This window comes from Pelodiscus sinensis, chromosome 30 (assembly GCF_049634645.1).
Source record: "Pelodiscus sinensis isolate JC-2024 chromosome 30, ASM4963464v1, whole genome shotgun sequence".
NCBI lineage: Eukaryota > Metazoa > Chordata > Testudines > Trionychidae > Pelodiscus > Pelodiscus sinensis.
Window position 1 is genome coordinate 11,236,419 of NC_134740.1, and position 69,872 is coordinate 11,306,290.

At 50.8% G+C, this 69,872-nt stretch overlaps 8 protein-coding genes across 8 annotated transcripts in view; 3 read left to right on the top strand and 5 right to left on the bottom strand.

The window, feature by feature from the left end:
* The first annotated feature begins 9,848 nt into the window (after nucleotides 1-9,848).
* LOC102449430 (olfactory receptor 6B1-like) lies at nucleotides 9,849-10,820 on the top strand. Its single transcript, XM_006117222.2, has one exon. It carries the CDS (start codon nucleotides 9,849-9,851, stop codon nucleotides 10,818-10,820), a length of 972 nt encoding a protein of 323 aa, XP_006117284.2.
* A 7,276-nt stretch (nucleotides 10,821-18,096) lies between these two features.
* Nucleotides 18,097-19,032, bottom strand: LOC102449663 (olfactory receptor 14A16-like). Its single transcript, XM_075912278.1, has one exon. It carries the CDS (start codon nucleotides 19,030-19,032, stop codon nucleotides 18,097-18,099), a length of 936 nt encoding a protein of 311 aa, XP_075768393.1.
* An 11,959-nt stretch (nucleotides 19,033-30,991) lies between these two features.
* Nucleotides 30,992-31,927, top strand: LOC142818191 (olfactory receptor 14I1-like). Its single transcript, XM_075912302.1, has one exon. It carries the CDS (start codon nucleotides 30,992-30,994, stop codon nucleotides 31,925-31,927), a length of 936 nt encoding a protein of 311 aa, XP_075768417.1.
* Nucleotides 31,928-37,904: 5,977 nt separating this feature from the next.
* Nucleotides 37,905-38,861, top strand: LOC142821300 (olfactory receptor 14A16-like). Its single transcript, XM_075912155.1, has one exon. The coding sequence runs from the start codon at nucleotides 37,905-37,907 to the stop codon at nucleotides 38,859-38,861; it is 957 nt and encodes a 318-aa protein (XP_075768270.1).
* A 3,711-nt stretch (nucleotides 38,862-42,572) lies between these two features.
* Nucleotides 42,573-43,508, bottom strand: LOC102457134 (olfactory receptor 14C36-like). The gene has a single exon (XM_014575626.2). The coding sequence runs from the start codon at nucleotides 43,506-43,508 to the stop codon at nucleotides 42,573-42,575; it is 936 nt and encodes a 311-aa protein (XP_014431112.1).
* Nucleotides 43,509-51,598: 8,090 nt separating this feature from the next.
* Nucleotides 51,599-52,564, bottom strand: LOC102457381 (olfactory receptor 14J1-like). Its single transcript, XM_075912156.1, has one exon. The coding sequence runs from the start codon at nucleotides 52,562-52,564 to the stop codon at nucleotides 51,599-51,601; it is 966 nt and encodes a 321-aa protein (XP_075768271.1).
* An 8,603-nt stretch (nucleotides 52,565-61,167) lies between these two features.
* Nucleotides 61,168-62,103, bottom strand: LOC106732301 (olfactory receptor 14A16-like). Its single transcript, XM_014575627.2, has one exon. It carries the CDS (start codon nucleotides 62,101-62,103, stop codon nucleotides 61,168-61,170), a length of 936 nt encoding a protein of 311 aa, XP_014431113.2.
* A 7,749-nt stretch (nucleotides 62,104-69,852) lies between these two features.
* Nucleotides 69,853-69,872, bottom strand: part of LOC102457638 (olfactory receptor 14A16-like) — a 936-nt gene continuing 916 nt past the window's right edge. The window contains exon 1 of the mRNA XM_014575628.2: nucleotides 69,853-69,872. This exon is cut by the window's right edge and continues 916 nt beyond it. Coding sequence (XP_014431114.2) covers nucleotides 69,853-69,872 — 20 coding nt within the window.

A 69,872-nucleotide genomic window follows, 5' to 3' on the forward strand; every position in this document is an offset into this window, starting at 1 on the left:
TGGGAGAGGGGAGGGGGAAACCTGGGAGGAGGGAGCTGGAAGGGGGAAGCCAGGGGAAGAAGGGGGAGGGGAAGCTCAGGGCTCACGGCTGGGAGTCTCACCAGACCAACTTGATTTTCATGTGAACCTGCTCCTGGGTTCACATGTGACCTTTGGTGGCCAGGCTGGCAGCTATCCTGCCATAGATGGCTGCGTTCCTCCATCTAGTGCGGAGATCATGGATGGTGGCAGCATCCCCCCGCAACCTGAATAAGGTCCATGATCTCCACCCTGGACCAGGAAGGCCTCCACCTTCTCCAGCCCCTGTCAGGCTCCTGGGAGCTGGCAGACTGCTCCTGGGGAGTGGTGGAGGGCTGGCTGCCAGTGGCTTGCTGGCTCATGTTTTGGGGCCACTGGGTCAGGAGCAGTGACTGCTGGCTCTGGGTTGGCAGGCTTGGAGCTGGAACAGGAACTGTGGCTAGAGTCTACCCCTTGAAGGGCTCCGGGGAGGGAGAGAGAGTGGCCACCAGGGCACCCTGGGAAGGCTGGAGGCCCCCTATTTCGAAATAAGTGTCTACACAACACTTATTTCCAAGAAGCAATTTTGAAATTGGCATTATTCCTCATGGAATGAGTTATTTTGAAATAACTTTGATGTGTAGACATGCCCTTAGATGCCTAAAATGCCCAATGACCTATCTGAGGTACATCCTACTCAGGGTGTTGCGAAAACTATGTTCATAGGTAACGGTTTCATGGCTGTATCTAAAAGAAAGGACTATGCAGCAATGTAAAGACTAACGAGATGGTTTATTAGGTGATGAGCTTTCGTGGGCCAGACCCACTTCCTCAGATCAAATTCTGGAAGAGAATTGGCACAACCATATATACTAAAGGGATACAATGAAAAAAAGTGAACACATTACAAATTGACAAATCAGAACAGAAGGTGGGGCGAGGCGGAGGCAGGGAGAGAATCACTAATCAGGGGTGATAATGTGGGAAGCTATCTTTGTAATGAGTAAGGTAATTAGCATCTTTGTTAAGGCCCATTTGTAAAGTGTCAAATTTAAACAAGAACGACAGTTCTGAAATTTCTCTTTGTAGTCTGGTGTTAAAGTCTCTTTGAAGTAAGATACATGTAGTAAGATCATTAAGACTATTCCCAGGTTGACTGAAATGAAAAGAAACTGGTTTTTCCTTGTGAAGATGTCTGATTTGTGGGCATTAATTCTTTCGCTAAGTGTCTGAGAAGTGTCTGCCCAATATACAGAGCAGAAGGGCAGTGATCATAGAATCATAGAACCATAGAACTGGAAGAAACTTTAGAAGGTCATCAAGTCCAGCCCCCTGCTCTAGGCAGGACCAATCCCAACTAAATCAACCCAGCCAGGGCTTTGTCAAGCCGAGACTTAAACACCGCTAGGGATGGAGACTCCACTACTTCCCTAGGTAACCCATTCCAGTGCTTCCCCACCCGCCTAGGGAAATAGTTTTTCCTAATATCCAACCTGGACCTCTCCCACCACAACTTGAGACCATTGCTCCTTGTTCTGCCATCTGTCACTACTGAGAACAGCCTCTCTCCATCCTCTTTGGAACCCCCTTTGAGGAAGTTGAAGGCTGCTCTCAAATCCCCCCTCACTCTTCTCTTCTGCAGACTAAACAGACCCAACTCCCTCAGCCTCTCCTTGTAGGTCATATGCTCCAGCCACCTAATAATTTTGGTTGCCCTCCGCTGGACCCTCTCCAATGCGTTCACACTCTTTCTATAGTGTGGGGCCCTGAACTGGACATAATACTCCAGATATAGCCTCACCAAAGCCGAATAAAGGGGAACAATGACATCTCTGGATCTGCTGGCAATGCTCCTCCTAATACACCCTAATATGCCATTAGCCTTCTTGGCTATAAGGGCACACTACTGACTCATATCCAGCTTCTCATCCCCTGTAATCCACTGCGATGGGAATGTGGTGGACACTATACGGCAGAGTGACCAGATAGAGATGACACAACTTTGTGAGTGGGCCTGTGGGGCAGGCCTGTGGGGCACTGGCAGGGCTCTTCGGGGGGGGGGCAGAGATGGCAGGGCATTGTGGGGAGGGGCTGTGGGACAAGACTGAGGGGCACTGGCAGGGCTCTGTGGGAGGGAAAGAGATGGCAGGGCATTGTGGGGAGAAGCTGTGGGGCAGGTCTGAGGGCAGAACTGGGGGCCATGGGCAGCACAGCAAAGCCTGTCACAACCAAGGCACATTGGCCGATCTGTCACTGAGGCCTGCTTGCCCTGCGCTGCCTCTCTCCCTGCGGCTGGGCTGGGCTGCCTGGCGGACCCAGGGCGACTCTGTGTTTGCACGTCCCGTCCCAGCGTCCCTGCCCCCATCACATCCCCTTCCTCGCTGGGATGCAGAGGAATTGATGAACGAAGGGATCGCCTGTCCCAGGAGTTGCATGTTGGAACTGAAAGTTTCATTCTTTTTATATTTCTTAGCTTAGGTTTAGTAATGTAGTAACGTAAGGCAATATATAGTCATATTTAAGACTGAAGTAAGTCAAATCCTTTATTTAAGTGTATATCTCCTATATTTCCTTGGTCTAAAGTTCAGTAAGTAAAGAGGCAGGATCTCATATTGTGTCTATGTTAATGAGATTAGAAATATCGACGGCCCGGACGTTCGATGTGAATTGTTTGGCTTTTGCTTTTGCTTAATATAATACAGTTTTGTTTACCTTTGAAGGATTCTGTGTGAAGACAGTTTGTATGAATGAGATATGGTGGGAAGGTCATCGTTAGAGCCAGATGGTCAAAAGAGAAGGGGGACAATGGGGGTGAAGACAAACTGTAAAAGACAGACTGCAAGAGCAGAGAAACTGTCAGTGCGTACCCACGGGCAAGAATGGATCAAACTAGCAGAATTGACGGCTCTACAGGTGAAGGGCGCGCACCCCTAAAAACAACTGATGAACAATCCTGGACAGGATGGGTCTTCAAAAGATGTTTGGAAATGATTGACATCGACAAGATAACTTTCCGGTCACAAGCTGACAGAGCGATTTCAACAGAGAAAAGGATTATAAAAAGCAGGGCGCTTCGCTACGGAACTTGGGTTCATCTGCCACCGTCTTGAGAGGAGCATCGGATCGCGACCCACAAAGGCCCCGCTTCCCCACTATGCTCGATCTAGCTGGCCACGAGATTGACACAGACGCTGGCCTGGTAACTGTGATATCATCTGGCAGAGCTGTGTCTGCATGAGGAATTGTGTGTGTGATTGAAAAGCACGTGCGACTGTTGTATTCTCAATAAATGCGACGTACTGCCTTTTCCCCTATGAAAGATCTCACATGCTTCATTTAAGCATAACATGGCTGGAGTGCCCACATCAGGGGCTGGAGGCCATAGAAATATTTCTTTCCCTTCTCCATCCTAACTCCAGTCAGCGCCTCTGACTTTCCTCTCTAATCAGCCCCACTGGGCCTACCACCCCGCATCTCGCAGCAACGCTCCCAGCTAATGGCCTCCCGCAGGACCCTCCCAATCACCGGCAACTTTGTTAGATCTCCTGGCTGCGCCCGGGTCTCAGCTGAGCGGGACACTTCTCTGAGCACCCTTCTCGGAGACACTTTGTCGTCGTCAGTGTCTTGCTAGCGGGGATGGTTTTAATGAGCTGCAATTCCCACCGGCCTCGCCTGTGACATTAGCAGCAGCACGAGAAGCAGGATGCTCTGTTGACGTGACATCCTGATGTAGTTTTAATGGATGCCAGTGTCCACGATTGTGGAATTCATCCACTCATGGGGTGCCTGCCTGCCTGAGCACGTAAGAACGGCCACGCTGGCTCAGAGGAAGCGTCCATCTAGCTCAGGGTCCTGTCCTCTGATAGAGGCCAGAGCTAACTACATGAGAGGGAATGAACAGAACAGACCAGTTACTGAATAATCCATCTCCTACAGTCCAGCCCCACCTTTCTGTCAGCCTACGATGTAAGGACACCAAAGCACGGCGCTGTGAACCTGACCCTGGTGGCTTAGTTGCTATTGTTGGCCCAGCTCCATGAACTCACCTAGATCTTTCCTGAGTTCAGTTAGACTTTTGGCCTTTGCCCGTACCCGTATGGATATGTCTCCCCACAGTACCCTGAGCGTTCATTGGTGCATGGGCTAACCTAGGGACATGTGTAGCTGGAGACCATTGCTCCTAGTTCTGCCGTCTGCCACCAATGAGACCAGCCTCTTTGGAACCCCCCTTCAAGAATTTGAAGGCTGCTCTCAAATCCCCCCTCACTCTTCTCTTTTGTAGACTAAATAAGCCCAAATCCCTCAATCACAGGTCACGTGTTCCAGCTCCCTAAACATTTTTGTTGCCCTCCGCTGGATTTTGGCCAGTGTGTCCACATCCTTTCTGTACTGGGGGCCCCAGAACTGGACGCAACACTCCAGATGTGGCCTCTCCAGTGCCGAATAAAGGGGAATAATCACTTCTCTAGATCTGCTGGCAATGCTCCTCCTAAAGAACCCTAATATGCCATTAGCCCTCTTGGCTACAAGGGTGCCCTGTTGACTCATATCCAGCTTCTCATCCGCTGTAACCACCAGGTCCTTTTCTGCAGAACTGCTACTTAGCCAGTCAGTCCCCAGCCTGTAACAATGCTTGGGATTCTTCCGTCCCAAGGGCAGGACTCTGCACTTGTCCTTGTTGAACCTCATCAGATTTTTTTTGCCCAATCTTCCAATTTGTCTCGGTCACTCTGGACCCTATTCCTGCCCGCTAACATATCTACCTCTCCCCCTAGCTTATTGTCACCCGCAAACTTGCTGAGGGTGTAATCCATCCCCTCATCCAGGTCATTAATAAAGATGTTCAACAAAACCAGCCCTAGAACCGATCCTTGTGGCACTCTGCTAGAAACCGACCACCAGCCTGACATCGAGCCGTTGATCACTACCTGCTGGGCCTGACAGTCTGTCTAGCTTTCTATCCATCTTACTTACATTTATCCAATCCATACTTCCTTAACTTGCTGGCAAGAATGCTATGAGAGACCATATGGACAGCTTGGCGAACGTCAAGGTAGATCACATCCACTGACTTCTACATGGCCATTGAGCCAGTTACCTCATCACAGAAGGCAATCAGGCTGGTCAGGTGGGACTTGCCCTTTGTGGATCCATGTTAACTATTCCTTATCACTTTCCCCTCTTCCAAGTGCTGGGGTCAATGGGCTGTGATGTGATTAGAGCCAATGTGGCCAGCTCCCAATGGATGTGGATCAGTGTAACTCAAGAGTGGTTCTCTTCTCTTCTCTTCTCTTCTCTTCTCTTCTCTTCTCTTCTCTTCTCTTCTCTTCTCTTCTCTTCTCTTCTCTTCTCTTCTCTTCCAGCCTCACTCTAAAGTCTCCCCTGCAGGTACAGACGTCTCCTGGTGGAAGATGGTAGGGTGGGAGGTTCTTGGGCAGTTGGGTTGGGGATTCCTCTACTCTTTCATTATGTGTTTGGAATTGCCAGGATGGGGGACTTGCTGGGTGGCCCATGTCATGCCTTGGGTGGGTCAGGTGGCCCCATTCATGAGTGCCTCCCATGGAACCTGCTCCTGGCAGCATCAGCTCCAGTCCAGAGCCACATACCTGGAGGTGCAGAATGATGCCTGATTGGGGATGACCTTTGGAGGGTTCCAGGACAGGCCAGGCCAGAGGGGTCAAGCTGCCCCCATTCCCATGGGCACTACTCTGGCTGTTATTGGCAGCCTCAGAAGAGAGAGTCATGGTGGATTGTCCACACTGGTGATGAAGCTGAATGGGTTTGTCAGAGCTCTGCTCTGTGACCCAGAGGGAGCAATTCAGGGCAGCCCCAAAGGGATGGAGAGAGCCACGGCCTGGTTATTGGTCAGGAGGTATTTCCCTCCAGGCAGGGAGATGGGGCTGAAATTTGGAGACACTGCACCAAATTTCAGAAAATCCCTCCTTTTGGAAAATCCCTTCTTCCTCGTGGAATGAGGAAGGCAGGGATTCCGAAAGAGCGCGCTTGCACTTCCACAAAGAATAGCAGAAGAGCAAACCTGTTCCCTGGACATGGTGGAGTTTTTTCGGGGTACCTTTAGTATCCCAGAAAACCCCTGCGGTATAGACGTATTGCAGATGTGTAGGTTACACAGTAACCACAGAATGTGGACATCACAAGTGGGGCCAAAAATAGCGACTTCGGGAAGTGAGATAATCAATATTAAGATGTTGGAATATGTGGCGTATTACGTTAACTTAAAGAGTAAGTGTCCTTGAAGAATTTTTAGGGTGAGGAGATAAGATTTGAGCATGGTAAGATAGGTTTGGATTGAGCGGGGCTTGGACCTCAGAAAACAACCATTCAAGGAATCACTGTGGCTTCTACTTCTTCTACCAGAATTTATATTTGTTTGCCATTGGTCACGATTGTCACTAGAGGGGGCTTTCAGATTCCTTTCACCAGAAACCCTTATACTATCAGAGCACAAACTGTCATTTCACTTTTGTCCTTCTCTTGGAAAAGCCTGCGCTGCTATCGATGTAGGCTTGGGTTTTCCAGGAGGCCTATGGAGACTTTAGTTGCACAGCAAGTCTATAGAGATGGAGTGCCTAATTACCTTAGCGGTGCGTCTACACTGCGGTATTATTCCAGAATAACGGCAGTTATTCTGGAAAAACAGTAGTAGTGTTCACACAGTTATTGCGTTATTTTGAAAGAAAATCAAGATCAAGATCAAAATAAAAATAAAAATGAGGGGCTCTTTTAGTGGCACAGTGGATAAAGTACTTGCCTTTGGACCCATGGGTTGACGGGGTGAGCCCTGCGTTTGACCAACCTGGACTGGGTCCCATTGGGACACAGGATGGATAAGGGGGTCTTGGAAGGTAGTGATGCTGGAGACCTTCTCCAGTGGAACAGAGGATAAGGTATCTGCCTCTGAAGACACTGGTTGTGGGTTCCTTGACTGACCTGACACCCTTGGGATGGATAAGGGGAGCACAGAGTGTAGGGAGGTTGTGCAGCTCCTGCAGTGAATCAGGTACCTGCCTTGGGAGCCACATGTTGAGGCTTCAAGCCCTGCCCTGGCACCCTTGGGATGCAGGACAGCTAAGGGGGTCCTGGGAGGTTAGGGAGCTGGTACAGTGGATAAGGGACTCACCTCTGGCCCCAGAGGAAAATGGGGGAGGGATAGCATTGGCCTGCTAAATCCAGGGTTGTGAGTTCAATCTTTGAGGAGGCTGATCTGGGGCAAAGCTGTCAGGGATGGTACTTGGTCCTGCGGTGGGGCAAAGCTGTCAGGGATGGTACTTGATGACCGCTCAAGGTCCCCTCTTGTTCTAGGAGACAGGTAAAGCTCTGTTAATATTTAAAATAGCTGAGGGCTTCTCCAATCTTTCGGAAGGTGTTTGTGGACACTCCACTGCTGCTATGTCAAAATAGCCCCTCCCTAAGGCCATTCTAATTTACCCCTCTGCAGTGTCTCCTGAGGCTCGAAATGGAGGTTGTGCCTCCACATTAGGGGAGCCGACCTTGGACTAAGTTTGAGGCTTCCCTGCAGTATGGACGCTCTATTTTGAAATAAGCTATTCTAGAAGATGTCTCCCGGAACAGCTTTTTCTGAAATAAGCCTGCAGTGTAGATGTACCCCACAACTACACTGAAAACTCAGCTCAGATTTCGACTAGTTGAGTGAGACCAGTTCTTGACATTGAGGATGGGATTTTGCTGCAGTTATCACTGGGAGAAATACTTAGGAAAGGAAGACAGCCATGGTAGAAAGAAAGGGATGGTATAGATGAGAGCTGGGGTTAACTCCTGGTGGGTCTCCACACCACCGTATTTACCTGTACCTCCACAGGTATGGAGAATGAGAGCTTCCATTGGCTGCACTTCTCCATTCTGGCTAATGGGAGCTGCGATTGTCCGTACCAGTGAAGGTGCTGGTAAATATGGTGACAGCGAACACCAGCTGCTAACCCTAGTGAACCACCGCCATTGCATTGTCCATCCCTGGTCTATATGGTGCTTAGTCCTGCTGTGAGGGCAGGGGACTGGACTCGATGACCTCTCAAGGTCCCTTCCCAATCTAGTATTCTATGATCTATGAAAGCTGTATTCTTCAGCCTTGAGACCTGCTCTGTTAATTGCAGAATGCAATCAATTCCCCTACGACAGTCATTTAGATTAATTGTCGTGAGCAGTCCCTGTGGGGAGTCATACATCAACATGAACCGAGGGGGTTATTTCTCCTACCGCATTGACAGGAACCCAGAGAAAGGGCAAAGTAGGTTTTCTGGAATGTGGTGTAGACAGATCCAACCAGCCTGACAATAACAAAAGACAGCGGAAGGAGGTTGGAACTTGGCTCACAATTCCCACAGCCGGCCGCCATGAGAACACTCGCTGCTTTCACGTGAACACGGGACTCAGGGCTTCACAGTTACGACTGAAGGTAGGAAGGGTTTCTCCCCCAACGTTTTATCAAAGGAAATGAGAAACACTTTCTGGGGAAAGGGGCTGTTTGCCTCCTGTGAGGAAGCTGTGAAGGTTCTCCAGACACAGCGAGCTGTTAGATATTTTGTCACTCCCCTGTTTTGAACCCAGTGTGGCTTCCTGATACCATCAGCCCATCAGCCTTGAAACATCCACCATGGCTTGGCATGCTCATGACAAACGCTTGCAATGGAGACTTCTTCTGCTGTCCTTTGTAGATAAATGCCACCAAAGCAGTTTGCTAGGTGGAGCGAGTTTGTTACTGATCAATGACCCCCATGGAGTGGTTTTTAGGTTCCCAGCGCATCTAGGAAAGGGTTAGGATTAAGAGCAGACTCATAGAATCATAGAGTTGGAAGAGACCTCAGGAGTCATTGAGTCCAGCCCCGTGCCCAAGGCTGGACCAACCAACTCAATCATCCCAGCCAGGGCTTGGTCAAGCCATCACTTAAACACCTGTAGGAGAATCCATCCCCTCCCTAGGGACCCATCCCAGTGCTTCCCCACCCTCCTACAGAGTTTTTCCTAATATCCAACCTAGACCACCCACACTGCAACTTGAGACCATTGCTCCTCGTTCTGCATCTGTCACCACTGAGAACAGCCTCTCTGGAACCTCCCTTCAGGAAGTTGAAGTCTGCTCTCAAATCCCCCCTCACTCTTCTCTTCTGCAGACTACATAAGCCCAAATCCCTCAGCCTCTCCTCGTAGGTCATGTGATCCAGCCCCCTAATCATTCAGGTTGCTCTCCACTGGACTCTGTCCATTGTGACCACATCCTTTCTATAGTGGGGGGGCGAGGAATCCAGAACTGGTTTGCCGATATGCAGTTATTAACTAAAAATCTCTAACCTTTATGGAACTGTGTTTCCTCCTCACATCATTCACTCCAGATGTCTCACCAGAGCTGAATAAAGGGGAATAATCACTTCTCTAGATCTCCTGGAAATTCACCCCGATATGCTGTATTAACTAAAAATCCCTAACATCTATGGAACTGTGTTTCCTCCTCACATCATTCACAGTTCTGCCTCCGCCCATTAGCTGCTCGGACATCTTCCCGCCAGGTGTACCAAACTTCCCACTGGTGAGCGGACAATGAGAAGCCGCTATCTGTATCACTTAGCTAATGTCCTTATCCAGCCAGGCATGTAGGGCCATGCGTCTTTAGGCACCTCGTGAGGTTTTCAAGGGCACCTCGGCACCCAAACCTAACCAATTTCGATAACAGTCGTAACTGCTATTGGCACCTGCCTGCAGATTTAAGCCCTTGCGGCTTGGGGAAATCAGCCCTTAGTCACTGGCTTGCATCGGGGCTTCCCACTTCTGCCTTTGCGAGTCTACCTCCGACATTTTGTATTTTTCTGTTTACCTAGATGACCCTCAGGCAGAAAGCAGAAGTGGCCAATCGAACAGTCATCGGTGAATTCATCCTCTTGGGATTTGGGAATGATCCTGAACTGCAAACACTTCTCTTCCTGGTGTTTCTAGTGATCTACGTGGTGACCATGGTTGGGAACATCCTCCTCGTGGTGTTAGTGGTGGCAGATCGGCGCCTCCACACCCCCATGTACTTCTTCCTGGGGAACTTGTCCTGCTTGGAGACCTGCTACAGCTCCGCCATCCTGCCCCGGCTGCTGGCCAGTCTCCTGACGGGGGACGGGACTGTTTCCGTCCCCGGCTGCATGGTGCAGTTTTATTGTGTTGGGTTCTTGGTCTGTACAGAGTGCTACCTCTTAGCAGCCATGTCTTTCGACCGGTATCTAGCGATTTGTAAACCTCTGCGTTATGCAGCACTGATGACCAGCAGGTTCTGCCTCCGGTTCGCAGCCTGGTCGTGGATATTGGCATTTGTGGCGAGTACCTTGACTTTCAGCTGGATGTCCCAATCAGCATTCTGTGGCCACAAAGAAATCGATCATTTCTTCTGCGATTTCAACCCACTGATTGAACGTTCTTGTGATAACTCCAGCCTGATCACACGGCTGAGTATCATAATCACGTCCATCGTTGTTCCTTTCCCATTTCTACTGACCCTGATGTCCTACATTTGTATCATCACTACCATCCTGAAAATCCCTTCATACACCGGGAGGAAAAGGGCCTTTTCCACCTGCTCCTCCCACCTCATTGTGGTGACCATTTTCTATTCGACCCTCACTGTTGTCTATATTTTACCGGAGGACCACATGCTGAAGGACCTCAATAAAGTTCTCTCTCTCTGCTACACAGTCCTCACTCCCCTGGCCAATCCACTCATCTACAGCCTGAGAAACAAAGAGGTCACGGAAGCACTGAGAAAGATCCTCCATGGATTCATGGTGCTCATGGGAATTCAGAAGTCATGACCGGTCTGGCTGAAATAGCAACGGCGATCTGTAGGTCATGGGGAATGTGAGGGCACACTAAGTTTGGGGTGGCTACTTTCCCATTAAATATCACGGTTCTTATCGGCTACTGCCCTGATGGCAAACATAACTGTCATGTGCTCTGTGCCCCACACAGCCAAGTTCTGGATTCTGGTTACGTATTTCATCTGTTTTTCTGCTCTAGCAGTGTTGGGAAAACACATTTTGTAGAGTTCTGGTTTGGGATTCCTATAGGGGGCTTGTTACAATAGTTGGTCTTCCCTTTGTATCCTGGATTCCTAAATGCCCTCTCATTTTAGATCTGGGAACACTGTATTTTCTTACTCTGTGCTCTTTTTGTGACGATTAGAAAGTTTGAGGAGTCACCGAATGGATTCTTAGGTATCAACAAATAATCAACAAGTGTTATAATTGATTTTTGTTAAAGCTTCTCTTTCTAACAGCAACAAGATGACATTGTTACGTTAAAAAAACAGGCGTGGAGAAAATATTACTCAATTCCGTGTTTGTGAAATACCAAGATCTGTTCTTTGGAAGCACATTGGGTAAAATTATCGAAGTGCCTAAATGTCTTAGCAACAGAAATCCCATGGACTTGCAGTGAAGCATAGATTTCCAAGGCCCTAGTTCACTTTTGAACTGAGTCGCTCAAGGTCTTGTCTACACTATGGAGAAGACCGACCCTCTGGAAGTCGATCTTCTAGTATTCAATATAGCGGGTCTAGTGAAGACCCACAAACATGAACTGAAAGGGCACTTCTGTTGACATCAGTAGTCCTGCTCCTCACGAGGAGTAACGGAAGTGGACGGGAGTGTTTTCCCCCGTCGACCTCCCGCTGTGTGGACAGTGCAAAAATGCGATTTAAGATACTTCGACTCCAGTTATGCAATTAACATACCTGGAGTTGTATATTGTAAGTTGACTTTCCCCTGTAGTGTAGAGCAAGCCTCAGAGGTTTTGCAAATTCTACCCATTGTGGAGACCGTGTGCCCTAGCCTCCCATTCAAGGAAACATACAGGATCTGATTCAAGGAATGAGAACAGAGGAAGCCAGACATGGCAAAGACCACGCTGTAATTCGGTTCACACTGCTGGTTCCAAAAGCGATTGTTTGGGGTAGGGGGAGCTGAATGTTAGCTGCTAGAGGCAGCGTCTCATGATTGGGATTTATAAGCCAGCCACTGTATAATTCAGCCCTTGTGAATGAGTACTGGGTAAAGTGCCTTTCTCACGACAGGATGGACCTTCTTCATCTAGCACGCTCAGGACCTGACCAGTCGCAAAGGAGGGAGTTTGCCAGACCAGGGGAGGTCAATTATGCCCCCCTGTGCATGGGCCCTGGGCTCTTCCTGGTTCATCAGCAGGCTGGGCAGGGCACCCTCGCCACTGCCAAACACAGCCAGCCCCACCACCATGGCTCCTCTGCCCCAGGACCACTGGGACTCTTCTCCCCAGGGCTCTGTGTCTCGGGGCTGCTGTGACCAGTCCCATGGGCCCCAGCTCTATAGTCCAGGAGCTCTCTGGCCTAGCAATCTCCGTGGTCATGCCGGACAAGAGAGTCCTGAAGAAGAGCGTTTCCACCTGTATTACTACGGTAATGTTTTCACCCCGGTGATGAATCTACCCTACGGTGTCCTCCCTTGGGTGACTGGTGACTTTCAGATTCTCTTCCATAGAAGCCCTGCCCCATTTCTACTGACCCTGCTCACCGCCGTCCTAAGAATCCCTTGTCCGGCCACAGGCAAAAGGCATTTTCCACTTGTTCCTCTCACCTCATGGTGGTGACTCATTTTCTGGGGGGCCTGGCAGCTGGTTTTCTGCCAAACACTGTTGGGAGCCATGAGACCTGGCCAATGAGTTCTCCACCTTCCGGGCTCCCCCCCATGCTCAGTCCCTTCAGGGAGGCAACGGACAGTAGGAGAAAAAGCCAACAGGGAATCTGTGGACATCAGCAAAACTCAGGCCAGCTCGAGAAAATAGAACAGTGCACGGCTGTTCACAGGGAAAGCAGATGGCAGAACAAGGAGCAGTGGGCTCACGTTATAGTGGGGGAGGGGAAGGACTCTCCATCCCTTGTCCCAGCTTGACCAAGCCCTGGCTGGGATGTTGAGTTGGGGCTGCTCCTGCTTTGGACAGAGGACTGGACTCGATGACTCCTGAGGGCTCTTCTAGCCCTGGGATTCTAAGGAGAAGATAAGGTCACCCCTTGGGTGCAGCTAAGTCTAGTGACCTTGACTTCGATTTTCAGAGGCCTAAGTGAGGTTTAGGACTTCACTGAGGGTATGTCTACACTACAAAGTTAATTCTAACTAACAGCCTTTAGTTCGAATTAACTTTGATAGGCACTACACATACAAACCGCTAGTTCGAACTTAATTCGAACTAGCGGAGCACTTAATTTGAACTAGGAAAACCTCATTCTACGAGGACTAAGCCTAGTTCGAATGAAGCAGTTCGAATTAAGGGCTGTGTAGCCCCTTAATTCGAACTAGTGGGAGGCTAGCCCTCCCCAGCTTTCCCTGGTGGCCACTCTGGGCACCACCAGAGAAACTCTTCTGCCCCCCTCCCGGCCCCGGAGCCCTTAAAGGGGCACGGGCTGGCTACGGTGCCCGTGCCAGGTGCAAGCCTGCCAGCACCCAGCCAGCAGACCCTGCACCTGGCACAGCACAAACCAGCTACCTGCTGCCACCAAGCCCTCCCCCTCTTCCCAGGACCAGGCTGGTGGCTCCCGGGAGCCTGCCCGGGTCCGCAAGAGGCGGGCGCCCACCTGGGCTAGTGCAGACATCGTGGACCTCATCCACGACCTCCGCACGAGGCACAGGAAAGTGGCCATCTAGGGCAGGAGAGCTGCCAGCCTGGCCACCCAGGAGCAGGTTTGCATGAAAATCAAGGTGGTCCAGTGAGACCCCCGACCCTGAGCCCTGAGCTTACAATGGCCGTACTGGGTCAGACCAAAGGTCCATCTAGCCCAGTAGCCTGTCTGCCGACAGCGGCCAACCCTAGGAACCCTGGAGGGGATGGACTGAAGACAATGACCAAGCCATTTGTCTTCTGCCATCCATCTTCAGCCTTCCACAAACAGAGGCCAGGGACACCATTTCTACCCCCTGGCTAATAGCACTTCATGGACCCAACCTCCATGAATTTATCTAACTTCTCTTTAAACTCTGCTATAGTTCTAGCCTTCACAGCCTCCTGCAGCAAGGAGTTCTACAGGTTGACTATTTGTTTTGTGAAGAAGAACTTTCTGTTATTAGTTTGAAGCCTGCTGTCCATTCATTTCATTTGGTGTCCTCTAGTCCTTCTATTGTGGGAACTAATGAAGAACTTTTCTGTATGCACCCTCTCCACACCACTCATGCTTTTATAGACCTCTATCATATCCCCCCTCAGTCTCCTCTTTTCTAAGCTGAAAAGTCCCAGTCTCTTTAGCCTCTCTTCATATGGGACCTGTTCTAAACCCCTGATCATTTTAGTTGCCCTCCCCTCTCCCACCCTCTCTCTTCCCCTCTCCCACCTCCTTTTCCCAGTCTCCCCAAGTTTTGTTCAATAAAGAGAGTTCCTATTTTTGAACACACGTATCCTTTATTTTGTACATCAGGAAGGGGGGCTAGGGAGGGGTAAGTGGAAGGAGGTGAGGGAGGAATGGGGTACAAGCCCCCAGTGAGGAGGACTGGGCTGGCTCTGCAGGCTCCTCGGGTTGGAAGCTCTCCTGCAGCCCCCCAATTGATCTGCCCCTGGATTGGAGCCTGCGGCAAGTGCAGCCGGGCTGATGGCCAAGTGCTGTGATGTGCCGAGTTTGGGCACTCGGGGCACTCCAAGCCAGGACTGCTTTGCAAGCGGGGAACCCCTGAGAACTGTCTGTCCGGGGTGGGGGTCAGGTCTCTTTAAGCACAGCCCTCGGCTAGCCTGAGGCAGCAGCTCCACTCTCTAAGTCCTAAGCTGATGCCCTGCCGGCACTGCTTCCGGCCATCCTTAACCTCGGTTCATTGTCCACTCAGTGTGGACATGCTAGTTCGAATTAGCAAAACATTAATTCAAACTAGTTTTTAGATCTAGATGCACTAGTTCGAATTAGCTTAGTTCGAATTAAGTAATTCAAATTTAGTTAGTTCGAATTAGTGCTGTAGTGTAGACATACCCTGAAGGGTTTTGTAAAGCAGCTCAGTGATTTACTTGGATGAACAGAGGGTATGTCTACACTACAAAGTTAATTCGAACTAACAGCCGGTACTTTGAATTAACTTTCATAGTGTCTATGCATGCAAATTAAGTTAGTTCGAATTAGTGCTGTAGTGTAGACATACCCTGGGTTAGATTTAAAGGGGTTAAAAACCCAAGGTGATGTCATAGAATCACAGAACACTAGGACTGGAAGGGACCTTGAGAGGTCAACGAGTTCAGTCCCCTGCCCTCATGGAAGGACCAAATACTGTCTAGACCATCCCTGATAGACATTTATCTAACCTGCTCCTAAATATCTCCTCAGATGGGGATTCCACAACCTCCCTGGGCAATTTATTCCAGTGTTTCACCACCCTGACAGTTAGGAACTTTTTCCTAGCATCCAACCTAAACCTCCCTTGCTACAGTTTAAGTCCATTGCTTCTTGCTCTATCGTCAGAGGCCAGAAAGAACAAGATTTTCTCCCTCCTCCTTGTAACACCCTTTTAGATATTTTAAAACTGCTATCATGTCTCCTCTCAGTCTTCTTTTTTCCAAACTAGACAAGCCCACTTCTTTCAGGGTATGTCTACATTAGCTCGTTAGTTTGAGCTAGGTAAGCAAATGAGGGCAACCGGAGCTGCAAATGAAGCCTGGGATTTAAACATGTTCCCAGGTGCTGCCATTTTTAAATCCCCCTTAGTCCAAACTAACTGCCCACGGCTAGACGCAGCAGTTGAAAGTTAATTCGAACTAACTCCTTAGATCGCATTAACTGTTACTCCTCGTGGAATATTGTGCAGCAGATGTAACCGGTTGTACGCCATAAGGGTCAGCAAGAGTGAAAACGAGAGAGAAAAACTTGGGTGCAGAGTTTCCTCTAGGGGGCGCACTTGTATGGGTGTGAAGAAAGTCCCGCCCACCTCATTAGCAGAGCTGTGCAGCAGCAGGCAAACTGGGGAAAGTGGGATTTGTGGGAGGAGTGCGGCTGCTTAAAAAAAAGGTCTACACCACAATGCTATTTCAGGATGCCTATGGTTTCCCGAAATAGCTACCTCACGTCTTCTCAATGCATCTGCTATTTCAAAAAATAGCAGATGTGCAATTTTGCCATCCGTATGAACCTCATTCTACGTGGAGTAAGGGACGGCTCGAAATAGCTGTGTAGATGCACCCTATGTCTGTAGAAGAGACAAGTGAGGGGGGATATGAGAGCAGCCTGCAACTTCCTGAGAAGGGAGGTTCGAAAGAGATTGGAGAGAGGCTGTTCTCATTGGTGGCAGACGGCAGAACGAGGAGCAATGGGCTCAAGTTGTGGTGGGAAAGGTCCAGGTTGGATATTAGGAAAAACTATTTCACTAGGAGGGTGGGGAAGCACTGGAATGGGTTCCCTAGGGAGGGGGTGGAATCTCCATCCCTAGAGGTGATTAAGTCCCGGCTTGACCAAGCCCTGGCTGGGATGATTGAGTTGGGTTGGTCCTGCCTTGGGCAGGGGGCTGGACTCGATGACTCCTGAGGTCTCTGCCAGCCCTGGGATTCTGTGATTCTATGATTCAGCCCCTCTCCCCCTCTCTCCCATCTCTGCGATCTAGACTCACTGAAATGCTTGTGTGGCTCAGCCCCTGTGGCCAAATCCAAACCACCCTTCCAAGTAAAAGGCTGAATCCCAACTCTTGGGGATGCCCGGTTAGAACTGCACGTCTGGGCCCTCGAGGAGTAATGGTAGTTCAGACTAGGAAGCCTAGTCCGAACTACCTAGTTCGTGCCGCGTGGCACGGGGTTCGAACGAGCAGGGATTTAAAAATGGTGGCACCCACTTTATGCAAATGAAGCCCGGGAAATTCAAATCCCGGGCTTCATTAGCAAGTGCGGTATGCCTACATTACCCTCCTAGTTCGAACTAGTAGGGTAGTGTAGACATACCCTGAGAGGCTTCATTTGCCAAATCCAAACGAACCCATCCAAGTGAAAGTCTGAATTCCAACTGTTGGGCTAACCAGGTTGCAACTCCACATCTGGTCCCTCAGGTCCCACCATGACCCTGCCCCTCTCTTCGTGCAGACTCACCTGATTGCCCCGCTTTGGCACCGCCTTTCCCTACCACACCAGCCTGGGCCACCAACACAGAAAAGTTGAGTGACCAGACGTTCTCCCCCATATCCACTACAATTTGGTCACCACACGGAAAACCAAGCGCAACAGCTGAGAAAATGTGACACACAACAACAGTTTGGTGGGACACACTCTTGGTTTTATTACCCGACCTCAATGTGTCTGAAGGAGACATGGCCAGAGCTTCCTCTTCCTAACAATCTTTCCACTGGACAGGCATGACACTGTGTTTATTTATTCATAGACCTGGCTCTAACTCCCCTCCCACATCTAAAATAGCATAGAGCAGTCCCTTCCACAATCGCATAACTGTGTGAGTGGGGACTAGGAACGTCCCTCCTTCACACACAGACATCTATCCAACTCATCCTCAGCGGGAAAAGCAAAACTTCTCAGCCCCCCAAAAATCCCAGTCAAGAATGGAGGAGACAGCATCCCAAATCAATAATCAATGGATACCCCTCCTGGATCAGACATATTCCAACCTCCTGAATGCCTACCCCCAGTAAACTCACCTAGAACAAATCAGGAAAGCAACCAACCAATCAACAAACGGAAAGAAAACAAAAGAAGAAACCATCCAGCTAACACAACCCAAACCTCCCATTCTACAGGCACCAGTTTTACATAAAACCAGGAGAAGAGGCGGCGACTTCGTCAGGTTCTCTAGGGATGTAATTTGGGTGTTGAGGTTCGGTGCCTTGCGCTCAGAGTAGGATGCAGGGTCTGCAAGTGTAAATTTATAAAACAATCCACAGATGTGTGGAAGGATTTATGGAAACACATGTAGACTCTGATCTCACTCGCACCGGAGTGATCTCTCTCTAACTAACAAGGATTTCATTCAATGGGCTTAGTCTGGATCTTCCTACTTCATGAACCAATTGCATCTTGCAGTCTCATTGATGCTATTTGGTGACCAGATGATCAGAAGGAAACACAGGGGGAAATCACAGTCAAGAACCAATGAAGGACGTTTCAATTCTTGGAGAATAACCTCCCCACAAAGAGTTTCTTCAGGGCAGCTTTGAGCTCCTTGTTCCTCAGGCTGTAGACGACCGGATTCAGCATGGGAGGCACCACGGCGTAGAGAACACCCACCGCCAGATCCAGTCCTGACGGAGAGCTGGAGGAGGGCTTCAAGTAGGCAAAGGACACAGTGAAAAGGAACAAGGAGACCACAGTGAGGTGGGGGAGGCAGGTGGAGAAGGCTTTGTGCCGGCCCTGCTCCGAGGGGATTCTCAGCACCGCTCTGAAGATCTGGACGTACGACACAATGATGAAGAGAAAGCAGGTAAAAAATAACAAGACACCAAAGCCAATAACACCAATTTCACTACAGTAGGAGCTGGAGCAGGCCAGCTTGAGGAGCTGGGGGATTTCACAGAAGAACTGGTCAATGACGTTGGATTGGCAGAAGGATAACTGGAAGGTGTTCCCGGTGTGCAGGGCAGAGTAGACAATGGCAGCGAGCCAGGAACTGACGGCCATATGGATACAAGGTCTCCTGTTCATCACTCTCTCATAGTGCAGCGGCCGGCAGATGGCGACGTGTCGATCGTAGGCCATAACGGTGAGAAGGGCAAAATCAGTTGTTGTGAAGACGACATAGAGAAAGACTTGGGCAACACAAGCAGTGTAGGAAATCGACCTGGTGTCCAAGAGGGAGTTGAACATGGATTTCGGGACGCTGACAGAGATGGAGCCAAGGTCCAGGACAGACAGGTTCCCCAGAAAGAAGTACATGGGGGTGTGAAGATGATGGTTAAGGACGATGGCTATGATGATGAGAAGGTTCCCCACCAGGGCTGCCAGGTACATCACTAGAAACACCACAAAGTGCAAAACCTGCAGCTCCCGGACATCAGAGAACCCCCGGAGCAGGAACTCGGTCACGGTGCTTCCGTTGGACATTTTCTTCCTCAGTTCCCAGTGTGGTGGCTGCAGAGGACACAGAAGGGGTGGGGATCAGAGTGAGACATGGAACAGCCTGGATTCCCGCACCAACCTCTCATGCGGTGGGTGTCCCCCATGCCAAGCACCCGTCCCAGCTCCTCCCGAGGGGCAGTGAGTTACCTCCTGGTGTCTCTGGGCCTGGCTCCTAAACAGTCCCTGGAGCTGTGTCCGACTGCCCCTGTGAAGATCTGGGGGAGGCTCAGGACGGGGCTGGTTGAAATACTGTTGGAGCAGGGAGTCAAGTGAAATCCCAACTCAATGGCTGTGACTGAGAGGAACCCCTCCGGGCACGAACCTCCGGCTGTGACCCTTGCTGGAGAATCTCAGTGTGCCCGGGCCAGCTTCAATCCCAACGTCTCATGGCAGGAGGGGGTCATATCGCCCCATTTGAATTTCTTCAAAGGAAAGGGGGTTTCCTGGGGACCCATGTGTCTGGGAGGGGACCGTCACATGAGGGGACTCGGCACAGACACTGGAGCGGGGGAACGTTATGGCCACAGGTTTCTGCAGCTTTTTCATAAAATCATAAGAACAGAAGAACATGAGAATGGCCATACTAGGTCAGAGCAAAGGTCCATCCAGCCCAGTAGCCTGTCTGCTGACAGTGACCAGTACCAAGTGCCCCAGAGGGGGTGGACCGGTGAGAAGAAGCAGTTTGTCTCCTGCCATCCTTCTCCAGCCTTCGGCAAACAGAGGCTGGGGCAGCATTCCTTCTGCCCTGGCTAATAGCCTTTTATGGACCTAACCTCCATGAATTTATCTAGCTTCTCTTTAAACTGTGTTATAGTCCTAGCCTTCAGAGACTCCTCCGGAAAGGAGTTCCACAGGTTGACAGTGCGCTGTGTGCAGAAGAATTTTATTTATTAATTTTAAATCTGCTCCCCATTAATTACTTTTGGTGTCCTCTAGTTCTTCTAGTGTGGGAACAAGTGAATAACTTTTCTTCATTCATCTTCACCATACCACTTGTGATTTTATAGACCTCTATCATATCCCCCCTCAGTCTCCTCATTTCTAAACGGAAAAGTCCCAGTCTCTTTAGCCTCTCCTCATAGGGGATTCGTTCCAAACCCCTCATCATTTTAGTTGCTCTTTTCTGATCCTTTTCTAATGCCTAATTGTCTTTTTTGAGGTGAGGAGACCACATCTGTACGTAGTATTCAAGATGTGGACATACCGTCATTTTATATAGGGGCAGTGAGATATTCTTCGTCTTATTTTCTATCTCTTTTTAAATAATTCGTAGCATCCTATTTGCTTTTTTGACTGCCTCTGCACACTACGTGGCCGTTTTCAGAGAACTATCCATGATAACTCCCAGATCTCTTTCCTGATTAGTTGTAGCTAAATTAGCCCCTATTATATTGTATGTATAGTTGGGGTTAGTTTTTCCAATGTGCATTACTTTACACTTACCCACGTTAAAGTTCATTTGCCATTGTGTTGCCCAATCACTCAGTTTGGTGAGATCTTTTTGAAGTTCTTCACAGTCTGCTTTGGTCTTGACTATCTTGAACAGTTCAGTATCGTCTGCAAACTTTGCCACCTCACTGTTCACCCCTTTCTCTAGATCGTTTATGAATAAGTTGAATGGGATTGGTCTTAGGACTGACCCTTGGGGGACACCACTAGTTACCCCCTCCATTATGAAAATGTGCCATTTATTCCTGCCCTTAGTTTCCTATCTTTTAACCAGTTCTCAATCCATGAAAGGACCTTCCCTTGTATCCCACGACAACCTAATTTACATTTTTTGGTGAGGGACTTTGTTAAAGGCTTTCTGAAAATCTAAGTATACTGTATCTACTGCATCCCCCTTGTCCTCATATTTGTTGACCCCTTCAAAGATCTCTAATAGCTTAGTAAGACATGATTTCCCTTTACAGAAACCATGTTGACTTGGCCCAACAAATTATGTTCTTCTTCGTGTCTGATAATTTTATTCTTTACTGTTGTTTCAACTAATTTGCCCGGTACTGACATTAGACTTACTGGCCTGTAATTGCCAGGGTCGTCTCTAGAGCCCTTTTTAAATATTGGCGTTATGTTAGCTGTCTTCCAGAAACTGATTTAAAGGAGAGGTTACAAACCACAGTTAATAGGTCCGCTATTTCTCATTTGAGTTCTTTCACAACCCTTGGGTGAATGCCATCCGGTCCCGATGGTTTGTTAGTTAAGTTTTTCTATTTGTTCCAAAACGTCCTCTAATGACACGTCAGTCCGGGGCAGTTCCTCAGATTCATCACCCACAAAGAATGGTGCAGGTTTGGGAATCTCCCTCATATTCTCAGGCGTGAAGACTGAAGCAACGAAATCATTTAGTCTCTCCACAATGGCTTTATCGTCCTTGATTGCTCTTTTTGAATCTCGATCGTCTAGGGACCCCACTGGTTTTTTAGCAGGCTTCCTGCTTCTAGTGGACTTAGAAAACATTTTGCTATTACTTTTCGAGGTTTTTAGCTAGCTGTTCCTCAAAATCATTTTTAGCTTTTCTTATGACATTTTTACACTTAATTTGACAGTGTTTATGTTCCTTTCTATTTACCTCACTAGGATTGGACTTCCACTTGTTCAAAGATGCCTTTTTATCTCTCACTACTTCTTTTACATGGTTGTTAAGCCACGGTGGCTCTTTTTTAGGTCTCTGACTATGTTTTTAATTCGGGGTATACATTTAAGTTGGGCCTCTATTATGGTGTCTTTAAAAAGTTACCGTGCAGCTTGCAGGGATTTTACTCTGGTTACTGAACCTTTTAATTTCTGTGAAACAAACCTCCTCATTTTTACATAATTCCCCTTTTTGAAATTAAATGCCAGAGTGTTGGACTGCTGAGGTGTTCTTCCCACCACAGGAATGTTAAAAGTTATTATAGTAACATCTGAGGATCTGAGGAAGTGGGTCTGGCCCACGAAAGCTCATCACCTAATAAACCATCTTGTTAGTCTTTAAAGTGCTACATAGTCCTGTATTTTGCAAATGTTATTATATTATGGTCACTACTCCCAAGTGGTCCTGTAATAGTTCCCTTGTGGACCAGATCCTGTGCTCCACTCAGGACTAAATTGAGAATTGCCTCTCCGCTTGTGGGTTTCTGTACCAGCTGCTCCAAGGAGCAGTCATTTAAGGCATTGAGAAATTTTATCTCAGCATCTCCTCCGGAGGTGACAAGTCCCCAGTCAATATGGGGATAATTGAAATCCCCCATTATTATTGAGTTGTTTATGTTTATAGCCTCTCTAATCTCCCTCAGCATTTCAACGTCACTATCGCTGTCCTGGTCAGGTGGTCGATAATAGATCCCTACTGCTATCTTCTTATCAGAGAAGGGATTTACTATCCATAGCGATTCTATGGAACATGTTTGATGAATTTAAGATATTTACTTTATTTGATTCTACGTTATCTTTCACATACAGTGCCACTCCGCCACCCGGACTAACTGGTCTGTGCTTCTGATGTATTTTATAGCCCGGTATGATTGTGTCCCACACTGATTGTCCTGATTCCACCTGGTTTCTGTGATGCCTATTATGTCAAACTCCTCCTTTAATACGAGGTACTCGAGTTCACCCATCTTATTACTTAGACTTCTAGCATTTGTGCTGAAGCTCTTTAACTTGCCACTGTTTATTTTTCTGCCCTTCCCCGATGTATTAGACTCTTGTATTTGTGACTGTTTCTTGTCTGATCTGGCCCATACTTTATCATCTCCCCTCCTCTCTTTCCGACTAACACCTAGAGAATCTCCATCAATGGACTCCTCTAAGAGACGTCTCTGTCCGATCCACATGCTCCTCCACACCAAGCAGCTTTCCCCCATCTCTTAGTTTAAAAACTACTCTACGACCTTCTGAATGTTTAGTGCCGGCAGTCTGGATCCACCCTGGTTTAGGTGGAGCCCGTCCTTCCTGTGTAGGCTGCCCCTCACCCAAAACTGTCCCCAGTTTCTAATAAATCTAACTGAGTGTTCCGCACTTGTCGGCTGACGCCGGTGGCGTTTCACGGACTGAGACTGAGTGCGATCGGTTCCACGATTTCCACGAAAAGCCCATTTTGCCCTGGCTGGGGAAGAGGACACCCCGTGCCGTGCCGGGTGTGCGATCGCAGGTCACCCCGAGCTTCCCTTCCAGACAGAGTCACACCATGTACCCAGCATGTGAACCCCTCCCCACATCCCATCGCCAAACTCACCGGGCCGGTCGTGGGGAGGTGTCCGGGCGTGGGAGGCATTTACAAGTCCAGAGTCCTCAGCCCTGGTCCCTCGCTGCTTTGTGCATCTTCCGTGTCTCCTGGCATGGCTGGGTCTCTGGCAGCCCCTGCCAGATGGGGACCTGCTCCTGAGACGGGCTCCCTGCACCCCCGCGGACAGGCTGGGTGGGAGGGGAAGTACCAGGGATGTGGGACTAAAGTCCTTTCCGGCTCTGGAGCTGATCCCGGTTTGTGCGGGGAGGGGATCCTGGCTGGGCTGGATTCGATGGATAGTCACAGCCCGGCCTGGTCTAGAGCAGCCGAGGGCTCCGGTCCCTTCGCTGCCTGGAGCAGCCTGGTGCTTCGTCAACGCTGCCTAATTATCTCACAGTGAGCCAACCCCTCCTCCCCCATCTCCACGTTGCATCAGCAGCTCTGGGGAGCAGCCACCAGAGGCCCCACCACGGGGCAGGCTCGGGGGTGGACCCTGCGACGTAGGGGCCGGAGGCGACAGGCTGGCAGTTCCAGGTCATCTTCTAAGCAGGTTCGACACAGACAGAACCATGCAGCCTGTGCCCAGAGGGGCCAGTGGCCTTTGGCACTTGAGGAAGGGTGGTCTGTGCCTGGGAGTTGAAGCCAAAGAGAAACGTTCCTCCCCTGCCTGTGCCCTCTGAGAAACTTCCCCAGGGGGTTCATCACCAGAGTGAAACTTTCAATGGCTAAACACGGATCCACTCCCCTGCAGACAGCACTTCGGGGAGAGCCGGGTGCTGAAAGATTTGGGGTCTGATTTTCAACTTCTGCTGAGTGAAAGACAATTCCCTTTCTTTCTTTCTTTCTTTCTTTCTTTCTTTCTTTCTTTCTTTCTTTCTTTCTTTCTTTCTTTCTTTCTTTCTTTCTTTCTTTCTTTCTTTCTTTCTTAGAAAGGATTGGGTTCAATAACTCTTCCAATTTGGATTTTCTTGAGTCATTTAAAAAAGCCGCCACATGGTTGATATGTCCTGGGTGCACGTGTGCAAACACAGAAGTATCCTTCTTCAGCCCACAAATGCATTTCTTTGGTTCAAGATTTCACGTGAAGTTCTACCCAAAACGTTGTGTAGATGGGAGGGGAAGGTCCAAATACGAACAAGGCTTTCTTCTAAAGAGCCTTCTGCTGGGACCAGCTGGGTCTCCCTCAACTAGTCCATTCTGTGCTGTCGATGGGTATTGAGCATTGACGGTGCCTTAATCTCTCCTGTTCTCTGCATATGGTACAGAATTCTTCCGTCTACTGAAGGCAGAAAAGTGTTCATTTCTCAGATTGCATTGGGCTTAACTCAAGGACTTCGGTGAAATGTAATCCTACACGCATAGAACTAGGTGGAAACCTGAAAGGACGTCAAGTCAAGTCTACTGTCCTCACGGCAGGACCAAGCACCATCTAGATCAGCCCTGACACGTGTCTGTCCAACCTGCTCTTCAGTATCTCCAGTGATGGAGATTCCACAACCTCCCCAGGCAACTTATCCCAGTGTTTGACCACTCTGGGTATGTCTACACTACAAAGTTAATTCGAACTAACAGCCGTAAGTTCGAATTAACTTTAATAGTTGCTACACATACAAACTGCTAGTTTGTACTTAATTGGAACTAGCGGAGCGCTTAATTCGAACTAGGTAAACCTCATTGTACGAGGACTAACGCCTAGTTCGAATTAACCAGTTTGAATTAAGAGCTGTGTAGCCACTTAATTCGAACTAGTGGGAGGCTAGCCCTCCCCAGCTTTCCCTGGTGGCCACTCTGGGCCAAGCCAGGGAAACTCTTCTGCCCCCCTCCCATCCCCGGAGCCCTTAAAGGGGCACGGGCTGGCTACGGTGCCTGTGCCAGGCGCAAGCCTGCCAGCACCCAGACAGCAGACCCTGCACCTGGCATAGCTCAAGCCAGACACCGCTGCCACCCAGCCCTCCGCCTCTTCCCGGGACCAGGCTGGTGGCTCCCAGGAGCCTGTCCGGGGCCATAAGAGGCGGGCACCCACCTGGTCTAGTGCGGAGATCGTGGACCTCGTCCATGACCTCCGCACTAGGCACAGGAAAGTGGCTGTCTAGGGCAGGAGAGCTGCCAGCCTGGCCACCCAGGAACACGTTTGCCTCTGTTTATATGGGACCTGTTCCAAACCCCTGATCATTTTAGTTGCCCTCTCCTGAACCTTTTCCAAGGCCAAAATATCTTTTCTGGGGTGAGGGGACCACATCTGTACACAGTACTGAAGATATGGCGTACCATAGTTTGATACTTCCCCTGGCTTCCCCCTTCCAGCTCCCTCCTCCCAGGTTTCTGCCTCCCCTCTCACACCCTCTCTCTTCCCCTCTCCCACCTCCTTTTCCCAGTCTCCCCAGAGGTTAATCCCCACCCAGTTTTGTTAAATAAAGAGAGTTTCTATTTTTGAACATGTGACCTTTATTTTTTACATCAGGAAGGGGGGCTAAGGAGGGGTAAGTGGAAGGAGGTGAGGGAGGAATGGGGTACGAGCCCCTGATGGGGAGGACTGGGGTGGCTCTGCGGGCTCCTCGGGGTGGAAGCTCTCCTGCAGGGCCTCCTGGATCCTGACAGCCCCCCAATTCAGAACCCTGGATGGCAGCCTGTGGCAAGTGCAGCCGGGCTGATGGCCGAGTGCTGTAATGTGCCGAGTGTGGGCACTCAGGGCACTCCAAGACAGGACTGCTTTGCTGTCCCTCATTGAGTTAGACAAGCGATCAGGGAACTCTGAGAACGGTCTGTCCGGGGTGTGGATCGGATCCCTTTAAGCACAGCCCTCGGCTAGCCTGAGACAGCAGCTCCACGCTCTAAGTCCTAACCTGATGCCCTGCCAGCACTGCTTCCGGCCAGCCTTAACCCCGGTTCAGGATCCACTCAATGTGGACATGCTAATTCAAATTAGTTTTTAGGTCTAGATGCACTAGTTCGAATTAGCTTAGTTCGAATTAACTAATTCGAACTAAGTTAGTTCAAATTAGCGCTGTAGTGTAGACATACCCTTAGTTCGAATTAGCGCTGTAGTGTAGACATACCCTCTGACAGTTAAGAACTTTTCCCTAATATCCAACCTCAACCTCCCTTGCTGCAGTTTAACCCCATTGCTTCTTGTCCTGTCCTCAGAGGCCAAGGGGAACAATTTTTCTCCCTCTTCCTTTTAGGAACTTGAAAGCTGCTCTCATGTCCCCTTATTATCATTTGCCATTTACTAGTAATGGACCAATGGCATTTTTGGGGTTATTTTTGGTGCTAATAAACTTGAACAACTTCTTCTCATTATCCTTAATTCAGTTGGCCATGAATTTCTATTTGTTTCCCTTTCTTCCCTTATCCATTTTCTACAATTCCTAACTTCTGCATTATATTAAATATGAGAAACTTCCCCTTTTCTATAATAATAATAATAACAACGACATAATAATCCCTCCATGGCAAGACTGTGAATTTTAGAGCATCTACTGAACTCCCCATTATAATACACAATTTTCTGATAATTTTCTTCTAATGTTCTTCGTCCCAGCTGATTCATCTCATAATTCTTTCCCAGATTGGCAATCGAGCCCTTTTCAAGCAGCCAACATGTAACCACGGGTCTGTTTGCACATTGCCTGCGTGATGAACCTATTTGAAATACTCGTCTAACCATGAACAGAATTGGCAGTGGTTTGAATGAGGGAAATAGAACCCCGCTCTGACCCCAGGGAGATGTGCCAGTTGAAAATCCCATGCACACCCCCAATCAAAAGCAGAAAGTTTAAGCATTACTTTAAGTACACCACTGATTGGCCTTCTCTCCTGTTTAAAGTTAAGCACTTGCCCACCTCTGTTCACCACTGTCATCAAAGTGCGGAATCTTTTGCATAAAGTATGAATTTTCAAGTTCCATTCTACAAGCCTGGCCCGGCTTGGCTTTCCTCTCTCGTTGGGTGGCATGAGCCATCGTGGTAAGAACAGGTTGGGACAGGGCCATCCGTAGGATGTATGGGGCCCTACGCAGTATGGAACTGGTGTCCCATGGGGGTGGGTACGGTGGCTTGTATAAACTGGGGGTTTATAATCTTCAGCGACCTACTGAGGACAGGTTTTGAAAGCGAATTTGAAACTAAGGTCCTGTCGACTCACCCAGTAAATTCAGAAGCTGACTGGGGTTGGCAAAAGCCTGTGAAGCCGCTGGATAACCACTGCAACGGCTCTTTCCCCTCGACACAGTCAGATGTTTGTGTGGATCAGACACCATTGGTCAAATCCAAATCAACCCGTACAAGTGAATGGCTGAATCCCAGGTGTCGGGGTTACGAAGTTACTGCTACACCTCAGACACATCTCTGGGCCCTCACATCTCAACCTTGAAACTACCCCTCTATTAGAGTGGAATCACCTGGTTCTTCCCCATATCCAGTACAAATTTGGAGGCCACAAGGAAAACCAAGCGCAACATCTGAAAAAACTGGAGACACAACAACAGTTTGGTGGGATAAACATTTGGTTTTATTAGACAGTCTCAGTGTGTCTGAAGGAGATGTTGCTGGAGCTTTCTCTTCCTAATAGACTTTCCACCATAGCAAGAGTGACGGGGTGTTTATTCATTCATAGATGTGGCTGTCGCTAACCCCACACATCTGAAATAGCGACGGGCAGTCCCTTCCGCATTCACATAACCGCGGGAATAGGGACTAGGAACTTCCCACCCTCGCACAGAAACTTTTATCCAATTCATCTTCTCTGCGGAAAGCAAAACTTCTCGTCCTTCAGTCAATCCAAGAAAGGAGCAGATGGCACCTCGAATACATGATCGATGGATGCCCCGCTTGGATCAAGCATATTCCAAACTCCCGAATTCTGACCCCTGCAGAAAGCCACCCATTCCTAGCTCCTTCTGCAGTCTCCCTCACACCCCTTTGGGCGAGAGCCTGTCTGTCTCTCTGGAGCCAGGGGTCCTTCCAGAGCCGCTGCCATCACGGGGCACGTGATGCTGCTCCCCTCAGGGATTGAAGGGCGGCGGGAGCAGCCTGGAAGGCGGTTTGCTGCTGGGTGAGATCTCCCCGCCCTGGAGACGGGAGTCGGCTATTTAGCCCCAGGACAAGCTGGGCCTGTTTGCAGCGTGCGCCGGCCGGGACCAGTTACAGACGGGGGGAGGGGATTTCTGCCCCCAACCTCTGTGCTCCTTCGCCACTTGGCCCAGCCTGCCAGAGGGGGCGTCTGTGCTATAGGAACCGCAGAGACACCCAGCAACTCCGGAGAGGCTGGAACGGCAGGGGAAGAGCGGCAGGACAAGCCAGAGACGGGGCGTTACGGGCAGGCCCATGGCTAGGCAGTGACTGAAGCCTCCGTCCGTGAAATGCATCCCAGGCCGGGAACCACCCTGCCAGGACCAGCACGGTGAGTGTGTCGCTTCCCTTACACCTGCTGAGGGGTTCATGTAGCAGGGAAATGTAACCCTCGAGTGAGGCGTTGCCATGGGAACTCTTTAGGATTTTCACCTCACTTCATAGGGTCCTAGAATCCCAGGATTGATAGAGTCCTCAGGACTCATCCAGTCCAGCGCCTGCCCAAAGCAGGATCCACCCCCACTCAGATCCCAACCAGGGCTGTGTCAAGCTGATGGAGACAAGGGATGGAGATTTCACCCCCTAACTAGGGGACCCATCCCAGCGCTTCCCCACCCTCCTCGGGAAATAGCTTTTCCTAACGTCCAACCTAGACCTCCCCCACTGCAACTTGAAACCTTGTTCTGTCATCCGCAACTACTGAGAACAGCCTCTCTCCATCCCGTTCGGAACCCCCCTTCAGGAAGTTGAAGGCTGCTCTCAAATCCCCCCTCACTCTTCTCTTCTGCAGTCTAAACAGCCCCTAAATCCCTCAGCCTCTCCTCTTATTTCATGTGCTCCAGCCCCCCCAATCACATTTGTTGCCCTCCACTGGACCCTCCCCAATGCGCCCACATCCTTTCTATAGTGGGGGGCCCAGAATTGGACACAACACTCCAGATGTAGCCTCACCAGAGCCGAATAAAGGGTGAGGTTTCTAAGGCTTTGTCTACACAGCGCGGCTATTTCATGATTCCTCGAGTATCCCGAAGTAACCATCCCCGCATCTTAACCAGCCGCCCATTATTCCAAATGTTTTTTGAAGTTATGGGTACACTATTTCAACATCCCTGAAACCCTTGTTCTATGAGGGTTAAGGGATGCCTTGAAGTAGCACGTTATTTTGAAACATGCTGTGGAGATGCGCCAAATTTCAAAATATGCCATTTTAAAATGCAATCGAAATAAGATGTGCAATTATGCAAATTGTGTATCTTATTGTGAGTGTAGGGTGCTGTGTACACACACCCAAAGACGCCACAGGAGCACCTGTCGATTCTGAAGATACAGATGGCGCCCGCACTGAATCTGGTGTTTCGAGAATAATATGTTTTCCTGCGAAATGTTGTCCTGCTGGAAACTAAGAATTCCTTTGAAATAATTTGAATGCCATACCCCACATTGGAAAGTTAGAGTGAAACCGGGATGGAGACATTAATCGTGTCCAATAGGACTGAAACCTGCACCCCGACACGCTCTAGCAACTGTGTTTAAGGCTGTTTCAAAGGGATAACAGTTGAAAGGTAAAGCTGAGTTGAGGAGAGATTAAAGAGACTGGGACTTTTCAGCTTGGAAAAGAGGAGACAAAGGGGGGATAGGATAGAGGTCTATAAAATCATGAGTGGTGTGGAGAAGGTGAATAAGGAAAAGCTATTTACTTGTTCCTATAATATAAGAACTAGGGGCCTGCAAATGAAACTAATGGGCGGCAGGTTTAAAACAAATAAAAGGAAGTTCTTCTTCACACAGCGCACAGTCAACCTGTGGAACTCCTTGCCTGAGGAGGTTGTGAAGGCTAGGACTATAATAGGGTTTAGAAGAGAACTAGATATATTCATGGAGGTTAAGTCCTTCAAGGGCTATTAGCCAGGATGGGGAAGGAACGGTGTGCCCAGCTCTGTTTGTCAGAGGGTGGAGATGGATGGCAGGAGAGAGACGGCTTGATCATTGTCGGTTCGATACACTCCCTCTGGGACATTGGCCACTGTGGGCAGACAGGACACTGGGCTGGATGGGCCTTTGGTCTGACCCAGCCTGGCCGCTCTTAGGTACTTGTAAGTAAGCCCACGTCCTGGTGGTCTTAACCCATTGGTGCCCGGAGGTGGATGTGGGATCTTGTCTCCTCACTTCATTCGTAAGCAGGCAGCCGGGCGGCCCTGCGGCGTTACAGAGGGAGCCGTCATGCCAGCTCCTGAGTGAGTCTGTCCGATTTCTGCAGAAAGCAGAGACCAATGACGACTGGCCTGGTAGCAGTTCAGTTCCATGGCTGAGCCAGGGGCCGGCTGTTCGTAGGAACAGGGGATCGCTCTCGGCTGGAGCTATTGGGTCGGGATTGCGCTTTGCTCCATCCTTCATAGACAATAGTATCCAGCTCCATCCTGGGCCCGATCCTCAGACAGTGCAAACACAAGCACCTCCATGGACTGCACGGGATCCAAGAAAATTAACACCCGTGTGATCACTCACCGCCCCTAGGGAGTAGCTGGGACGGGCGCTGGGCATGCTGGACACCCACCGCATGAGAGCTCACTGCAGGAAACCAGGGACATTCTGTGTCTCACTCTGATCCCCACCAACGTCTGTGCCCTTCCCTCCGCAGCCACCACACTGGGAACTGAGGAAGAAAATGTCCAACCGAAGCTCCGTGACCGAGTTCCTGCTCCTGGGCTTCTCTGATGTCCGGGAGCTGCAGGTTTTGCACTTTGTGGTGTTTTTGGTGCTCTTCCTTGCAGCCCTGGTGGGGAATCTTCTCATCATCTCAACCATCGTCCTCAACCGCTGTCTGCACACCCCCATGTACTTCTTCCTGGGGAACCTGTCCATCCTGGACCTCGGCTCCATCTCTGTCACCGTCCCCAAATCCATGGCCAACTCCCTCCTGGACACCAGGTCGATTTCTTACCCTGCCTGTGTCGCCCAAGTCTCTCTCTTTGTCGTCTTCATTTCAACAGATCTTGCCTTACTCACCGTCATGGCCTACGACCGATACGTCGCCATCTGCCAGCCCCTGCACTATGAGCGAGTGATGAACAGAAGAGCTTGTGTCCACATGGCCACCGGTGCCTGGATCACTGGTATTGCCTACTCTATCCTGCACACTGGGAACACCTTCCGGTTACCCTTCTGCCAGTCCAACGTCATCGACCAGTTCTTCTGTGAAATCTCCCATCTCCTCAAGCTGACCTGCTCTGACTCCTATCGCAGTGAAGTTGGGCTTCTTGCCTTTGGTGTATTTTTAGCTGTGAATTGCTTTGCTTTTATCCTTGTGTCGTATGTTCAGATCTTGAGAGCGGTGCTGAGAATCCCCTCGGAGCAGGGCCGGCACAAAGCCTTCTCCACTTGCCTCCCCCACCTCGCTGTGGTCTCCTTGTTACTTTTCACGGCCTTTTTTGCCTACCTGAAACCCATCTCCAGCTCAGCTTCTAATCTGGATCTCGTGGTGGGTGTTCTCTACGCCGTGGTGCCTCCCATGCTGAATCCGGTCATCTACAGCCTGAGGAACAAGGAGCTCAAGGCTGCCCTAAAGGATCTGATGGGGTGGAGGTTATTCTCCACAAAGTGATGTGTCGTTCAGTGCTCGTGATTGCAGCCTCAGTTTCTTTATGCAATGTGGACTAGCGCTGCTGGACTTAAATGGGTTAATTTAGCATTAGACCAGTGTAAACGGGAGCAGAATGTGCTCCTCACACACCTCCGTCTGGATACACACCTGTTCCTCTCTCGTAGGGATTTAATAGCACAGTTGCCCCACATTTTGCACAGAAGCTCACCAGCCACAGCTAAGTTGCTGGTGGTCTTTGTGAAGTCTCTGCCTCTTCTCCTTGTTGGAGATACCTGCTCTCTACACTCAGGAACCCCACCGTCTTTGGGGGCAAACACGCCCAGCTCTCCTGGGGGCAGCACCAGGCCCACCTTCTCAGCCCCCTGCAGCAGCCGGGGCAGGAAGGCCAAGGGCTGTACCAGCCCCCAGCGATCGGAGATCCAGGAGCCATTCCAGCCCCGGACGCTTGCCTACCCGCCCCCCGAGCCACAGCCCGGGGCCTGTCGCCCCCTCCATACTCCTCTCCAGCCTTTCTGGCCTCCTAGTCCCTCCGACAGCTCCAGCCAGCCCTGGCCTGCCCCCTGGCCTCTTGGCCCCCCTCCAGTCGCCGGAAGAGGGCCAGAGCTGAGCTATGCTGGGGTCCTTGATTCACCATCACCCAGCGGGGAAACGTCACCTCCAGCTGCATGCCTGGAACCCTCCCCTCCCCTCCGCAAGATTCGCGCTAGCACCGACGGGCAGGGGAGGCGGGGAGAGGAGCAAACCCTGAAGCCAGAGGTGGCTTGCAGATAAGTGCACGCTGCTGTGAGGAGGGGCAGAGGACAGGGGGGTGCCCAACATGCCCCCCGAGTGGAGGAGGAGAACCCAGAGCCATGCCCACCTCGACCCCTTCTGGAGACTCTGTTGAGGCAGGGGGGCAGGGCGCCATAGGGTGACATGCTGACATCACTCTCTTGCCCCACCGGAAAAACTTTCTTTACTATACAGCGAGATAAGGGCGGTTGGGGTAGGAGAGGTCTGCTTGGTGTATTTGCTTTCTCCTTTTCTTGTATTTTAGCCATTCCTCAGGGCAGGGGATGGGGTGCAGACGTGGGGGGGGGGAGGTAACGGAGCTCAGGGCAGGAGGTGGAAGAGTAGGGGAAGGACTCAGGCTCTGGTGAAGAGGCGGAGCTCAGGGCTGAGTGTGTGTATGTGTGTGGGGCTGGGACCAGGCCCTGGGGCTGAGGAGTGACTCAGGACAGGGGGAATAGGGTGTCACGGTGCACTCCAGGGGGTGGATGGTGCAGGACTCAGAGGAGGGGACATCAGACATGGACCTGGGCATTTGGGGTTGCTCATAGGGCTTGCCCATAACAAACAGATCATGTTGCGGTGTGGATCACCGCTCACCCAGCAGCAGAACCACTGTGATGCGGTGAGGGCTCTAGGCTGGGACGCAGTGAAGGGGGTGGATCTGCGTCCCCCCTGTTACTCCATTCCTGGCTGGCACTGTCCCCCCTCGGGTGCTCCTGGCCGAGAGCCTGCACTTGCTAGACCCCGAGCGAGGAGAGCAAAGAGTCTACATCTATACACCGATTAGGGCAACCAGGTCCTTGTATCATTTCATATTCTTTTGTTTAAATAAACAAACGAACAAATGAACGAACGAACGAATGAACATTCCACTTAAGGTATGTGAGCAGATAAAACTATTCACTGTTTTAAGGACAAGATGAGTCTGGCTAATAAAACTAATTTTTTTCAACAAGACTATTCCAGTCATTTCATTGCTCGTATTTTCTCTCCCATGATGCTTTGTTCCTACACTGGTCAGTAAATTGTCTTTTTTTGTGGGGTGGGGAGAAGCCAGCAAACAGGGCAATCTCAGAGTTTACTATTGGTCACAGCTCCTGTGGAAGGAACCGCAGGTGAAAAACGAGGCAGGAGACATCACGGTTAGAAGGGGAAGTGGTGTGGTCCAGGACCTAGTTAGAGAGGGAGAATCACATGTTCCAGCCCAAGAGAGGGACAGGCGCACAAGACGATGTCGACTCTGCGCCCAGAGTCCACAGTTCTTCTTCCCTTCTGTGCTCCCTCTTCTCTCCTCTTCGTCCATGTGGCAGCCTCCCCACATTCCAGCCTTTCACCCAGGTCTCTGGAATCTGGACAGATGGGGGGAATTTCTCCCAGCCTCCGTCAAAGCCAGCCTCGCTAGCTTAGCTGGTCTGTATCCAAAGATACTGTCCCCTGCCTCGATAGATGGACCCCATTTCTGCTCAGCTGCCCTTCTTCAGGTATGGAAAATGTGAATAAGGCAAAGTTCTTTACTTATTCCCACAGTATAAGAACTAGGGGTCACCAAAAGGTTCAGAAAAGAGAAACAAAATGATTGGGGGTCTGGAACAGGTCCCGTATGAAGAGAAATTAAAAAGACTGGGGTGTTTCCGCTTAGAAAAGAGGAGACTAAGGGGGAATATGAGAGACATCTGGAAAATCTTGACGGGGTGGAAAAATGAATACGAATCATTTAGTTACTTGTTCCCATAACATAAGAAGTGGGGTCACCGAATGAAATTAATAGAGAGAAGGCTTAGAACAAAGAAAAGGAAGTTTTTCTTCACACAGCGCTCAGTCAACCTGTGGAACTCCTTGCCAGAGGATGTTGTGAAGGCCAGGAGTATAACAGGGTTCAAAAAAGAGCCAGATAGATCCATCGAGGAATGGGTAGGGTGGTGTCCCTGGTCTCTGTTTCTCTGGAGGTGGGTGACAGGGGAGGGATCACAGGAGGATTCCCTGTTGTGTTCCCTCCCTCTGGGGCATCTGGTATTGGTCACTGTCGGCAGACAGGACCCTGGGCTGGATGGACCTTTTGTGTGACCCCGTCTGGCTGCTCTTACGTTCTTATGTTCTTGGAGCAGCATCCCCCGGCTGAGGAAAGGAATCCCTCCTGGGCACAGAGCCAGGCATTCCCCTCCAGATTGTGTCAGTCTCTGCTGGGGCCCTACCCTTGAGTGGGTGGCTGGACGACAGCCCCACCTGTCCCCACAGCTCCTTCCCCCTCCCGTGCAGAGCCCCCAGGCCCAAGTCCAGCTCTAGCCTGGAGAGAGGCCAAACGATTCCCCTCTGGAGCATCCCTGGGGCGTTGCTTTTGAACCCCACCCAGAGTTCATTCGGCAATCTCCTCCCCTCCCCTTTGGGCTTCAGCCCGGCTCTGTCTGGACCAGGGTCCTTCCAGGGCCGCTGCCATCGTGGGGCACGTGGGGCGGTTCCCCTCAGGAGTTGAGAGGCAGCAGGATCAGGCTGTCAGGGCGGTTTGCTGCTGGGTGAGATCTCCCCACCCTGGAGACGGGACTCGGCTATTTAGCCCCAGAACAAGCTGGGGCCATGTCGGCAGCGAGCGCCGGCCGGGAGCAGTTCAGAGCAGCAAGGGGGTTTCTCCTCTTTATTCCATCGCCTCTCGGAGAAGCCTGCCCGAGGTGGGGAGCCAGGAGTGGCTGGCTGAGGAGCAGGACCCTGCCTGCCAGGAACTGCAGAGACCCAGCGCTCACAAGACATGCTGGAAGGGCAAAGTGACCACAATGGGGCATCGCTGGCCGGTCCATGGCTAGACAGTGACTGAGAATCCTGGCGGTGAAATAGATCCCAGGCTACAGCACGGTGAGTGTGTTATTCCAATTCAATGTACTTGGGGCGGCTAGCTGGGGGCCATTTCATACTAGACGCGAGTTACGAAGGGAATGCTGCAGGACTGGTCACAGCACTCACTCATCATTTTAGAGCTTCACAGGGGGGATTATTTTTCTTCCCTCAGCGGAGAACAAGGGGCCTTGTCACAGCAATTGTGTGAAACCCAAAAATTTTTATGTGGGAACATCTTCATGTCACCCTTCTGCAGTCCAAAGTCACCAGCCAGGTTTAGTTCAGCGAGAACCGGCCCAGGGGAGATAAATTGTGGAACCCTGAAAAATGAACTGAGGTAAAAAATGTTTTGAATTTTCCAAGACACATCGTGTGATTTGAAACAGAGAATAGTCCTGTGGCACCTTAGAGACAGATAGATAGATAGATAGATAGATAGATAGATAGATAGATAGATAGATAGATAGATAGATAGATAGATAGATAGATAGAGGGGGGTGTGGGGATGGATGGATAGATAGATAGATAGATAGATAGATAGATAGATAGATAGATAGATAGATAGATAGATAGATAGATAGATAGATAGATAGATAGATAGATAGATTCCCGTTTCATCTGAGGAAGTCGGCTTTGACGAAGAAAATTCATGATTCTCTAGCTATATATTTGTTAGTTTCTTAAGTGGCACAGGACAACATGTTGTTTCTAAAGTTACAGAGGAACACGACTGCCCCTCTGAAACTTATGTTTCAAGAGTAACATGGTTCCCAGGGAAATGTCTTCAGTTGAAACCCAAGAACTCCTCTGAAATAATGTGAACATGATCCCCCAGACTGGAAAGTTAGGGTGAAGCCAGGGAGGGAACGTTCATCCTGTCCAATAGTTCTGAAATCGGAACTTGTCGCTCTATGCAAGTGTGAGTATTGCCCTTTCCAAGGGACGCCCGTTGGATGGTAAAACTGAGCAAGCAGCAAAGTGGGCAGCTCACAGTGCAGGTGTTACACATCCTGGTGTGTTGACTGAAGAAGAGTGAAAGGAATCCCCTGGCCACAGCCCGTCTCTCTTAGCCAGGACCACACACACGGCAGAGCTCGGTGGGTTTAGAATCGACATCTCTTGCTTTAGCCCCATCTCCTTTGTTCCTCCCTGCCGCTGGCTACACACACCCGCTGTGAATGGGGCACTGAACAGACACATAGAAACAGGCAACGCGTGGTTCCGTGGCACCTCAGAGACTAACCAAAATACAGAGATGGAGTCATGAGTTTTCGGGGGCAAATCCCACTTCCTCAGGTGAATGAGAGTGGAATAACAATACCCAAGAGTCCCTGTCCATGGTAGGACCCCTGTTAATGAAGCTAATTAAGTGGGCTGGATGTGTCCCATACATGGCTTTTGATGTGGAAATGCGGTTGTTAACGGTAGGGGATATTGGCTTTGTAACGGACCCATCAATTAATGTCTTTGTTCAAGCCCAGGGTCACATTGGTAGATGAATTCAGGTTCAGCAGACCCTCTCTGTAATTGGCTGGTGACATGCCTTTGCAGAAGAATGGCTACTTATAAATCCATGAGTGACCAGGCAAGTTAAAATGTTCCCCCACAGGTTTATTTGTGTTCCCGTTCCTGACGTCTGATTTGTGTCCATTTCTTTTGTCAGAGAGACGGTGCAGTTTGGCCAATACGGCAGAGGGGCCTTGCCGGCACTTGATGGCCTAGATCATTAGAAGATGGGCAGCTGTCTGAGGCTGTGATAGAATCACAGATCATAGAACACTAGAACTAGAAGGGACCTCGAAAAGTCATTGAGTCCAGTCCCCTGTTGTCACGGCAGGACCAAGCTCCATTTAGACCATCCCTGACAGGTGTCTGCCTAACCTGCTCTGAAATATCTCCCGAGATGGAGATTCCACAACCTCCCTGAGCAATTTATTCCAGTGTTTCACCACCCTGACAAGTAGGAAGTTTTTCCTAATGTCCAACCTCAACCTCCTTTGCTGCAATTTACGCTCATTGTTTCTTTTCCTATCCACAGTCCCACTGAGTGTAAGGGAGTGATACTGTTCACACCAGTGTGGTAATGCAGCCGAGAAGTCTCCATGTAAGCGGTGGTTGGAGTCCTGGCAGAAGGAGAGGTTGGCTGGTGTCACCACCGTTTGTCTCTCTAACCTACATAACAAGTGTTACTTGTCTCGCCTTGACTTGCCAAAGTCTGATTGTCTGCGCTTGGGGAGCTTACCCCTTCTTGTGCACATTTGACATTGGGACGTGAGAGTTTAGTGAGCCGGGAATCAGGGTGGATTCCTCTGACCTTCAAAGCCTGACTCTGCCCATCTCCTTCCCTCCGCAGCCCTCACAGGACGTTCTCAAGAAGAAAATGTCCAACCAAAGCACCGTGACCGAGTTCCTGCTCCTTGGCTTCTCTGACGTTCGGGAGCTGCAGATTTTGCACTTTGTGCTGTTTCTAGTGATGTATCTGATGGGCTTGGTGGGGAACCTTCTCATCATCACAGTCGTAGCCTTCGACCATCATCTGCACACCCCCATGTACTTCTTCCTGGGGAACCTGTCCATCCTGGACCTCGGCTTCATCTCCGTCACCGTCCCCAAATCCATGGCCAACTCCCTCCTGGACACTAGGTTGATTTCCTACCCTGCCTGTGTCTCCCAAGTGTTTTTATTCATTTTCTTTGGTTCAGCTGATATCGGCATCTTGACCGTCATGGCCTACGACCGGTACGTGGCCATCTGCCAGCCGCTGCACTATGAACGAACAATGAACCGGAGAGCCTGTGTCCACATGGCTGCCAGCACCTGGGTCTCTAGTTTGCTGTACTCTGCCTCGCACACTGGGAGCACGTTTGCCGTCTCCTTCTGTGGCGGCCACGTGGTGAATCAGTTCTTCTGTGACATCCCCCAGCTGCTCAAGCTGGCCTGTGCTGACTCCGACCGTGGTGAAAACGGGGTTATTGTCTTTGGTGCCTGCTTAGTCTTCAGCTGCTTGGTCTTCATCCTTGTATCGTATATTCAGATCTTCAGAGCGGTGCTGAGAATCCCCTCGGAGCAAGGCCGGCACAAAGCCTTCTCCACCTGCCTCCCCCACCTCGCTGTGGTCTCCTTGTTTATTTTAACTGGTAGCTTTGCTCACCTGAAACCCACCTCCAGCTCCACATCCCTCCTGGACCTCGCGGTGGATGTTTTCTATTCCGTGGTGCCTCCCGTGCTGAACCCCGTCATCTACAGCATGAGGAACAAGGAGATCAAAGCTGCCCTGCGGAAATTGACTGGGTGGAGATTATCCATGGCACAGAAAATGTCCCTCTTACGCCTCTGATTTTAATTTCATCCTGTGTTTCTTTTTGAATACATGAAATGATGAGAGTAATGTCTGCAGGAGAGCAGGGTTTGCCATCTTGTTATGCACAAAGGTACATTTGCAGTGGCAAAATGGAAACACCAGTCAAGTCAAAGGAGCAACTGTAAATTTATACCACTGTAAATAATAACAAAATCTATCTATCTATCTATCTATCTATCTATCTATCTATCTATCTATCTATCTATCTATCTATCTATCTATCCCCACACACCCCCTCTATCTATCTATCTATCTATCTATCTATCTATCTATCTATCTATCTATCTATCTATCTATCCCCACACCCCCCTCTATCTATCTATCTATCTATCTATCTATCTATCTATCTATCTATCTATCTATCCATCCCCACACACCCCCTCTATCTATCTATCTATCTATCTATCTACTTCAGGATACTATAATGCATCCCAATGCTATCTGAGAACCTTGGATAGAAAATCGATATCCGTAACAAGGTCTTAGTGGACCCCCTGGATCTTGAAGTAAATAAATGCAGTATCTGTGCAGTAGCTATTTTGTTTTTTGCTTCTCCTTCATATTTCAGTGGGCAATTTTTTTAACGAGTAGGCTGGTGGGTGGGTCTGTTGCTTCCATCCGTGTGTTTTCGATTTGGGGTTGTATGGGAGACGGTCAGTGTTCACTCAGGCAGCATGGTTAGTATTTTGTCCTGTACAGAGGTGCCTGGTTCACAGGTTACTCTTAGGTGACACAGAAACTTGGCCCTAAGATGCAACCGGGTTTGCTCCAATCACACAGACAGAGACAAACACCTACAGGATCTATACCAAGCATTCTTTAATCTAAAATAAAATCAAGCATTCTTAAAACTAAAATTCTTTCCAGCAACCACACAGAGCACCTCTATCCTATTCACCCTGGTACCCAGCCCCGCAATCAACTTCGGTGCCAACTCTGTCCACGCATCTGCACAAGCCACATCATCCCAGGGACTAACCACAAAAACCACCAGACCAGAGGCTCATACAACGGCACAGACACGAATGTGACACGTGCGGTCAAGGTGAACACAGAAACCCGTTGGGAACCATTTTAACTTGCCCGGGTGCTCGCTAATGCATCTCAAACCACCATGAAAGAGAAGCTGCAGAACTTAATTTCATTTCCAAGTTTTATTCCTACAATTGAGGTTTAAACAAAGACCTTAAGTGGATTACCCGCTACATACCACATCCTAATGAGATAAACAGCCAAACACCAGGTACTTAAGAGTACTTAGAACCCTCTCTATCAGCTTCATTTTGCTTGGACAATCTAACTGAGTAGTCTTTTCCCATGTTTTCACCTTTCCTTTCCTTCCCATCCCCTCTCTTTCTCTGCTATTGATTTGGAACCTGGACCCCTTAAACTCCATTATCTGAAGAAGTGGGTTGTGCCCACGAAAGCTTATGATGCCATTTACAGGAGGGTCTCAACTTGCAATGGGATTGGTTTTTGAGGAAGCGTCGCAAGTTGGGGGTGTCATAACTTCAACCCGCATTGATGGTAGGTGTCTTGCGCCATAGTCAATGTGGGCCGAGGACATAAGTCGGGGGTGTCTGGCCCCTTCCGCAATTACAAAAATAGTTGTGAGTGCAGGGGGTCGGAACTCGTGTGGTTGCATCTCGGGGGCCTCCTGGACATTTTTGGTTAGTCTCTACGGTGCTGCAGGACTATTCATTGTTTTGTACATTTTTTCAATCTGATTCCAGGCCCGTCCCACTGTCCTCGCACAACCAAATCAAATTTGGGAGGCAGCTTCCTCTTCTCTTAGCTGAAAGCAAGGTCGGGGTTTGGTTGTGCAAGAGCAATGAGAAGCGCCTGGAATGGGATTGTGTTCCATCACATGGAAAGGCAGGGGGTGACCAGAGGAACAGCGATACTGCAGAGAGAGCACAGGGACTGGCCACACCAGCAAGAGAGTGGCCAACTGGGCATCAAGCTTTCCACGTTACCAGCCACTGGAGCCCCACTGCTCCAAACTGTGCAGGAAGGGGTGGGGCTTGGGAAGCACCCCACCCATTGGTCATGCTAGAAGCCCTGCATACTGGTCCTGCCACCAAAACCTCTGTCCCCAGGAGACCCTCCAGCCAGGTCCCCATGAGGGACACTCCCCGCCCAAGGAGGGGCTGGGAACCGTGGCTCACCTTCCCTGACCTTGCTTTGAGTGAGGGTAAGAGGAAGCTGCACCCCAAATATGGTTTGGTTGTGCCAGGAGGATGGGATGTGCCTGGAATCCGAGTGTGTTCCACAACAGGGAAAGGGAGGGGGTTGATAGCTGGGATAGTTACACTGGAGAATGACCACAGGGGGCAGGGAACGGGAGGCTCAGGGCAGCGAGCTGGGAGGTGGGGGAACTGAGGACAGGAGTGTGGGGATTTTAGGGCAGGGGGCTTGGAGGTGTGCCGGGGCTGAGGGCAGGGGCTGGCAGGCTGGGGGGTTGGGGGTCTTACTAGGGTCACCTGTGGCAATGAGGCTGGCGTGGCTCTGGCAGCTGTTCCTCGCGGAGGGGCAGGGTTGTGCGGACCAGCCTTTTCCTCTGGCTTCTCCCGGGGTGGGGTTGGGGCTGCAGTGCCCTGCTGGTGGCACACCCAATGGGACCACAGTGGAGGGGTCAGCACTGCCCGAGGGGAGACAGCACCAAGGCCGTGTCACTGTGACCCCTGGAAGGAACTTCCTCCAGAGCAGCACAACCGTCAGCACCACGGTCAGCTCCAGTACCTCCCATCACCTCCTGAGCCCTCCACCCCATCCCCTGCCTTGAGCTTTGCACCCCCTGCCCTCACTCGTACCCTTCACCTCCCTGCCTTAAGCCCCCCCACACCTCCCAGCCCCCAGCCCTCACTCCTGCAGCACCGCCCCTGCCCCTGCTGTGCCCTTCCCAAAACCTTCCCTGATTCCTCCACCTCATCCTAAATCCTGCATCCCCTCCCAGGCCTTTTCTTGACTCTTGCACCCTCCACTCCTGGCTCTGAGCACCCCACACTCTCTGCCCTGACCCCCCCACACACAGCTTCCCCTCTCTGCCCACCCCCCCTCCACTCCCTTCTCTGAGTGCCGTCATTGAAATAAAGCACAGACATTTTCCTTTTAATTAACATTACCACAGTTGAACTAATCATTGAAAATGGAACTCAACCAGACCCTTTCTAATCTTTTATTGCTAGGAAAAGGAAAACATCTTGGCTGTGTCGACACGGGTGTGTTATTGTACAAGTAGGGTCGTTTTTTCCGGAAAGTGTCCACACTGCCCACCCGCTCTTGCGCAAGAAGATTTACAGAACAGTGTAGCAAGAGAGGGCTTCTTGCACAAGAGCAATACGTTCACATCCTTTCTAAAGTGGGGGCCCAGAACTGGACACAATACTCCAGATGTGGCCTAATCAGAGCTGAAGAAAAGGGAATTATCACTTCTCTAGATCTGCTGGCAACGCTCCTCCTAATGCACCCAAATATGCCGCCGGGCTTCTTGACTACAAGGGCACCCTGTTGATTCTTGTTGTGCAACTGTGATATTAAATCCCTGCGCAAGAGGGATAGTTGTGTATCTAGACTGAGGCATGCTCTCATTTCCACGGCTATAATTCTAACTCATTTAAATTCAGCTGCGCTAGTCCGCATTGCATAAAGACACTGAGGCTGCAATCACAAACACCAAAGGACATTTCACTTCCTGGAGATTATCCTCCTCCCCGTCAGTTTCTTCAGGGCTGCTTTGATCTCCTTGTTCCTCAGGCTGTAGATGACCGGATTCACCATGGGAGGCACCACGGCGTAGAGAACACCTACCGCCAGATCCAGATTAGATTCTGAGCTGGAGGGAGGTTTCAGGTAGTCAAACACACCGGTGAAAAGTAACAAGGAGACGACTGTGAGGTGGGGGAGGCAGGTGGAGAAGGCTTTGTGCCGGCCCTGCTCTGAGGGGATTCTCAGCACCGCTCTGAAGATCTGAACGTAAGACACAAGGATGAAAGCAAAGCAATTTGAACCTAAAAGCACACCAAAGGCAATAAGCCCAACGTCACTGAGGTCCAAGTCAGAGCAGGACAGCTCAAGTAGCTGGGGGATATCGCAGAAGAACTGGTTGATGACGTTGGACTGGCAGAAGGGTAACCGGAAGGTGTTCCCAGTGTGCAGGGCAGAATAGACAATACCAGCGATCCAGGCACTGGCGGCCATGTGGACACAGGCTCTCCTGTTCATCACTCTCTCGTAGTGCAGGGGCTGGCAGATGGCGACGTGTCGGTCGTAGGCCATGACAGTGAGAAGGGCAAGATCTGTTGAAGTGAAGACGACAAAGAGAAAGACTTGGGTGACACAGGCAGGGTAGGAAATCACCCTGGTGTCCAGGAGGGAGTTGGCCATGGATTTGGGGACAGTGACAGAGATGGAGCCGAGGTCAAGGATGGACAGGTTGACCAGGAAGAAGTACATGGGGGTGTGAAGTTGATGGCTGAGAATGATGGCTGAGATGATGAGAAGGTTCCCCATCAGGGCCACCAGGTAAATCACTAGAAACACCGCAACGTGCAAAATCTGCAGCTCCCGGACGTCAGAGAATCTCAGGAGAAGGAACTCGGTCACGGTGCTTCGGTTGGACATTTTCTTTTTCAGCACGTCGTATAATGGCTGCAGAGAGAAGGGAACAGACGGGGTAGGGATCAGAGATGGAGACTGAGTGTGAGTCCCAGAGGCACACGGCACTCCTCACTGGCAGTCACCAGGAGTGGTGAGTTGCCACAGGGTATCTATTGGCCTGCCTCCTCAACAATCTACCGAGCATCCATCTGTCCCATCTGACGATTGGGCTCAGGAGGTGGCTGAATAAAATGTAGAGTGGAGGAAAGAGCAAAGTGCTATCCCAACACAACAGGTTGGGGTCATCGGAGGGTGACAATATTTCCCTTGGCTGAGGTTGGGGCGCCTCGTCAGATTTTTCTGATTCCAGTAAGTAAAACAGCAGCTAATCGCACAAACGTTCCAATATCAAGCTGTTCAAAAGAAAAAACGGTGTCGTTGGCTTCTTCTCATTTACTTTCTTATCTTTAAGGCATCAGGGTTCATAGATTCATAGACTTTAAGGTCAGAAGGGACCATTATGATCATCTAGTCTGACCCCCTGCTCAGTGCAGGCCACAGAATCTCAACCACCCCTCTTAGAATAATCCTCTCACCTATATCAAAGATATTGAAGCATTCAAATACTTTGAAGGACCCAACATGCAGAGAGTCCTTCAGCTGTGATCTGTGCCCAATGCTACAGAGGAAGGCGAAAAACCTCCAGGGCCTCTGCCAATCTACCCTGGAGGAAAATTCCTTCCCGACCCCAAATATGGCGATCAGCTAAACCCTGAGCATGTGGGCAAGACTCACCAGCCAGACACCCAGAAAGTTCCCTATAGCAACTCCTATCATCCCTCCATTGACCTATTTCCAACTGATAATGAATGGTCAATTAGTTACCAAGATCATGTTATTTCATCAAACCATCCCCTTATCATAGAATCATAGAACTGGAAGAGACCTCAGAAGGTCGTCAAGTCCAGCCCCCCGCTCTAGGCAGGACCAATCCCATCTAAATCTAAATCAAACACAACCCCCCACACTCCCAAATGCCTCTTTCCCTTGGGGGATGAGTGACTGACCCAGCCCTTCCTGCCTGCCCCTCTCTGCCCTCCACGCCCGGCTGGGCTCCCAGAACGCACCCACTTTTCCTGGTATCTGGCACAGCATCTTCTTGGGGCAACATGTGGGAGAGTGTGTGGGGCAGGTGCAGGGTCACAGGCCCCTGTCCCAGATGCCTGTCAGGGTTGTCACCAGAATGTGGCCGGTAGTGGCCTTTTTGGCCCTGTGTTGGTGGAAGGGATGGGCGCAAGCCCAGCCGCAGGAGGGGAGTGGAGGAGAGACGGGGGAAAGGACCATCGGGCAGAGCTCATCTGGAATAAATTGCCCAGGGAGGTTGTGGAATCCCCATCTTTGGATTATCATGCCAGACCGTATCAAATGCCTCACTGACGTCTAGGTATACCACATCCACCGCTTCCCCCTCATCCACGAGACTCCTTATCCTATTAAAGAAAGCTATCAGATTGGTTTGACATGATTTGTTCTTTACAAATCCATGCTGGCTGTTCCCTATCACCTTGCCACATTCTAAGTGTTTGTAGATGATTTCCTTTATTACTTGCTCCATTATCTTCCCTGGCACAGAAGTTAAACTAACTGGTCGGTAGTTTCCTGGGTTGTTCTTATTTCCCTTTTTATAGATGGGCACTAGATTTGCCCTTTTCCAGTCCTCTGGAATCTCTCCTGTCTCCCATGATTTTCGAAAGATGATAGCTAGAAGCTCAGATACCTCCTCTATCAGCTCCTTGAGTATTCTAGGAGGCATTTCATCAGGCCCTGGTGACTTGCAGGCATCTCACTTTTCTAAGTGATTTTTACCTTGTTCTTTTTTTATTTTATCTTCTAAACCTACCCCCTTCCCACTAGCACTCACTATGTTAGGCATCCTTCAGACTTCTCGGTGAAGACCGAAACGAAGAAGTCACTAAGCATCTCTGCCATTTCCAAGTTTCCTCTTACTGTTTCTCCCTCCTCACTGAACAGTGGGCCGACCATGCCCTTGGTCTTCCTCTTCCTTCTAATGAACTTATAAAAAGTCTTCACACTTGTCTGTCTGTCTGTCTGTCTGTCTGTGTCTGTCTGTCTCTCTCTCTCTCTCTCTGTCTCTGTCTCTCTCTGTCTCTGTCTCTCAGGTGCACCAGGACTACTCGTTGTTTTAAATCACACGATGTGTCTTGGAAAATTCAAAACATTTTTTACCTCAGTTCATTTTTCAGGATTCCACAATTTATCTGCCCTGGGCCGGTTCTCACTGAACTAATATTAGCTGGTATCTTTGGACTGGTTTCTCCCAGGGTAACAGGGAGATGTTCCCAAATAAAAAAGTTTGGGTTTCACACAAGTCCTGTGACAAAGCCCCTTGTTCTCTTCTGGGGAAAGAAAAATACCCCCCCCCTGCGAAGCTCTAAATGGTGGAGTGAGTGATGTGACCAGTCCTGCAGCGTTCCCTTTGTAACTGGAGTCTAGTATGAAATGGCCCCCGGCTAGCCGCCCCTAAGTACATTTATTTGGAATAACACACTCACCGTGCTGGGCTTCCTAGCCTGGGATCTATTTCACCGCCAGGATTCTCAGTCACTGTCTAGCCACGGACTGGCCAGCAATGCCCCATTGTGGTCACTTTGCCCCTCCAGCATGTCTTGTGAGCGGCTGGGTCTCTGCAGTTCCCGGCAGCCAGCGACCTGCCCCACAGATGGCTTCTCCCAGCTCCGCCATTGGGCAGGCTTCTCCGAGAGGCGACCGAGTAAAGAGGAGAAATCCCCCCCTGCTCTGAAACTGCTCCCAGCCAGCTGCAAACATGGCCCCAGCTTCTTCTGGCGCTAAATAGCCGACTCCAGTTTCCAGGGTGGGGAGATCTCACTCCAGCAGCAAACCGCCCTGCCAGGCTGCTCCCGCCTCCCATCAACCGCTGAGGGGAACCGCCCCACGTGCCCCGCGATGGCAGCGGCCCTGGAAGGATCCTGGTCCATGCAGAGCCGGGCTGAAGCCCAAAGGGGAGGGAAGGAGATTGCCGAATGAACTCTGGGTGGGGTTCAAAAGCAACGCCCCAGTGATGCTCCAGAGGGGAATCGTTTGGCCTCTCTCCAGGCTAGAGCTGGACTTGGGCCTGGGGGCTCTGCACGGGAGGGGGAAGGAGCTGTGGGTCAGGTGGGGCTGTCGTCCAGCCTCCCACTCAAGGGTAGGGTCCAGGCAGAGACTGGCACAACCCGGAGGGGAATGCCTGGCTCTGTGGGCAGGAGGGATTCCTTTCCTCAGCCGGGGGATGCTGCTCCAAGAACATAAGAGCAGCCAGATTGGGTCAGACCAAAGGTCCATCCATCCCCCAGTGTCCTGTCTGCCGACAGTGGCCAATACCAAGTGCCCCAGCAGGAAGAGACACAACCGGGAATCCTCATGTGATCCCTCCCCTGTCACCCACTGAGGCCAGGGACACCATTCCTATCCATCCTAGCTAATAGCGATTGATGGACCTAACCTCCATGGATCTATCTAGCTCTTTTTTGAACCCTGTTAAAGTCCTTTACAACATCCTCTGGCAAGGAGTTCCACAGGTTGACTGTGCGCTGAGTGAAGAAAAACTTCCTTTTCTTTGTTCTAAACCTTCTCCCTATTAATTTCATTTGGTGACCCCGAGTTCTTATGTTATGGGAACAAGTAAATAACTTTTCCTTATTCATTTTTTTACCCCGTCAAGATTTTATAGCCCTCTTCTGAGCTGAAAATTCTAAGTCTTCTTCAACTCTCTTCATACGGGACCTGTTCCAGACCCCCCGTCTTTTCTGTTGCTCTTTTCTGGATCTTTTGGTGACCTCTAGTTCTTATACTGTGGGAATAAGTAAATAACATTTTCCGCACCAGAAGAAGAAGGGCTGCTGAGCAGAAATGGGGTCCATCTATTGAGGCAGGGGACAGTATCTTTGGATACAGTTCAGCTAAGCTAGTGAGGGTGGCTTCGACGGGGGCTGGGAGAAATTCCCACCATCTGTCCAGAACACGGAGACCTGGGTGAAAGGCTGGAATGCAGGCAGCATTCCACACGGACAAAGAGGGGAGAAGAGGGAGCACAGAAGGGAAGAAGAAGGTCTGCTCTGGGCATTGAGTGGACGTCCTCTTGTGTGCCCGGCCCTCTTGGGGTGGAACCTCAAACTGGGTCACGGGCCACACCACTTCGCATTAGCTGGTGTGCCGGCTTTCTCCAAAATATGTGAAACGATATATGGGTCTCTTTGCCCTTATTTCTGTACATATGTAGCCCAGTAGGGCACTAGGAGGGGTTCCACGCCCTCTGAATCATTCCCCAGTCAGTACCAACAAGTCCTGGCTTCCTACCGATGCTGAGGCTGGGCCAAAAGTCACTTTGCCCTGTCCTGGGCTCAAGGCAACAAAAGTTAATACAGGCTACAGGCCCAGGCCCTCATTCAGGTTGGGCCAGCCAATAAGTAATTCACGGATACCTGTGATCAGGCCCAGGCCCCGGTTCAGGGCAGGGCAGTGACTAAGCAGTTCTCAGGCCCAGGCCCCGGTTCAGGGCAGGGCAGTGACTAAGCAGTTCTCAGGCCCAGACCCCGGTTCAGGGCGGGGCAGTGACTAAGCAGTTCTCAGGCCCAGGCCCCGGTTCAGGGCAGGGCAGTGACTAAGCAGTTCTCAGGCCCAGTCCCCGGTTCAGGGCAGGGCAGTGACTAAGCAGTTCTCAGGCCCAGGCCCCGGTTCAGGGCAGGGCAGTGACTAAGCAGTTCTCAGACCCAGGCCCCGGTTCAGGGCGGGGCAGTGACTAAGCAGTTCTCAGGCCCAGGCCCCGGTTCAGGGCGGGGCAGTGACTAAGCAGTTCTCAGGCCCAGGCCCCGGTTCAGGGCGGGGCAGTGACTAAGCAGTTCTCAGGCCCAGACCCCGGTTCAGGGTGGGGCAGTGACTAAGCAGTTCTCAGGCCCAGGCCCCGGTTCAGGGCGGGGCAGTGACTAAGCAGTTCTCAGGCCCAGGCCCCGGTTCAGGGCGGGGCAGTGACTAAGCAGTTCTCAGGCCCAGGCCCCGGTTCAGGGTGGGGCAGTGACTAAGCAGTTCTCAGGCCCAGACCCTGGTTCAGGGTGGGGCAGTGACTAAGCAGTTCTCAGGCCCAGGCCCTGGTTCACATTGCCGGCCACTGGAGCCCCGATGCTCCAAACAGTGCTTGGGGCGGGGGTGGCACCATCCCACTGCTCTTGCTGGAAAGCCTCCATAACCTCTCTCCCCAGGAGACACTGTGGCCAGGAAGCATGCCCCTGCCCCCTCTCCCGTCCCCCCTCCTGCCTCTGGGAGGGGCTGGGAACCGTGGCCCACCTTCCCTGACCTTGCTTTGAGTTAGGGCAAGAGGAAGCTGCATCCCAAATGTGGTTTGGTTGTGCCAGGACAATGGGATGTGCCTGGAATCCGAGTGTGTTCCACAGCAGGGAAAGGGAGGGGGTTGATAATGAGCAGTTATAAGATAATAAGGGATGATGCTTGGTCCCGCCATGAGGGCAGGGGACTGGACTCGATGACCTCTCGAGGTCCCTGCCAGTTCTATGAGATGGTAAATCTCCATATATTTACATTTGATAGCTGGGACAGTTACACTGCTGAATGACCACTGGGGGCAGGGGATGAGAGGCTCAGGGCAGTGGGCTGGGAGTGGGGGGGGACTCAGGACAGGTGTGAGTTCGGGGTTAAGGGCAGGGGGCTTGGAGGTGAGCCGGGGCTGAGGGCAGGGGAAGGCTGGCTGGCTGGGAGGTTGGGGGTCTTACTAGGGTCACCTGTGGCAATGAGGCTGGCGCTGCTCTGGCGGCTGTTCCCTGTGGAGGAGCAGGGCTGGTGGTCCAGCCTCTACCTCCGGCTTCTCCCGGGGTAGGGACTGGAGCTGCACTGCCCTGCTGGTGGTGCGCCCTGTGCGGCCACAGTGTGAGGACGGCACTGCCCGGGGGGGAGACAGCACCAAGTACATGTAGCTGTGGCCTCTGGAAGGAGCTGTCTCCAGAACAGCACAAACCTCCCCACCACGGTGAGCCCCGGTAAGCCTGGGGAAAGGAAAACCTCCCGTCTCTCAGAGGGATCTTGGATAGATGACAAAATAAACTGATACCCCCAAATTCCTCCCCAGAAATCTCATTGGAACAAAGAACCAAGTCAGCGAAGGGACATACAGCAACAGGAAAAGGTAAATACAGACACAAAACCTCTCATACTGCAACCGCAATGTTATTCCGAAAAAGGAGAAGAGGCCGAGATTTCATGAAGACAACTAGAGACTTAGCTGCGGCTGGCGATCTGTTGTGAATTCTAGGGTTGGAGGAGACCTCAGGACTCATCGAGTCCAAAGCAGGACCAACCCCAACTCAATCATCCCAGCCAGGGCCTGGTCAAGCCGGGACTTAAACACCTCTAGGGATGGAGATTCCACCCCTCCCTAGGGAACCATCCCAGTGCTTCCCCACCCTTCTAGGGAAATCGCTTTTCCTAATATCCAACCTAGACCTCCCCCACTGCAACTTGAGCCCATTGCTCCTCGTTCTGCCACCTGAACCACTGAGAACAGCCTCTCTCCAACCTCTTTGGAACCCCCTGCAGGTAGCTGAAGGCTGCTCTCACATCCTCCCTCACTCTTCTCTTCTGGAAAGTAAATAAGCCCAAATTGTTCAGCCTCTCCTCAGAAGTCATGTTCTCCAGCCCCCTAATCATTTTCATTGCCGTACACCGGACTCCAGTGCATCCACGTCCTTTCTGTAGTGGGGGCCCCAGAACTGGATACAATTCTCCTGATGTGGCCTCCCCAGCGCCGAATAAAGGGGAATCATCACTTCTCTAGATCTGCTGGCCATGCTCCTCCTAATGCACCCCAATAGGCCGTTGGGCTTACTGACCACAAGGGCACCCTGTTGATTTGTGTTGTGCCACTGTGCTATTAAACCCCTGCGAGAGAGGGACAGGTGTGTATCTAGACTGAGGTGTAGGAGAAGCACATTCTGCTCCCATTTACACTGGTGTAATTTTAAATTAACCCATGGAAGTTCAGCAGCAATAGTCCGCATTGAATAAAGAAGCTGAGGCTGCAATCACAAGCACTAAAGGACATTTCACTTCATGAAGATTAACCTCCACCCTGTGACGGACCGGGCCGTGTCTGGGCACAGCTGAGGGCGTCCGCTCAGAGCGAATTGCTCAAATCCGGGGCTTCTTACAGCCTCCAGACTGGTGACCTCTCCAAACAGGCCACAAACCAGTCCCACAGAGCGCTTCAGCAGCCTGCCTGAAGCCTCCCGAGCAAAACCCCTCCGACACCGCAGCAATATCCGTGCCCCAGATGGCCCCGGGCCTATACACAGGTGGGGGGTCCTAGCACCCAATCCCACCTACCCCGAACAAGTTCAGTCCGGTTCCAAGAAACCAGCCACAGATCCCTGGTCAATTTACCCTCTGGATCTTACCCACAAATCACGCTGGGCCAATCCTTTAGAATCTATATCTAAAGGTTTATTATTACAAGAAAGAAAAGCATGAGAGTAAGGTTATTAAAGTACAGTACGTTACATGCACCGAATCTCCCAGTTCTCAGTGCAGGCTCTAGCAGAGATGTTGCAGCTGCTGGTTTAAAAGCCCTTATTGCACATCCTACGATCAGGATGGGTCCACAGGTCTTCCGGGCTCTTCAATCCCTGCAATGCTGCCTCTGGGATGAAGTGCTGAGCTGAGAACAAAATGGCATTGACCACATGGCCTCTTTATACCTCCTTCCTCGCCTCTTCTGGTCTCAGCCGGTCACCTGGTCCTCAGCCTCTCTCTGCTGGCAGCTCTTGGGTCTCCGCCCTCATGCTTTAGGTGTGTCTTTGGGCCATCAAGGGCCATTGTTCCACAGGGCTTCACTACTCAGCCTGTCCATAGCAATGCTCAAACACATTCACAGAAATATTCAGCTTCCACACAGATTACAGATTCCTACCTACACACATAGACATTATACACTCACATAAATAGCGTACATAAGATCAACAAACAATAATCTCCCATTCAATACCCCACATGGCTCCCCCCATACCAATTTCTGGGGCCAACACCCCCACCTAGGGGTGCAGCAGCGATCTGGCTGCTTCCCTCCAATTCAGCAACGTGACACACCCCATCAGCTTCTTCAGGGCTGTTTTGATCTCCTGGTTCCTCAGGCTGTAGATGACCGGATTCAGCGTGGGAGGCACCACGGCATAGAGGACACCCACCACGAGATCCAGATTAGATGCTGAGCTGGAGATGGGTTTCAGGTAGGCAAACGCGGCCATGAAAAGAAACAAGGAGACCACAGCGAGGTGGGGGAGGCAGGTGGAGAAGGCTTTGTGCCGGCCCTGCTCCGAGGGGATTCTCAGCACCGCTCTGAAGATCTGAACATAAGACACAAGAATGAAAACAAAGCAGTGTAAACCTAAAAGCACACCAAAGGCAATAAGCCCAACGTCAATGAGGTCCGAGTCGGAGCAGGCCAGCTTGAGGAGCTGGGGGATATCACAGAAGAACTGGTCGATGACGTTGGACTGGCAGAAGGGTAACCGGAAGGTGTTCCCATTGTGCACGGCAGAGTTGACAATACCAGCGATCCAGGCACCAGCAGCCATGTGGACAAAGGCTCTCCTGTTCATCACCCGTTCATAGTGCAGGGGCTTGCAGATGGCGACGTGTCGGTCGTAGGCCATGATGGTGAGTAAGGCAAGATCAGTTGAAGTGAAGGTTAAAAATAGAAAGACTTGGGCGACACAGGCTGGGTAAGAAATTACTCTGGTGTCCAGGAGGGAGTTGGCCATAGAGTTGGGGATGGTGACAGAGATGGAGCTGAGGTCTAGGATGGACAGATTCACCAGGAAGAAGTACATGGGGGAGTGCAGACGGTGGTCGAGGACGATGGCTGAGATGATGAGAAGGTTCCCCACCAGGGCCGCCAGGTAAATCAATAGAAAGATCACAGCGTGCAAAATCTGCAGCTCCCGGACGTCAGAGAATCCGAGGAGAAGGAACTCAGTCACGGTGCTTCCGTTGGACATTTTCTTTTCAGCACATCGTGTAATGGCTGCGGAGAGAAGGGCAGAGTCGGGGTAGGGATGAGAGCTGGAGACTGAGTGTGAGTCCCAGAGGCACACGGCACTCCTCTCTAGCAGTCACCAGGAGTGGTGAGTTGCCACAGGGGTGTCAATTGGTCTGGCTACTCGACAATGTGCCGAGAAGGGCTGGGCGCAGACCCAGCCACAGAGGAAGAGTGGTGGGGGGAGAAGGGATAATCGGGCTCATCTCTCCTCCACCCGCCACCTCTGCCCTGTGGTTGGACTCCTCTTGTCCCTTCCTGCCCGCACAGTGTTGAAGGCAGCTCAGACCTCCAGGTTGCTGCTGGCCACCAAGATAACCCAGCAACCTCCTCTCCCCTGGCGCCAGCGCGGGCAGGACGGGGTTAAGCCCTAAGGATGCCTTGGGCACCAGGACGTCTGGTCGCACGAGCTAGTAACATCACTCGGCGACCTCTCTGCTGTGTCATTTACCTCAGCCGCTGCCTGCCTGTGCAGGGCCGTGGGTCTGAGGACAGGCCCGAGGAGAAACAGAACAGAACATCTCTGGTCATCCCCGACGAAGCCCCCAGCTCAAACCCCTCCAGTGCATCGTTGACAATATGCAACCTGACCTGGAAAACCAGCCCCCATCCGCCCGACAGGCCTTGGGGACAGGCCAGTCCTCGCCTGCAGACACTCCCCAGCCTGAAGCAAATTCAGTCCAGCAACCACACAGCACACCTCCATCGTACTCACCCAGCCCGGCAATAAACCCCATTGCCAACTCTGCCCACACATCTACACAAGTGACCCCATCACGGCTCCTCACCACGTCAGCTACCACATCAGGGGCTCAGGCAACTGCACATCCCCCAATGTGATCTATGCCAGCAAGTGCCAGCAATGCCCCTCGGCCGTGTGCATTGGCCAAACCAGTCTCTCCATCAAAGGAGCAATAGAAACACATCTGACGTCAGGAATAGGAACGCACAGAAACCTGTAGGGGAACATTTTAACCTGCCTGGGCACTCAGTCCTGGATTTAAAAGTCGCCTATTCTACAAAGGAAAGTCACCAGCCAAGTACAGAGAGGGGCTACAGAACTGGAATATATTGACAGTTTTGACACCACTACCTGGTCAGGACATGACCTAGTCAGTGCATTCGACTCCTGCCTTTAACAACCACATTTCCACATCAAAAGCCAAGTCTAAGACACATCCAGCCCACTTAATTAGCCACAGTAACATGGGTCCTACAATGGACAGGGACTGCTTCTGTTGTTCTATAGATCTCTTGGCTTCTCTCATTTCCACTCCCATTCACCTGAGGAAGTAGGTTTTGCTTACGAAAGTTCATGACCCCATCTCTATATTTTGGTTAGTCTTTAAGGGTGTGTCTAGACTACAGGCTTTTGTCGACAGAGGCTTTGTCGACAGATACTGTCAACAAAGACTCTATTGACAAAGAGCATCTAGACACCATCCAAGCCATTTTGTGGACATAAGAGTGTAGATTCAAAGCACAGTGTAGATGCAATAACGCCTTCTGTTGACAGAACTCTGTTGACAAAATGCATTTTTCCTCGTAGAATGAGGTTTACCGCCATCGACAAAACTGCAGGGTTCTGTCGACATTATGTCAACAGAATTCGGCAGCAGTGTAGATGCAGGTACAGTTTTGTTGACAAAACCCTGTAGTCGAGACGCACTCTGTGGTGCCACGGAAGCACTCTTTGACTCTTAGTATGTGCATGATCAGTGCCCCATTAACAGCGTGCGGAACAAATGAGATGGGGTAACGCAAGAGATGTCGATGCTAAACCCACCGAGCTCCGCTGTGTCCACAGGCTGGGCTAAAAGAGATAGATGGTGGCCAGGGACTTCCATTCGCTCTTTTCCAGTCAACACACCTGGATGTTAATTACCTGTGCGGTGAGCTGCCCTCTTTGCTGCTTGTCAGTTTTACCACCCAACGGGTGTCCCTTTGAAAGGGCAATACTCTTGGTTGTATAGCGTGATGGGTTCCGATTTCAATATTATTGGACCATATGAACGTTTCCACCCTGACTTCTCCCTCACTTTCCAGTTTGGGGGATCGCGTCCATATTATTTCAGAGGAGTTCTCAGGTTTTAGCTGAAGACATTTTCCTGGGAAACGCCTGATTCTTGAACCACAAGTTTCCGAGGGGCAGTCGTGTTCCTCTGTAACTTTAGAAACAACGTGTGGTCCTGTGGCACCTAAGGCTACGTCTAGACTGCAAGCCTATTTCGGAAATGAGCATCTAGACTACAACCAGTACTTTCAAAAAAGCAAGACGCATTTTTTGAGAGAGAGCACCCCGGCAGTCTGGATGCTCTCTTTTGAAAAAGCACAGTTTGCATTACATAGCGCCTTTTTTTGAAACAGCACTTTCAAAAGAAGGCATTCTTCCTCGTAAAACAAGGTTTTCAGCAGTCGAAAAAACTGCCATGTTCTTTCTAATTTTTTGGCAGTAACCAGCAGCAGTCTAGAGGCAGGGGAAGATTTTTTGAAAAAAGACCACTTTTTTTTTCCAAAAAACCCTGTAGTCTGTCTGTCTGTCTGTCTGTCTGTCTGTCTATCTATCTATCTATCTATCTATCTATCTATCTATCTATCTATCTATCTATCTATCTATCTATCTATCTATCTATCTATCTATCTATCTATCTATCTATCTATCTATCTATCCCCATACACCCCCCCCCTCTCTCTCTCTCTCTCTCTCTCTCTATCTCCATACACCCCATCCATCCATCTATCTATCTATCTATCTATCTATCTATCTATCTATCTATCTATCTATCTATCTATCTATCTATCTATCTATCTTAGTCTCTAAGGTGCCACAGAACTACTCATTTTGAAACACAAGACACGTCTTAGAAAATTATAAACATTTAAAACATTTTTTTCCTCAGTTCAATGAAAATTATTCAGGGTTCCACAATTTATCTGCCCTGGGCCGGTTCTCATTCAACGAAAACTGTTGGGGGTCTTTGGACTGGCGGAAGGGTGACATGGAGATGTTCCCAAATCAGTTTGGGTTTCACACAATTGCTGTGACAAGGTCCCCTGTTCTCCACTGGGGGAAGAAAAATAACCCCTCCTACGAAGCTCTAAATGTTTTCATTTGTGAAGTGACCAGTCCTGCCGCGTTCCCTTTGCAATCGAGTCCAGTATGAAATCGCCCCGAGCTAAGCACCCCTCAGCGGGGTTAGCGGAAGTCACACACTCACCGTGCGGTCCCCAGCCTGGGATCTATTTCACTGCTGGGATTCTCAGTCACTCCTAGCCATGGACTGACCAGCGATGCCCCATCACGGTTGCTGTGTCTCTCCAGCATGTCTGTGAGTTGCTGGGTCTCTGCAGTTCCTGGCAGGCAGGGACCCGCCCCACAGTCGGCCGCTCCCGGCTCCTCCTCGGGCAGGCTTCTCCGAGAGGCGATGGAGTAAAGAGGAGAAATCCCCCCTGCTCTGAAACGGCTCCCATCTGGCGCTCGCTGCAAACAGGGGCCCAGCTTGTTCTGGGGCTAAATAGCCGACTCCGGTCTCCAGGGCGGAGAGATCTCACCCCCGCAGCAAACCGCCTGCAACGCTGCTCCCGCCACCCCTCAGCCCCTGAGGGGAACCGCCCCATGTGCCCCACGATGGCAGCGGCCCTGGGAGGAGCCTGGCTGCAGACAGAGCCGGGCTGAAGCCCAAAGGGGAGGAAGGAGGTTGCAGCATGAACTCTGTGTGGGGAGCAGAGATGTGACCTGCTGCAGCTCAGAGCCCGGTGGCCCGACAGCCCCGGCTGGCCTGGAGCAGCCTGGGCCTCCCTGAGCCCCACAGAACCTGCTCTGGGGGAGCAGAGACGTTTGGTCTCCTGCGTTCCTGGAATCCCAGGGCTGGCAGAGACCTCAGGAGTCACCGAGTCCAGCCCTCGGCCCAAGGCAGGACCAACCCATCGCAATCATCCCAGCCAGGGCTTGGTCAAGCCAAGGCTTAAATCCTTCCTCTTGGGGCTGCACTAGATGCTCATGGGATGCAGCCCCCAGAGGACCCCACAGGCTGGCCCATGTTTTGATGATGGCCACTAAGAAGCAGCTGGAGAAAAACTCCACGTCCTAAACTGGTGTCAACTGATCCAGTCCCATTGAGTTCTGGGCAAGCTGCAGGTTCCTCCTTGGGTGTCAATGGAGCTGCTTGGATTTCTGTTACCTGGGGATCTGGCCCTAAGGCTCCCCAAAGACCTGACACTGAATCATAGATCCCAGGGCTGGCAGAGACCTCAGGAGTCAGGGAGTCCAACCCCCTGCCCAAAGGGAAACCGAACCTCACCGGAGCTGCTGCTGATTTGCACCACCTCTGGTTCTTGACCTTCTTTGCAAATGGAGCTATGGCTGGGTCTCATTAATGATAATTCCAATCTCTTTTCTCTGCCTGTTCATTGGAACCAAAGAGTAGGCAGCCGGTTGACGTTGGGATGTTGGGTGAACTTGGTTGGGCTGTGAGGATGGTCTACATTTGTGTCGGGGAGGAGAGGAAGTTGAGGAGATCACCAAGGAGAGACGACATGTCCACCAGGTGTCTCTCTGCTGATATAGTCAGTGGTCTGCCAAAAGTTTGAGAGCCTGCCCTCGAAAGGCATTCCCAGGAAGGCAGAAATCTACAGAGGGCAGGGAGGGGCAAATTTCAAGACTGAGGCCTAAAAGGGGAGGAAGAAATTTCCATTACGGGATGATCCCAAGTCTGCTTTGACGTCTCCTCACAATTTTGGTTGGGTTCCTCAGAAATTTCCTCCGACATTGTGGGTGTGTCTAGACTACAGGGTTTTGTCGACAAAAGTGGACTTTTGTCGACAAAACTAAACCTGCGTCTACACTACCGCTGAGTTCTGTCGACATTACGTCGACAGAACTCAGCAGTTTTGTCGATGCTGGTAAACCTCATTTTACGAGGAATAACGCCTTTTGTCGACAGAGTTCTGTCGATAGAAGGCATTATTGCATCTAAACTAGCCTTTGCGTCCACACTGTTATGTCAACAAAGCAGCTTGCTTTGTCGACAGAGCTGGTTGTAGTCTAGACGCTCTTTGTCGACAGAAGCTTTGTCAACAGTATCTGTTGACAAAACTTCTGTCGACAAAACCCTGTAGTCTAGATGTACCCTGTGAAAATGGGCCCGATCCTTTCTTTTGGGCACCCAGCTCTCGTCATTATTTACTGGTCCCCCAACTTTTCTGTCATGCACAAACATTATGGCTGTGTCTAGACGGCAAGTTTTTCTACACTGGCTATTCGAATTTTCACAAGAACACTAATGATCTCATGGAAGAAATCAGTGCTTCTTGCAGAAATACTATGCTGCTCCTGTTCGGGCAAAAGTCCTTTTGTGCAAAAGGGCCAGTGTAGACAGCTCGTGAAAATGGCGATCAGGGCTTTTTTTGCGGAAAAGCGCGTCTAGATTGGCACAGACGCTTTTCCACAAAAAGTGCTTTTGCGGAAAAGCGTCCGTGCCAATCTAGATGCTCTTTTCCGAAAATGCTTTTAACGGAAAACTTTTCCGTTAAAAGCATTTGCGGAAAATCATGGCAGTCTAGACGTAGCCTATTGGGTATGATTTCCTTTCTTCTCTTTTTATGTTTCTTCCAGATTATCAATAAAAGGTTAAGCAGAAAATGGCTAAGTGCTTATTCCTCAGGGACCCCACTAGAGAAACGTCCATTCAGTGAAAGCCCTTTTAGTGACCGCTCTGTGTGTCAGCTTTTAAGCCAGTTACTGGGTGCCATGTGCATTTTACATCTTTCGAGTCTTTTTTTTTAATCAAATTATCATGTGACACCCAGACAAAGGCCTTGTAGAAGTCTATTGCCTTTATCAACCAAACTTGGAATCTCTATAAAAATGGCAGGATCTATTTTCCACTAATTCCTGTTGATCAGTATTAATTATAGTATCTTCCTTTATTAATCGAGGCCTGTATCAGCCTCTACCCTTGCCTTGCCTTGTCCGGAGTCAATGTCAGACTGACGGAGTTAAAATGACCCTCGTCATTCTATTTAACCCTTGTAAGGATTGACCCAACATCAGCTTTCTTCTCCTCTTCTGGAACATCTCTGGTGTTCAAAATGTATTAAAAATAAATGTTAACTCTGCTCATTTAATTATGAGCTCCCCAGTCAGCTCTCTTCAAACACTTGGACGCAACTTACCCTGCCATACTTATCGACGTTATTTCAGTACTTGTTTTTAACATATACTTGGCATACTACAGAAATGGGGAGCATACCACATAATATGCCTACGTCAAACGGTCCCTGCCAAAACAGAACAGAAATATTTATTCTATATCTCTACCTTTTCTGCATTATCACTAATCATTTTGTGGTTTCCACCTAGTAATGGACCTATGGTGTTCTTAGGATCCTCTTTGGTCCTAATATTCTTTAATAACGTCTTCTCATTGTCTTTATTTCAGCTGACCATACCTTTCTATTTGTTTCTTGGTTCTTCCAGATCCACTTGAATAACTCCTAACTTCTGAATATTAATTACTATGAACTTCCCTTTTCATTATTATTATAATTATTGTAATTATTAGTAGTAGTAGTAGGAGTAATTTTAAACCAGCATAACTTTATTCCTTGATTGCAGGATTGTGAAGTTTGGAGCCTCTACTGAAGTCCCCATTATAATACACATTTTTCTGACACTGTTTTTGTAATGTTTTCTTTTGAGCTGATTCAGTTTAAAAATCTTTTCCACTCTGGGAATCAAGCCCTTTTAAAGACACAAGCATGTACCCACGGATTTGCTTGTACATTGCCCGTGTGATGAGCCAGGTTGAAATGCCCGTCTAATCGGTAGTGGTTTGAGTGAGCCAAATACAACCCCGCCCTGACCTCATGGAGATGTGCTACTCGAATATCCCATTCACACCCCCAATCAAAAGCAAAAAGCTTGAGCATTCATTTAATTTAGTCATCGATTGGGCTTCTCTCCTGTTTAAAGTTAATCACAGTTGGGAAACCCTTGCCCACCCGTGTTCACTTTGCATGAAGTATGAAGTTTCAGGTGTCATTCTCCAAGCCTGGTCTGGCTTCGCATTCCTCTCTCGTTGGGTTGCGTGAGCCATCGTGGTATGAACATGTTGGGACAGGGCGGTTTGTAGGATGTACGGGGCCCTACGCAGTATGAAACTGGTGTCCCACAGGGGTGGGTACGACGGTTTTTTAGGGCTGGGATTTTATAATCTTCAGCAACGCACTGATGAAATATTTTGAAAGCAACTTTGAATCTACGGTCCTGTTGATGCACCCAGTCAATTCAGAACCTGAGAGGGGTTGGCTAAAGCTGGATAACATCTGGAACAGTCAGATGCTTGTGTGGTTCGGACACCGTTGGCCAAATCCAAATCAACCTATGCAAGGGAATGGTTGAATCCCAGTTGTTGGGGTTACCAGGTTACACCTGCACCTCGGACCCGTCTCTGGGCCCTCAGCCTGGAACCGGCCCCTCTATTAGTGTGGAATCGCCGGGTTGCCTCCCTCTATAGTGGGGTCCTTTCCTACCACACCGACTGTGACCATCAACAGGGATTTCTCCCCAGGCCCTTCCATATATGGTCCCTGCAGCTCTTCCCTCAGCCGTAGGTCGAGTGCCCAGCCGGTCTCCCCCATGTCCGGTACAATTTGGTGGCCACACAGAAAACCAGACGCAACATCTGAGAAAATTGGAGACAACAACAGTCTGGTGGGACAAACATTCGGCTTTATTACCCGGCCTCAAAATGTCTGAAGGAGATATCCCCAGAACTTCCTTTTCCTACAGGTCTCCAGCAGAGCAATGTTTATGCATTAATATATGTGGCTCCTGCTACCCTCCCACATCTGCAATAGTGCATCACAGTCCCATCCACATTCACAGAAATGTGTATGTGTGTGGGGAGGGGAGACTAGGAACTTCCCAACCACACACAGAGACTTTTTTCCAATTCATCCTTACTGGGGAAAAGAAAACTTCACCTCCAGACAATCCCATCCAAGAAAGGAAAAGATGGCACCTCAAATCAATGGTCAATTGACACCATCATTCGGATCAAGCATATTCCAACCTCCCGAACTCTGACCCTCTGTAAAGCCACCTGGAAGAAATCAGCAAATGAACCAAGCAATAAACAAACTGAAACAGAACAAGGAAGACATGTCTAAGGCAACACAAGCCAAACCTCCCATTCCGCAGGCACCAGTTTTCCACCAAAACAGGAGGAGACAGAGATGTCATGATGTTCACTAGGATGTAGCTTTGGCTGTTGAGGTTCGGTGCATTGGGCTCGGGTAGGGTGCAGGGTCTGCAAGTGTAAATTTATGAAATGATACTTAGATGTGTGGAAGGATCTATGAAAACTCACATTGACTCTGATCTCATTCACACCAGCGAGATCTCTCTCTAACTAGCTAGGATTTCATTCAATGGGCTTAGTCTGGATCTTTCTACCTCATGAATGGATTGCACCTTGCGGTCTCCTTGGAGGTATTTGGTGACCAGCTGATTAGAAATAATCACAGAGGGGAAATCACAGTCAAGGACCAATGAAGGACGTTTCAATCCTTGGAGAATAACCTCCCCACAAAGAGTTTCTTCAGGGCAGCTTTGAGCTCCTTGTTCCTCAGGCTGTAGATGACGGGGTTCAGCATGGGAGGCACCACGGCGTAGAGGACACCCACCGCCAGATCCAGTCCTGACTGAGAGGTGGAGGCGGGTTTCAGGTAGGCAAAGGACCCAGTGCAAAGGAACAAGGAGACCACAGCGAGGTGGGGGAGGCAGGTGGAGAAGGCTTTGTGCCGGCCCTGCTCCGAGGGGATTCTCAGCACCGCTCTGAAGATCTGAACATAAGACACAATAATAAAAACAAAGCAGATTAAACCTAAAAACACACTGAAGGCGATGACCCCAACTTCACTGTGGTAGGAGTCGGAGCAGACCAGCTTGAGGAGCTGGGGGATTTCACAGAAGAACTGGCTGACAACGTTGGCCTGGCAGAAGGTTAACGTGAAGGTGTTCCCGGTGTGCAGCGCAGAGTTGACAATACCAGCGATCCAGGCACTGGCAGCCATGTGGACACAGGCTCTCCTGTTCATCACTCGCTCGTAGTGCAGCGGGTGACAGATGGCGACATGTCGGTCGTAGGCCATGACAGTGAGAAGGGCAAGATCAGTTGATGTGAAGACAACAAAGAGAAAGACTTGGGTGACACAGGCAGGATAGGAAATCACTCTGGTGTCCAGGAGGGAGTTGACCAGGGACTTGGGGACGGTGACGGAGATGGAGCCGAGGTCCAGGATGGACAGGTTTGCCAGGAAGAAGTACATGGGGGTGTGTAGACAGTGGTCAAGGATGACGGCTGAGATGATGAGAAGGTTCCCCATTAGGGCTGCCAGGTACATCACTAGAAACACCACAAAGTACAACACCTGTAGCTCTTGGACGTCAGAGAACCCCCAGAGCAGGAACTCGGTCACGGTGGTTTTGTTCGGCATTTTCTTCTTCAGCAGGTGGTGTGACGGCTGCAGAGGGAAGGACACAGATAGGGGTGGGGATTAGGTTGATACATGGAACGGCCCTGATTCCCCTTGGCCACCTCTCATGCTGTGGGTGTCCACCATGCCCTGTCCCTGTCCCTGCTACTCACTGAGGGTGGAGAGTGACCATACGGGTGTCTATTGGCCTGGCTCCACTACAGTCCATGGTGCTGCCTCCGTTTGCCCCTGTGCAGATCAGGGGCTGGCTCAGGACGAGGCTGGATTTAATGCTGTTGGGGCAAGGAGCCAAGTCACATCCCAACACAACAGCTCTGGCGGAGACAAACCCCCTCTGGGCTCGACCCGCCAGCTGTGACCTTGGACGTGAAACACGGAGCTGCTGTGTGAATGTGGGCCAGTCACTACCCCGCCCTCTGCCTCAGTTTCCCCTCTTCCCTTGCTCCGCCTTGTGTTTAGTCTGGCAAGCCCTGTGGGGACGGGCTTTGCCTCATCGTGTGTCCGCACTGTGCCCCTGCCGGCAGCGGGTGCGTCACCGGCAGCAGGGAGGCACAGAGGACACCGACATGGAAGAGGAGGTCTAGGTGCTAACAGCGTTGGCCTTCTCCGTGTTCTCGGGCAGAGTCAAGACGCACAGTCCTTGGCTGTGGGTTTTCAACCCCTGTGCCCGGCTGGAAAGGTCTGAGGTGGCTGATACATCCGCGGTGGGACTGCAACTTAGCTGCACGCTCCAAGATCGAGCAGCCTGACAGGGTTGCTTTGAAACAGAAGCAAACAGAATGGGCTCAACACGGCGCCACTGGTGGGCAATAGTCATGTGCCCTCACGGGCTTCAAGTGAAATGTCCTAGTGCCGGAGGGGCCTGTATCGTCCTCCTGAAATTACTTCAAAGGAAAGGGGCTTTCCTGTGGCCCGTTTTCCTGGGAGGCGTCTGTTCCGTTAGGAACACGCTAGTGACATCGGGAAAGGGAAGACATCGGGTCGTACGTTTCAGCCACGTTTTTCCTGAGCGTTCTGCACTTTTCCGCGGATGCCGGCAGCGTTTCAAGGCAGGAGACCAAAGGGGACTGGGTTTCACAATGTCTATGGAAAGCCCGGTTGTTTCCCAGCGGGGTAACAGAACTATCCGCCCTGCCCCGGGGGTGAGATGGCACGGCCGTTCCTCCATGTTCCCAGCATCTTAACCCGCCCACCCATCTCATCGCCAAACTCACCGGGCCGGTCGTGGGGAGGTGTCCTGGCGTGGGAGGCATTTACCAGTCCTGGTTCCTCACTCCTGGCCCTTCTCCGTGTCCGTCTGTTCTGCCCCGTCTCTGCTTTGTCCATCGGCCGTGTCTCCCGGCGTGGCTGGGACTCTGGCGGTCCCTGGCAGACAGGGACCCTGTGCCCCTGCGGACAGGCTGGGTCGGAGGGGGCAGTCACAGGGATGCAGGAAGGAAAACTCTTCCCGGCTCTGGAGCTGGTCCTGACCTGTCCTGGCCTCAGACCCCGTCCCTGGCTGGGCTGGATTCGATGGATAGTCCCAGCCTGGCCTGGCCTAGAGCAGACGAGGGCTCCGGTCCCTTCCCTGCCTGGAGCAGCCTGGTGCTTCGTTAACGCTGCCTAATTATCTCTGAGTGAGCTGCCACCCCCTCCGCCCTCCCGCATTGCATTATCAGCTCTGGGGAGCAGCCACCAGGGGCACCGGCTCGGGGCTGGCCCCAGTGACATTGGGGCCGGAGGCGACAGGCTGGCAGCTCAGGGCAGGATCCCAAGTGGAGTTGACCCAGAGAGCGCCACGGAGCCTGTGCCCAGAGGGGGCCGGTGGCCTTGGGAGCTCGGGGGGGGGGGGGTGACATTTATCCCCATCAGCCGGGAACTGGCCCGGGAAGGAGTCTGTGCCTGGGAGTCGGCGCTAGAGAGAAACGTTCCTCCCCCGCCTGCACCGATTCCCCAGGGGGTTCATCACCAGAGTGAACTGTTTAATGGCCAAGGATGGACCCTTTTTCTTGACTCTTTTTTAATGATTCCTCACATTCTATTTGCTTTTCGGATGCCACTGCACACGGAGTGGATGTTTTCACAGAACTCTCCACAATGAGTCCAAAATCTCTCTTGAGTACTTGTAGCCAAATTAGTCCCCATCACATTGTGCACCTAGTTGTGATTTTTTTCCAATGGGCATTACTTAACATTTATTACAGGGGATGAGAAGCTGGATGTGAGTCAACACGGCGCCCTTGTAGCCAAAAAGGCTAATGGAATATTAGGTTGCCTTAGGAGGAGCATTGCCAGCAGATCTAGAGAAGTGATGGTTCCTCTTTATTCAGCTCTGGTGAGGCCACATCTGGAGTGTTGTGTCCAGTTCTGGGCTCCCCACTACAGAAAGGATGGGGACGCACTGGGGAGGGTCCAGCGGAGGGCAACCAAAATGATTCGGGTGCTGGAGCACATGACCTATGAGGAGAGGCTGAGGGATTTGGGGTTGTTTGGTCTGCAGAAGAGAAGAGTGAGGGGGGATTTGATAGCGGCCTTCAACTTCCGGAAGGGGGTTCCAAAGAGGATGGAGAGAGGCTGTTCTCAGTGGGGGCAGATGGCAGAACAAGGAGCAATGGTCTCAAGTTGCAGTGGGAGAGGTCTAGGTTGGATATTAGGAAAAACTATTTCCCTAGGCGGGTGGGGAAGCACTGGGCTGGGTTTCCTAGGGTGGGGGTGGAATCCCCATCCCTAGGGGTGATGAAGTCCTGGCTTGACCAAGCCCTGGCTGGGATGATTGAGTTGGGTTGGTCCTGCTTTGGGCAGGGGGCTGGACTCGATGACTTCTGAGGTCTCTGCCAGCCCTGGGATTCTGTGATTCCATGATTAACCCCCCCACCCCATCTCCACGATCTAGACTCACTGAAATGCTTGTGTGGCTCAGCCCCTGTGGCCAAATCCAAACCACCCTTCCAAGTGAAAGGCTGAATCCCAACTCTCGGGGTTGCCCGGTTAGAACTGCACGTCTGGGCCCTCAGGTCTCCCCGTGAAATGGCCCCTCTCCTGGTGAGGAGTCCCCTGGCTGCCCCCTCCAAGGACCGTCCTTCCCAACCACGCCTACTGTGGCCACCGGCAGGGATTTCTGAACAGGCCCTGCCACGGGTGGTCCCCGCAGCTCTTCCCTCCGCCGTAGGTCGAGTGACCAGCCGCTCTCCCCCGTATCCAGTACCATCGGAGCAATAGCTGAAGAAATATCAGACAGCAGGAGGAGGCAGCAAGAACTGCTGGGACACATCTTTGGTTTTCTTCCCCAGCCTGTATGTGTCTGAAGGAGACATCTCCAGAGCTTCCTCTTCCTGTAGCTCCTCCCGCCGGACAGGAGTGGCCCGGTGTTTATTCATTCCTAGACGTGGCTCTAGGTCCCCTCCCACATCTGAGCTAGCGCCGGGCCGTCCCATCCGCTATCGCATCGCTGTGTGAGTGGGACTAGGAACGTCCCTCCCTCCCACGCAGACTTTTACCCGATTCATCCTCGCCGGGGGAACATGAGAGCGGCCAGACGGAGTTAGACCGAAGGTCCATCCAGCCCCGTGTCCTGTCTGCCGACAGCGACCAATGTTAGTTGCCCTAGAGGAGGTGGGCCAAAGACAATGGCCAAGCAATTTGTCTCCTGCCATCCTTCTCCAGCCTTTGACAGACACTGGCCAGGGGCAGCATTCCTACCTGTTGGCTAATAACCTTTTATGGACCTAACCTCTATGAATCTATCTAGCTCTGTTTTAATCTCTCTTATAGTCCTAGCCTTCACAGCCTCCTCTGGCAAGGAGTTCCACAGGTTGACTGTGCGCTGTGTGTAGAAGAACTTTCTTTTATTCGTTTTAAACCAGCTGCCCATTATTTTCATTTTGTGTCCTCTAGTTTTTATATCATGGGAACTAATAAATAACTTTTCTTTATTTACCCTCTCCACACCACTCATGATTTTATATCTCTCTCTCATATCCCCCCTCAGCCTCCTCTTCTCTAAACTGAAAAGTCCCAGGATCTTTAGCCTCTCCTCATAGGGGACCCGTTCCAAATCCCTAATCATTTGAGTTGCTCTTTTCTGAACCTTTTTCCAAGGCCAAAATATCTTTTTTGAGGTGAGGAGACCACATCGTTACGCAGTATTCAAGATGTGGGCATACCGTCATTTTATATATGGGCAGTGAGATATTCTTTGTCTTATTTTCAATCCCTTTTTTAATAATACCTAGTGTAACCCTTCTGCCGGGTAGGCCTGGCAGTAACCAGGGCTGGGTTCAATATCTTGGGGTCCATCTCACATAGAACCGGCTCAAGCCCCCACCCAGTAATCTGGGAAATTCACGCACCCCTGGGTGTCTCTGAGAGGCAATGCTTCCCACTCGCAAGCACTGAGTCTGAGTGTAGGAAAGAAACATTTAATGAAACAGAGAGAGAAGTCATACGGCATTAACTTGGGGAAAACACCACAAACAGAGTTCAGAACCCAAACATGAGCTAAGCTCCCCCCACAGCCAAGAATCGCCCGAAGTCCAAAGTGTCTGACACCCCAAAGGTCTCTGTCCCTGGACCGTGCCACCCAGAGCCCCAAAGTTCACCTGCAAGGTTTCACCTCCCAACCTGGGTAGAAATGGGGGTGGAGGGATAGATAGGGGGATACAAAACTCCGCCACGCTCCACCAGCTGTCTCATCCCACGCCACTGAATGCTCCGCTGGGCACCTGCTGCCGCTCCTCACCTGCCGCTCCATGCCACACCGCTGGTCGCCGCTCCTCGCCTGCCGCCGCTCTACGCCACACCACTGATGGCCACTCCTCGCCTGCCGCCGCTCCACGCCACACCACTGATGGCCACTCCTCGCCTGCCGCCGCTCTACGCCACGCCACTGATGGCCACTCCTCGCCTGCCGCCGCTCTACGCCATGCCGCTGATGGCTGCTCCTCACCTGCCGCCGCTCTACGCCACGCCGCTGATGGCCACTCCTCGCCTGCCGCCGCTCTACGCCACGCCACTGATGGCCACTCCTCGCCTGCCGCCGCTCTACGCCACGCCACTGATGGCCACTCCTCACCTGCCGCCGCTCTACGCCACGCCTCTGGTGGCCACTCCTCGCCTGCCGCCGCTCTACGCCACGCCTCTGGTGGCCACTCCTCGCCTGCCACCGCTCTATGCCACGCCTCTGGTGGCCACTCCTCACCTGCCGCCGCTCTACGCCACGCCTCTGGTGGCCACTCCTCGCCTGCCGCCGCTCTACGCCACGCCTCTGGTGGCCACTCCTCGCCTGCCGCCGCTCTACGCCACGCCTCTGGTGGCCACTCCTCACCTGCCGCCGCTCTACGCCACGCCTCTGGTGGCCACTCCTCGCCTGCCGCCGCTCTACGCCACGCCTCTGGTGGCCACTCCTCACCTGCCGCCGCTCTACGCCACGCCTCTGGTGGCCACTCCTCACCTGCCGCCGCTCTACGCCACGCCTCTGGTGGCTGCCACTTCACTGGCTGCAATGGGTCTGGCTCTCAGCCAAACCAGTGATTTCAGCTCTTTAGCCACCAGCTGGACTGCCAAATGAATCCAGCTTTCACTGGACTAGCAAAAGAAAAGGCTCCTCAGGGAGTCTGCTGAGGTCTGTCCTTAAAACAAAGGGGGAAAGGTGCAGGCTGGGCCAGTCTTAGAGCTCACACTCGGCAGGTGTGCCACAGGCTGACTCAAGCCCTTTAACTCTTTCCCCCAGCTCTGTTCACTCAACTCTGGAAGGGGGGAGGCTTGTTCTTCCGAGACCTCTTCCCACGATGGTGGTGTCTCTCCTGCAAGCACTGGTGGCATGTTTTACAGTTCCCACGTTTCGGGGTAGCATGATTAGTGACCCCCACAACAGCCCCAAATTATTTACAATTCTCCACATTCCATTCCAACACTGACCCTCCATCAGCCCTGGCTGAATGGGATTTCCATAGCCACACCTCGGATTCTCTCCTGAGCTGTATTTACATGTCAACAGTTAACAGTTAATTACCGTGCAGAGCTAAACAACTGGGCTGTGTCTAGACTGGCCAGATTTTCTGGAAAATCAGCCACTTTCCTGGAAGAACTTGCCAGCTGGCTACACTGGCCGCTTGAATTTCTGCAAAAGCACTGACTTCCTGCTTCTTGCGGAAATACTATGCTGCTCCCGTTCGGGCAAAAGTCCCTTTTGCGCAAAAGGGCCAGTGTAGACAGCTCAGATTTGTTTTCCGCAAAAAAGCCCCGATTGCGAAAATGGCGATCGGGGCTTTTTTGCGGAAAAGAGCGTCTAGATTGGCCATGGACACTTTTCTGCAAAAAGTGCTTTTGCGGGTAACCGTCCGTGCCAATCTAGACACGCTTTTCCGAAAATGCTTTTAACGGAAAACTTTTCCGTTAAAAGCATTTCCGGAAAATCATGCCAGTCTTGACGTAGCCCTGTCGTGGGCACACCCACCCCTCCTTTTAGCTGGCTGATAGCGAGCAGCAGTTCATCTCCTGCGTACACTAGCAACCAATTTGCTTTTTTGACTGCCGCTGCACACTGCATGGACATTTTCAGAGAACTATCCATGATAACTCCCAGATCTCTTTCCTGATCAGCTGTGGCTAAATTAGCCCCCATTATATTGTATGTCTAGTTGGGGGGATTTTTCCCAATGTGCATTACTTTACACTTACCCACATTAAATTTCATTTGCCGTTTTGTTGCCCAGTTACTCAGTTTGGTGAGATCTTTTTGAAATTCTTCACAGTCAGCTTCTATCTTGACAATCTTGAACAAACTTGACTATGATCAAACTTTGCCACCTCACTGCTTACCCCTTTCCCTAGATCGTTTATGAATAAGTTGAGTAGGATTGGTCCTAGGACTGACCCTTGGACTAGTTACACCTCCCCATTCTGAAATTTAACTATTTATTCCTCCCCTTTGTTTCCGGTCTTTTAACCAGTTCTCAATCCATGAAAGGATCTTCCCTCTTAACCCATGACAACCAAATTTACACAAGCACCTTTGGAAATCTCAGTATACTATAACTACTGGATCCCCCTTCTCCATAGGTTTGTTGACCCCTTCAAAGAACTCTAATAGATTAGTAAGACAGGATTTCCCTTTGCAGAATCCATGTTGACTTTTGCCCAACAAATTATGTTCTTCTACGTGTCTGACAATTGTATTCTTCTGAGAAGCAAATTTTCTCAGCCCTCCAAAAATCCCAGGCAAGCAAGGAGGAGATGGTACCTTGAAACAATGAAGAATCGACACCCCTCTTGGATCAGACATAGTCCAACCTTCCAAACTCCTACTCCCCACAATGCCACCTGGAACAAATCAGCAAAGGAACCAACCCACAGAAAACAAAAAAAGAAACCATCCAGCCAACAAAACTCAAACCTCCCATTTCCCAAGCATCCGGGGATGCATCAAAACAGGAGAGGAGATGGAGACGTCATGACGTTCGCTAGGACGTAGCTTTGCCTGTTGAGGTTCAGTGCACGGGGCTCGGGATGGATGCAGGGTCTGCAAGTGTAAATTTATAAAATGATACTCAGATGTGTGGAAGGATTTATGGAAACACACACAGACTCTGATCTCATTCACACTGGAATGATCCTTCCTTAAATAACTAGGATTCATTCAATGGGCTTAGTCTGGATCTTCCTACTTCATGAACCGATTGCACCTTGCGGCCTCATTGATGCTATTTGGTGACCAGATGATCAGAAGGAGAAACAGGGGGAAATCACAGTCAAGAACCAATGAAGGACGTTTCAATTCTTGGAGAATAACC

Bases quoted from the DNA above. Each gene is read 5' to 3' on its own strand.
- LOC102457381 (XM_075912156.1), bottom strand. From the start codon at position 52,564: ATGTCCAACGGAAGCACCGTGACTGAGTTCCTTCTCCTCGGATTCTCT.
- LOC102449430 (XM_006117222.2), top strand. From the start codon at position 9,849: ATGACCCTCAGGCAGAAAGCAGAAGTGGCCAATCGAACAGTCATCGGT.
- LOC142818191 (XM_075912302.1), top strand. From the start codon at position 30,992: ATGTCCAACCGAAGCTCCGTGACCGAGTTCCTGCTCCTGGGCTTCTCT.
- LOC102457134 (XM_014575626.2), bottom strand. From the start codon at position 43,508: ATGTCCAACCGAAGCACCGTGACCGAGTTCCTTCTCCTGAGATTCTCT.
- LOC106732301 (XM_014575627.2), bottom strand. From the start codon at position 62,103: ATGCCGAACAAAACCACCGTGACCGAGTTCCTGCTCTGGGGGTTCTCT.
- LOC102449663 (XM_075912278.1), bottom strand. From the start codon at position 19,032: ATGTCCAACGGAAGCACCGTGACCGAGTTCCTGCTCCGGGGGTTCTCT.
- LOC142821300 (XM_075912155.1), top strand. From the start codon at position 37,905: ATGTCCAACCAAAGCACCGTGACCGAGTTCCTGCTCCTTGGCTTCTCT.